Genomic DNA, 72,089 nt, shown 5'->3' with positions numbered 1-72,089 from the left:
ACATATACAAAGAATTATTGTAGAATACTATGAAAAACTTTATGCCACTAAATTCAACAACCTAGAAGAAATGGATAAATTCCTAGAAAAATACAACCTTCCTAGACTGAGTCAAGAAGAAGCAGAAAGCCTAAACAGACCTATCAGTAGAGAAGAAATAGAAAAAACCATTAAAAACCTCCCCCAAAATAAAAGTCCAGGCCCTGACGGCTATACCAGCGAATTTTATCAAACATTCAAAGAAGACTTGGTTCCTATTCTACTCAAAGTCTTCCAAAAAATTGAAGAAGAAGCAATACTTCCAAACACATTTTATGAGGCCAACATAACCCTCATACCAAAACCAGGCAAGGATGGCACAAAAAAAGAAAACTACAGACCAATATCTCTAATGAATACAGATGCTAAAATACTAAACAAAATACTAGCAAATCGAATACAACAACATATTAAAAAAATAATACATCACGATCAAGTGGGATTCATCCCAGAATCTCAAGGATGGTTCAACATACGTAAAACGGTTAATGTAATACACCATATCAACAAAACAAAGAACAAAAACCACATGATCTTATCAATAGATGCAGAAAAGGCTTTCGATAAAATACAACACAATTTTATGTTTAAGACTCTCAACAAAATGGGTATAGAAGGAAAATATCTCAACATGATAAAGGCCATATATGATAAACCATCAGCTAACATCATATTAAATGGCACTAAACTGAAGGCTTTCCCCCTTAAATCAGGAACAAGACAGGGTTGTCCACTCTCTCCACTCTTATTTAATGTGGTACTAGAGGTTCTAGCCAGAGCAATCAGACAAGACAAAGAAATAAAAGGCATCCATATCAGAAAAGAAGAAGTAAAGGTATCACTTTTTGCAGATGATATGATCCTACACATCGAAAACCCCAAAGAATCCACAAAAAGACTACTAGAAACAATAAGCCAATACAGTAAGGTCGCAGGATACAAAATTAACATACAGAAGTCAATAGCCTTTCTATATGCCAACAATGAAACAACTGAGAAGGAACTCAAAAGAATAATCCCCTTCATGATTGCAACAAAAAAAATAAAATACTTAGGAATAAACATAACAAAGAATGTAAAGGACTTATATAATGAAAACTATAAACCATTGTTAAGGGAAATTGAAAAAGATATAATGAGATGGAAGAATATACCTTGTTCTTGGCTAGGAAGAATAAATATAATCAAGATGGCTATATTACCCAAAGCAATATACAAATTTAATGCAATTCCCATCAAACTTCCAATGACATTTTTTAAAGAAATAGAGCAAAAAATCATCAGATTTATATGGAACTATAAAAAACCCCGAATAGCCAAAGCAATCCTAAAGAAAAAGAATGAAGCTGGGGGCATAACAATACCTGACTTCAAACTCTATTATAGGGCCACGACAATCAAAACAGCATGGTATTGGCAGAAAAATAGACACTCAGACCAATGGAACAGAATAGAAAGTCCAGAAATAAAACCACATATATATAGTCAAATAATTTTTGATAAAGGGGCCAACAACACACAATGGAGAAAAGAAAGCCTCTTCAATAAATGGTGCTGGGAAAACTGGAAAGCCACATGCAAAAGAATGAAACTGGACTACAGTCTCTCCCCCTGTACAAAAATTAACTCAAATGGATCAAAGATCTAAACATAAGACCTGAAACAATTAAGTACATAGAAGAAGACATAGGTACTCAACTCATGGACCTGGGTTTTAAAGAGCATTTTATGAATTTGACTCCAATGGCAAGAGAAGTGAAGGCAAAAATTAATGAATGGGACTACATCAGACTAAGAAGTTTTTGCTCAGCAAGAGAAACTGATAACAAAATAAACAGAAAGCCAACTAAATGGGAAATGATATTTTCAAACAACAGCTCAGATAAGGGCTTAATATCCAAAATATACAAAGAACTCATAAAACTCAACAACAAACAAACAAACAATCCAATAAAAAAATGGGAAGAGGATATGAATAGACACTTCTCCCAGGAAGAAATACAAATGGCCAACAGATATATGAAAAGATGCTCATCTTCTTTAGCTATTAGAGAAATGCAAATCAAAACGGCAATGAGATACCACCTCACACCTGTTCGATTAGCTGTTATTAGCAAGTCAGGTAATAGCAAATGTTGGAGAGGCTGTGGAGAAAAAGGAACCCTCATACACTGTTGGTGGGAATGTAAACTAGTACAACCATTATGGAAGAAAGTATGGTGGTTCCTCAAAAACTGAAAATAGAACTACCTTATGACCCAGCAATTCCTCTACTGGGTATATATCCCCAAAACTCAGAAACATTGATACGTAAAGACACATGCAGCCCCATGTTTATTGCAGCATTGTTCACAGTGGCCAGGACATGGAAACAACCAAAAAGCCCATCAATAGATGACTGGATAAAGAAGATGTGGCACATATACACTATGGAATACTACTCAGCCATAAGAAATGATGACATCGGAACATTTACAGCAAAATGGTGGGATCTTGATAACATGATACGAAGCGAAATAAGTAAATCAGAAAAAAACAGGAACTGTATTATTCCATACGTAGGTGGGACATAATAGTGAAACTAAGAGACATTGATAAGAGTGTGGTGGTTACGGGGGGGAGGGGGAATGGGAGAGGGAAAGGGGGAGGGGGAGGGGCACAGAGAGAACAAGATAGAGGGTGACGGAGGACAATCTGACTTTGGGTGGTGGGTATGCAACATAATTGAATGACAAGATAACCTGGACTTGTTATCTTTGAATATATGTATCCTGATTTATTGATGTCACCCCATTAAAAAAATAAAATTATAAAAAAAAAAAAAAGGCTTGGTTTTGAAAAGCCTTTTAAAGGTATTTTTCTATAAATCTTCATGATTAATTTTTACTACTTTCAAATGTAGCAGAATTATTTGTCTTAACAAATTCTCCAAAGATCATATTATACCTATAAAGAATAGTAAGACTGAATATATTAGTAAAGAGAACTGTATAATCTTTAATGTTTGTGACTCTTAGATTTTACAAAACTCCAGCGATATATCCACCTTTAATGAAAACTCAAGGTTGAGTTCTAAATCTAATCAATATTTCTATATAAATTCAACTAATTTTTATTTGTAAACCACAAATGAAGATTCTTAATGATTTTTGAATAAAACAACTTTATCATGATTAAATAAACCTTTATTTAAAATATGTAGTGTTGTCTGGTATTTTATTTTTTTAAATATTGAATTATCTGTTATAAAGTTTTCTTTAAAGCAAATAAAAATCCAAAAAATCCATAGAGACACCTGCAATTATCCTATTAGAATGAATTGCATGTATTGAAAGTATAATTACAACTTAGTGTTGTGATAGAAAATTATGAATCTCTGGCTATAAGATTTTTTCTTTACTAGTGGAGGATATATTTTCTGTCCTAACCTATATTAATCCAAGATGGTTGAAAAGGTATAGACTTTAGACAGAAAGTAAAGGTTTACACTTGACACATCATAAAACCTCATATTTGGACAAAATACCATGTGTATTAAAAATAAAATTAGTATGTCAAACATAAGAGTTTAAGAGTTTGAATCATGAAATTAATAACTTAGTTTATTGTTTTAGTGACTGAAAATTTAGCTATATTTAGTCATACTGTGAAGATGAATAAGATAGTCAACGATGATGTATTGATTATTAGAAGTTTTTTAAAATTAAGAAGAGGACAAAAGAGCAAAATGCTACAAAAAAGACTTAATGAGTAATATTTAGTCACTTTTCTATATAAGAGCTTTCTACAGGTTCTAAAATACATAAGAGGTTTTGTACTGCATGTAATTTTATAATTCTTTGCCTCTCTGTAAAAGAGTAAACAAATATTTTCAACCAATCTAAATCCTTCTGCCTCTTTATTACTGAGAGCTTAGACACTCATTTGGGGGATTTTAATCTGATAATGACCAATATTTGTATTTATTAAATTTGAAGGTGTATTTACTTCAAAATATTTGAGAAGTAGAGGAAAGGTTAGCTTCTCCCATTGGAATGTAAACTCCATGAGAACAGGGATATTTGTTTATTCTGTCCACTGCGGTATCCCCGGTGCTCTGAAGAGTGTTGAGCAAAAAAGAGGTGCTCTCTAAATATTTGTCAAATTAATCAACATATATTTGTTCTCACTTGTATTACCAAGTTAACCTTGCAAAGTGGTTTTTCTCCTTGGGGAAAAAACACAATACCTTTTTATTCCAAAGTTTAAACTTCATTGACCAAAATAATATTCTGAAAAAAAAAAGACAAATGTGGAATTTGCTTTATAAAAATCATTAGTATATTGGTAGTCATTTATGCTAAAAAATATATACCTACAATTATATATAAAAATATATATCTACAATATATACCTGTATAATTCCAGCAATACAAATATATACCTATAGACTTTCCTATAGATTGCAATGTAGTATGCATATAAAATAGTTTTTATTATTTCTACAACATAAAAACAATGCACTTGGTATGCCATGCATTGAAGTTTTCGAAACAAACATAATTTGAGGATAAAGTCTCCCTTTCCCAGTAGTAATAAATGAGACAGTATAAAATCTTACTTCAAAGACCTTGGTCATATCATGATTTTGATGAGTGATTCTCAATTTAAAATTTTCCAAACACCAGTTCCAAAGAAGTTCCTTGTCATAGTATTGGAAACAGATCTAGTCAAACATGAAAGAACTGAAATGCACTGCAGTATTTTGAATCTCCAAGAGGGAACATGTCACACTGTATTTAAAAAATACTTTGTATGGGATATCTCATTAGACTATGGTTATGTGAATATATTGTTAATTATGAAGAGTGAGTAAAATAAATGATTTCACAATAATATTTGCTTTGGGTTTGACTTTTCTAACACACTGTGTTGATATTTTGAGCCCATCATTTGTTTATGATCATATTTATGATTGTTTGAACCACCCACCCTCAAAAATTTGTGAGACCATTAGAAAGGACCACCAAACTAAAGAGGCTATATTAATTCTCAAACAGTTTACAAGCATTTATCTACCAGAGTTTAAAAACAGTTTTAGTTGTCATATTTCTGGCATTTCCCCCACATTTTATCTTACACTGACCATGTATCCAAAAAAAAAAATTGTGTGTGTAGGTGAGGTAGGGAGTGGCAGGAATTCTTTTCCATTCCTGATGATTTCTTCCATGAAGCATGATCTAGTCCTCTTGGCTCTTACTCAATTCCCAGTGATCTAATCTGACTGATAAGTTTGTAAGAAAAAAATTACTATCCATGAATAAATCAATCTTCTTTACTGCTATAACTTTTTTTTTAGTCTGAATGGGTAGCTAAATTTATCTAATTCTGAGATTAGCCAAAAGACTATACCCCTGCAGGTTGAAGCTATACTCCAGTTTAGTCCACACAAATGTTATAATTTGGTTTTCCACCTCCATCCTCTTTTCCCTCTTTTGTCTAATTTCACAGTTGGTTCAGAACTTGAAAGAGCCTGCAGAGTATGTGTTTTACCAGATCTCTCAATGACCCTTATAATCTATTAAAGAAAAATCAACATGTGGAGTTTTGCTTCCCTTGCAATTTGAAATAGATTGAATTTGTGATTATGAATTAGTCTTCTTCTATGCTCCTTTAAGATAAATCTCAATATTACTGATTCTTCAATGTGCCAGAAGACTACAAAAAGTTTCCTGTGTATTCTTTTGTTCATACATGGACATGACTGATAAATCATTAACACACAGATACTTTGTATAGTTGGGGACTTTTTTTAGGAATGCTGTTGGATTTACTTTCTCTTGACCAGTTATTTTTTTATGATTAGTTGCATTCAATTATGTGATAGTTGGCCTGAATTTTAACTGTAGTGTGGGAGTGACCCGAGAAGAGAACAAACCTCACTGGCCCACACACAGGGATCCAACTCAGGCTTTGGCCTCATTAGCTCCATGACTCAACCAACTGAGATAATTAATAACAGATGTATAATTATTATCAACCACTGCTTCCAAATCTTGAAGAATTATGGGCTTACAAATTTTATCAAAATGTATTTCAGATAAACTTGGATGTGTTTGTTATATTAAATATATATGCAAAAGAAAAATATTTTATTGTCTTTTTTCCCCCAAAATCGTAACACCATTGTAGTAACTGCATCTAACAGAAAACTGAACCAGAATAAAAAATACACCAATGTCCTCTTTCTTTATACAGTGGTCTCCTGTCTATTATAGCAGTGGTCCCCAACCCCTGGGCCACGGACCAGTACCAGTCCATGGGCCATTTGGTACCGGTCCACAGAGAAAGAATAAATAACATATTATTTTTGTTTTATTTATATTTAAGTCTGAACAATATTTTATGTTTAAAAAATGACCAGATTCCCTCTGTTACATCCATCTAAGGCTCATTCTTGACACTTGTCTCGTAAGTTTGACAATTATATTAAAAAATATTACAGTTTTTACGCCGGTCGCATAATTTTATTTTGTGCATTTATCCATTCTACCCTAAAGGCCAGTCTGTGAAAATATTTTCTGACATTAAACCGGTCTGTGGCCCAAAAAAGGTTGGGGACCACTGTATTATAGGGTTAAGTTCCAGAACCTCCTGCGATAAGCAAAAATTTGTGAAGTAGTGATCTTATATTTATTTTATTATTTATGTATACTTTAAGGCTTTATAAACCCTCCCCACACTCTTATAAACCTTTCTCACACTGTTATTAACCTTTCCCACACTCTTATAAACACTTTTTATGCTCTTAAACAGTTTCTACACTCTTAAACCTACATGATTTTAACAACATAAAATCTTATATGGGTACTCAGAAGTGAATATACTACAACTTGAATGGTAAAGATGATGATAAATTAGCTGTGCAGTACTGATGACAATAAAGGTGATGATGATGAGATGAATGTACTGCACAGCCAAGAAAAGCATTACAGCTCTTCTGTATGCTATGTATTTTATTTTAATATGTTTTAATTAATATTTTTAATATATTTATATTGTTTTCAATTTTTTAAGATACAATATGATTATTTTACAGAAAAATAATTAAAATAATCAATATATAAAAATACATATATATATCAAAATCCCACAATATACCAAAATATTGGCAATACAAAATTAGATATATACAATTTAAAAATCTGTGATACAGTGATACTGCAAAAAGTGAACTACGACAGCCTGACCAGGTGGTGGCGCAGTGGATAGAGCGTCGGACTGGGATGCGGAAGGACCCAGGTTCGAAACCTCGAGGTCACCAGCTTGAGCACGGGCTCATCTGGCTTGAGCAAAAAGCTCACCAGCTTGGACCCAAGGTCGCTGGCTCCAGCAAGAGGTTACTCGGTCTGCTGAAGGCCCGCGGTCAAGGCACATATGAGAAAGCAATCAATGAACAACTAAGAAGTTGCAACGTGCAACGAAAAACTAATGATTGATGCTTCTCATCTCTCTCCATTCCTGTCTGTCTGCCCCTGTCTATCTCTGCCTATGTAAAAAAAAAAAAAAAAAAGTGAACTACGACATGATGAGGGACGACTGTATTTCCCATACCACAGGCACACACATAACACATACACAAATGTTTGTAAACATGCTTTGGTACATTTCTAAGCTATCTCATGGGTATACAGTATTCTATATAAACAATTGCCTTTGGAACAATTTTCTTTGGGAAAAAAAGTAATGCTGGAAATAAATAAAGCAGGAAGGAAGAAATGAAGAAGACTAAATATGAGATGAATTGACTCCATAATAAAAATTATTGGCATGAATCTATAGGGACTGAACAGAACTGTTGAGGACAGGACACTATAGACATCACTCATTCATGGAGTTGCCAGAGTCAGAGCTGCTGACACAACAGCACATAACACACATATCAATAACAAGTTTGACCAGTTCTCTTTTTTTTATTACCAATTTCTCTTATTTATGAAGCAGTACCCTAATTCCTTCCTAAAGGTCTTCACACTTTCTAGTTCATTCACTCAAGACCCATCTTTTCTTTCTTTTTTCTGCATTCTTTTCCTATTACACACAGACTTATGGGAAAAATTATTTTATAACAATATATAATTTCTTTTTTTGAGTGTGTGACAGAAACAGAGAGAGACAGAGACAGGGACAGATAGGGACAAACAAAAAGAAGGGCGAGAGATATGAAGCATCAATTCTTCTCTGTGGCACCTTAGTTGTTTATTGACTGCTTTCTCATATTTGCCTTGACCAAGGGGCTACAGCAGACCAAGTGACCCCTTGCTCAAGCCAGCAACCTTGGGCTTAAGCTGGTGAGCCTTGCTCAAACCAGATGAGCCGGCACTCAGGCCAGCGACCTCGAGGTTTTGAAACTGGGTCCTCTTCATCCTAGTCTGACACAAGTGCTAATGAAGTACTTTGTATGTCCTAGAGGACTGTGGTTTAGTGCCACCTGGCAAGATGCAATTCTATTATACTTTGGTTCTCAGACTTTTCTATATCCCATGATTTCAGAGCATATTTCCTATATGTGCATATCTCTTTTCTTAATAAAGCAAAAGGAAGTCATAGTGATATGAGATGAAAACACTGGAAACAATCTAGAGATGAAAACTATCACTCCTTTGAGGAGTAGGAAAGGATTCCAATAACATTTGTCAATGGCAAGGATACAGATAAATGATAGTACAAATTGGTACTGAGAATAACAAGATGGAAATTATATATTGAAAATACTCACTTAAATGTCATCTCTTAAAGTTTTATCAATTATAAAAAAAAAATGGAGGTGGGACGGAGGTACTGAGAAAGTTACAAGCTGATTCCAAGCAATCAAACATATAGTAGTAGATTACTAAAAGGTCTAAGTATTCGATTCAAGTACAAAGATTAATAGGATGATAAAGAAAGTGAGAGAAAAGAGAGGCTACACAGAAAAAAAAAAGAAAAATTAAAAGAGAACATAGGTTAAAGGAAATAATAAAAGCAGGAGGCAGGCTGATAAAAGGAAAAAAATGTTACAATGAGACCAGAAAATGTTAGCAACACACAGCACTTAGGTTTGACAAATTCCATTTTGTTTCAAATAGGAGCTAACGCAAAAATTGAGGTTTGAGCTCTTAAAAAGCCAACATTTAAGGCTTAAGATTTAATTTAATTTAATTTAATTTAATTTTTTTCTGAAGTTGGAAACAGGGAGGCAGTCAGACAGAATCCCGCATGTGCCCGACCGGGGTTCCACCCAGCACGCCCACCAGGGGGTGATGCTCTGCCCATCTGGGGCATCGCTCTGTTACAACCAGAGCCATTCTAGCGCCTGAGGCAGAGGCCCCAGAGCCATCCTCAACATCCGGTCAAACTTTGCTCCAATGGAGCCTAGGCTGCAGGAGGGGAAGAGAGAGACAGAGAGGAAGGAGAGGGGGAGGGGGTGGAGAAGCAGATGGGCCCTTCTCCTGTGTGCCCTGGCTGGGAATCGAACCTGGGATTCCTGCACACCAGGCTGACGCTCTACCACTGAGCCAACCAGCCAGGGCCAAGATTTAATTTTAAACTCAGCTTTTCACCAATTTTTATAGTGTGGAGGTTTACTTTTTTTCTTTTTAAAAGTCTTTGATCTTTTGCTTTAAAAAATCTGGCATATATATATATATATATATATATATATAAAATGAATCAAAATTGTGTGCTAATGCCTCTATTTTGTTAAATCAAGAATTAAACATTGTATTATTTGTGAGGTCTGAAGACTACTGGAATTGTACTTTGTGTGACTGATATGTTTGAAGAGTCTAGAAAAAAAGTGCTTAACAGCAAAGCAAAAATTATTTTCTGCCAAAAAGTCATTTTATTTTAGATAATTAAATGATTTAAGCTGTGTAATATAAAAATATCATTTTCTCTTCAGCAAAGTTAATTACAATTACATCTGATATGTCAACAATCATTAATAAATGTAGATCCTGATAACTCAGGGTATGACCTAAGAATCTCGTTTCTGCTACTTTCCACTCTTAGTTGAACTAAACCATTAACTACACTTTTCTTTTATTCTTTTTCAAAGAATTCAGACTCTACCTAGACTAGAGGAAGAGGGAGTATATTTCAGAGAGTACTTTTAAAAAATAAAAAAAATTACTGATTTTCTATATATAGATTTTATAATTTATATTAAGAGAACTACCACAATTTATTAATGACTTGGTGCAAATACTATGCTAAATAAGATATAAATATACACTTAAATGCATATATGAATATATACCCAAATGAGACAGGTGCATTAACAGGTGGAAGAAAATAACACTTGATTTGTTTTCTAGTTTTTGAAGTTATAGCTTTAAACACCACCCACTAGAAGTGATTATCAAATCAATTGGTTTACTTTTTCCATCAATAACTGGTAGTTTGTAAACTGAGTGTATATTTTGATTATTATGTCTCAATTTTTTTTCTTTGGGAGGAAGCACGTTTGGCTGAATGGAAAGCAAAATGCCACAAGTGAAGCATATATATCCCAAGGACACTACAGAAATAAACAGGGTTTAAGGACTGCCATTTGGTGACAGTTATGCAAGTTACTTCACATAATCTTTGAATTAAATTGAAATGTACACTCATACAGAACGTAACTATCATATGTAAATTATTTTAAATTATCTTAATTGGTTCAAATTATTATTTATATATCCTTAAGCTATTTTTCAAAGTCTCAGCAAATAAATTTGACAAATATTACTGGGAAGTTTTAGATATGTGGACCTCAGGTTATTTTAAAACATAAGATTTAAAAAGGGTCTACTGATTGTAATTAAATCTTACAACTGTAGAACATGTTCTCAAAAGTATTTTGAAATGTCAGTATTGAAACTTTTCAAGTAAAATTAAACACCAAGAACAGGAAAATGTAAAACTAAATGAAGTATTAAATACCAGTATCTCACATAAATGTTAGGACATATTTACCAAATATTGAACCATAGGTAAGAGTTCAATTGGTAGATATAGGGGGAAAATTATAGGAAAAGGGGGATTGAAAAATGTACCAGCTTGACACATTATAGAATATGTGAAGAAGTTGTTGAAAAAGGTAACAAAGAGAAAGGAGTTTCTAAATAGGTTGTAAAGGTGATAATAATATGAACCACAAATGTGTAATTTTTTTTTGTGGAAGACTAGGAATTGTTGATACTTCCCACACAATGTAGTCAGAGTGTGCTATAGAAAGTACACTGTCATAGTAGAGGCAAAAGTGAAAAGACTGAAAACTAAAAGACTATTACAAAAATGATGTTAACATTTAAAAACATTATCTACTACCTAGTATAAATAAAAAATCTAGTTTAAAATTATAATTTTTAAATAATTTCTATAATTCAGCATTAATTAAATATCATAGGTTTTTCCAATATTTGCAAGAGAGGGGTGGGTTTGGAAGTCTTGCAAATTTCTCATGATATTGTAATTTGGTACTATCTTTCTAGAAAGACATTTTGCAGAATATATCAAAAGACCTAAATTTCAGGGTGATAGTTTTATTTCTAAAAATATTTCATAAGAAAAATTAAAATACAGAAAAATATTTCTATTAGAGGAATAATGTGTACATAAAATAAAAATTGAGTTGTAACATTTTTAAAAAGCAATTTGATAATCATACAAAACACTTATTAAATTAATATTAAACAGGCAGAATGTGTATAGGAATTATATGTATTTTCATGTACAGTGGTCCCTCGTCTATCATGGGGGTTAGGTTCCAGAGTCCCCATGACAGGCGAAAATCTGGAAAGTAGTGATGACCTTATATTTATTTTATTATTGGTATATATTTTAAGGTTTTATTCTATTTAATATTCTTTTAATATGTTTTAATTAATATTTTTACATGTTTTATATTGTTTTCAAATTTTTAGACTAGAAAATGCTTATTTTATGATAAAAATAATTAAAATAATAAATATATAAAAATACTTATATACCACAAAATCCCACGATATAGCAAAAAATCTGTTACAAAATTAGATATATACAATTTAAAAATCCGTGATACAGTGAAACCATAAAATATAAACCGTGATATGGTGAGGGACAATTGTACATATTTTATTCTGGCTGGAATTATTTATTCCTTTATATAATAAACAATATTGAACCATCTAGAGCATACCTGTCATCATTTAGTATGGTTCTAGGAACACAAAAATAATTCAACTTATGATAACAAATTAGGGATAGTCAGATGCCAAATAAGTACAATGACCTTCTCGTCTTGATGTCTATTCATAGATTAGGGGAGTGTGGACATGGAAAGGAGGGCCCTGAGCAGGCAATGCTGAGGCAAGGGTAGGGTACGCAGGGCGGGCAGAGAATAGAGAAAGTAGGAAGAAAAATAAAGAAAGAGGGTGGCTCTTCTGGCGAAGGTTGTGAGGCCCATTTTTGCAAGGATGGTGAGGGAAGAAGGATATCAAGGAATAAAATGAGAACCTTTTAAGCAAAATAATGGAAATCTCAAAGGAGTAAGAAGAAGCTAACCATGGGTCCAGAAGAGAATGAGTTGACTCAAGCTGAATGGAATGTGTCAAAAAAGAAATGTAGATGTAAGTTGATAAATAAAAAAATAAACATCACAAAAATGCTTCTTGATAAAAGTGCAGATCTGGTTAATTAGAGTATAGGAGGAAAAGTCTAATTTTTACAAAAAGAACACTTCATTCTCTCAATACAATTTATTTTCTAAGCATTTTTAATTTTTAATCTCCATGAATACACTAATTCTTTATTTTAAACAAGATGACAAAAACTTTTATATTCTAATGGGCTATTGATGTTAAAAATACAAATAATTTTGCTCATAAAATTCAAAGCTAAAAAAATAAGATACAGTCCATAAAATTGAATACAAGCCTCTTTCTCAAAATAGATTGGAACAATATTAAAATAAGCAACACATTTTAATTATATATTGCATGAAGAAGTTCAGCTTGACCAGGTGATAGAGCCTTGAACTAGGATGCAGAGGATCCAGGTTCAAAACCCCAAGGTCGCTTGCTTGAGCTCAGGCTCATCCGGCTTGAGCATGGGCTCATCACTTGAGTGTGGGGTCGCTGACTTGAGCGTGGGATCATAGATATGACCTCATGGTTACTGGCTTGATCCCAAAGGTCGCTTGCTGGCTTGAAGCCCAAGGTTGCTGGCTTGAGCAAGGGATCACGGGCTCTGCTGTAGCCCCCACCCCCTTCCTGGTCAAGGCACATATAAGAAAGCAATCAATGAACAACTAGGGCACCACAATGAAGAATTGATACTTCTCATCTCTCTCCCTTCCTGTCTGTCTGTCTCTATCTGTCCAACTCTCTGTCACTCTCTCTGGGTGTCTGTCAAAAAATAAAAAAAAAAGAAGTTTTAAAAAAAAGCAGTCTTAGTTGATAAAATTCTTCAACATTCAAACAACCATTGTGTCTCACTTTCTCACTCCTGCCCCGTCCTCTTGCAAAAAAAAAACATATGAAAAGTTAGAACTTAAGAAGAGAGATTTTTTCCCTTTGCTTTTAAATTTGGTTTTATTTTTTTCCTTTAGAAAGTTTAAAAAGCTGTTTTTTAGCCCTGGCTGGTTGGTTCAGTGGTAAAGTGTTGGCCTGGCATGCAGGAGTCAAGGCTCCACTGGAGCAAAGTTTGCCTGGGCACTGAGGATGGCTCTGTGGCCGCTGCCTCAGGCGCTAGAATGGCTCTGATTGCGGCAGCGCGATGCCCCAGATGGGCAGAGCATTGCCCTCTGGTGGGCATGCTGGGTGGATCCCGGTCGGGCGCATGCGGGAGTCTGTCTGACTGCCTCTCCATTTCCAGCTTTGGAAAAATAATTAAAAAAAAATAAAAAAGTTGTTTTTCAAAAGCAATCCAAATCCTCATGATATTTATTGACCATACACAGGTCAGAGCTTTATGTGAGAATTTGTGTGATAAAGGATCTATCCGTCTAAAGTGTTCATGAAGAATGAGGGTTCATCAAAATACCTCGATAATATATTATTTTTGTTGGTGATGCAAATTTCTAAAAAAAATTTAATTAAGTTTTTGACTATAAATACAAATGACTATTATAAAAGATACAAGCTTTATCTGTTTACTTATGACCTAGACATGGCCCAAAATATATTTTTTAAAATGATGATTATGACAATGTAATAAAAATGTTATAAATTTTCTGACAACATAATTAGAAAAAAGCTATTATCAAATTAGGTAATTAGGTTTTGTCTCTAGCTTTGATAAAAGTTCATTGATTTGTTTAAATCTTAATGATGATCAAATATAGTAAAAGCTAAGTAATAATGAATCAAGGCAATGGATTTATTCATTCTTATGGCATTCTACCTAATATGTCTTAATAATATTGATCTTACAGAGTTCTCATTAATGTGTATAAGTTTAATTAAAAGTTAAATATTAGCTTGACTAAAATATTGGACTAAAATATATTTTATAAGATTTAATAGCTGCCTACAATGTATTTAATTCCCAAAGGAAAAACAAAATCTTTTAGACTATGTCTCTGTGGTCATTTAACCTTTCTGTAACTTTGTTTTATAGTGTAGAAAACAAAATCTTCTTGGTTATACTAATTTATATGAAGGACACATAAAATAAGAGTTGAGCAATATGTTTATAAGGTCAATATTTAATTTATTTTTACTTTCATTTATTTTTATGTCATTGGCACTCTTTCTTTTTCTTTTCTTTTTCTTTTTTTTTTTTTTTTTTACAGAGACAGAGCACGAGTCAGAGAGAAGGATAGATAGGTATAGACAGACAGGAACACAGAGAGATGAGAAGCATCAATCATCAGTTTTTCGTTGTGGCATTTAGTTGTTCATTGATTGCTTTCTCATATGTGCCTTGACTGTGGCCTTCAGCATACTGAGTAACCCCTTGCTCGAGCCAGCAACCTTGGGTCCAAGCTGGTGAGCTCTGCTCAAACCAGATGAGCCCGCGCTCAGGCTGGCGACCTTGGGGTCTCAAACCTGGGTCCTCCGCATCCCAGTCCGACGCTCTATCCACTGCAGCACTGCCTGGTCAGGCATTGGCACTTTTTCTAATGAGCCAATGCAAACAAAAATATTGAATGAGTTTGATCATCAACAACTTCACACTTTGAGAAGATTGTTCTTTGTTAAGTTGATTGCTATAAAACTATTTAAAAAGAAAACCTGTTAGAAAAAAGTGGGATTCTGAGTCCTGCATAACATTTGATCATGGTTTTTGATCGTATTTGAACAGAATGAGTTTGAACATTTGTGATTCAAAATATAAAGTTGATTGTTTAAAAACAATACTTGTAGTAGTGAAATAAATATCGAGATTAGGGTACTTTTTTCCTTTATTTGGGAATAATTTTTTCTAGACTTTGGATCCTTGTCTTTCAAAATATAAGACATCTACTAGAGAAGTTATCCCACAGTATTGTTCAAAGACATTACGATTATGGGTGACACAATTGCTACATCAGACTTGCATTTATAATTTTACTAATCTAGTGGCTCACTGTGGTTTCAAGTTCTGTTTACCTCTTGCCATAAATATTCTGCTAGACTACCTATTTACTTAAGTAAATTAACTTTCATTTACATTTTTATACTGATTATAACCAAATCAATATCTTTAACTCAGGTTTCTCTCCAAGGGCCAGTTCTATCCATTTAACAGTCTATTTACATAACCAACCAAATGCTCCCCAACCACATTAACCTCTCAATTTGCTTATAATTGAATTCATCATCTTTCCCTAAACATGTTCTTTGGAGTCATTTAACAGACCCTCATCAATCCAAACTTTCTTGCAAACTTTGGGACTCATCTAAAATTTCCATCTTGTGTTAACTTCTCATGTATGAATGAAGTCTTAGTAATTTGATATCTAAAATATCTTTTGAATAAACTACACTATTATATCTTCTAAATTTCCTGATTGATAACTATTCTCTTTCTTGACCTTTCTTGTTTGATCAATTCACTTAGTTTTTACAGTTGCAAAAAGTTTCTGGAGATCATTGTAAAATGTAAATCTGTCCATTCTGAAATGTATTCCTTTATTCTTCACTATCTTCAGAAGTTAATTCAAAATCATTAACACTATATTCAAAGTTCTTGTGATCTGGCATACGCGTGCCCACTTGTCTTGCCCTTCTCATACCTGCTCTCTGTGTTTCACACACCATACTGTATTCCTTAAGTGTATTTTCCTAGCATCAATATACGTTTATGGTACCTGGAACACCTTTATCCATCTTGCAATTAGTTGGCCTGCCTCTTCAAATTCCACCTTCATATTCTCTCTTCTAAGAAGCTATACCTGAACCTTTTGAGCCAGAATAATGTTAAAAGCTCTTAGATCTGTCTGCTTCTCTCTCAAGACATAAAATCTAATTTGTACCCATGAGTCTCAAAAGCCTAGTACTGTACAGTGCTTTGTATGTAGTGTATGCTTAATACTTGTTGATGAAATCTACAAATGAAAAACCCTTGAGTAGATGGGAGGCTACTTAATATTTTAGAAATTTTGTTTATTAAATATTTCCTAGTTTTAAAATATTCAATTTCTATTTTGTGAAAAGGAAGGCACCCCATTTAAAACTAAATTGGGAAGCCTTGTAGGGGTAACTGTCATGCTTTACTTTTCCTATCTTAGCAAACCATGACAGGAAGCAATGTCTTTTATACTCCCCAGTAAGAGAATGGAATATTTTATCTTTGCTCAGCAAAAATTCAGCTAAGAAGAAATTGTCATCACCTCTAGCTCTTGCTTTCTTTCAAAGGATTTTTGTTCAATCCCTCCCCCCCCCATACCCACACTTCTTTCCCCTATAAAAGTGAGCTTCTCTTGTTTGTTCTCTGGACTTTCCTCTGACCATCATAGCTTCCTTGTCCTTAATTGTAGTTCTCTACTGTTCCCAAATAAATTCAACTTTGTTTTGATAATTTGTTAATTATTTTATTTGAGGTTGAAAATAATCACTGAAGCCTGACCAGGTGGTGGCACAGTGAATAGAACGCTGAACTGGGGTGCTGATGAGTTCAAAACCCCTGGGGATGCTGTCTTGAGTGTGCATTCATTGAGTTGGTACACGGGGTCGCTGGCTTGAGTGTGGGATCATAGACATGACCCCATGGTCACTGGCTCGAGCCCAGAGGTCCCTGGCTTGAAGCCCAAGGTAACTGGTAACTGGCTTGAGTCACTGGCTCAGCTGGAGCTCCCCAGTCAAGGCACATATAAGAAAGCAGTCAATGAACAACTAAAGTGCTGAAACTATGAGTTGATGCTTTTTGTCTCTCTCTCTCTCCTTAAGTCTGTCTGTCCCTGTCTGTCCTTCTCTTTTCTTTTCTCCCTCCCCTTTAAAAATAAATAAATACATAAATACTGAGTAAAGGTTATGGGTGAAATATTAGGGATATAATTATGGCTGTGTTGTTAATGTCTTCATTTAGTTGAAATCTTAAGGTTTTGAACCTCTGTATGGAAAAGCTGAATTTGTGGTTGGGTACATGAGGGGTAAGCCTCCTCCTCCTATTGAATAATTATTTTTTGAGTTACACTGCAGGTGCTTAAGTTGACTGTAGACCTAACCTTTACCACACGGATTCAAATGTGTAGAATTCAAGAATCTATTTGCTCTTTACAGTCATCTTAAATCAGGAGACATGGAAAGGTCTCTGCTAATGAGACTGTTATTGAGGTTTGTTGTAAAATGGAGTAAGAGATAACTGAATTACCACATGATGACAGTGAGGAAAATACTGTTTCACTTTTCCGTTTGTTCAGTATAATATTCTCTAAATACAGAGGCTTAGAAAATGATAGTTCTTTAAAATTGAAAGTACATTTTAAAATGTTTTCTTTTTCTGGAACCATCAAAAAGGAAGTAACTCTTCTAATAATAGCAGAACATGAAAAAAATGTCCATAAGCAAGGCAGAGAGCTGAAGCAATTATAATGATAAATTAGTCACCAAGTTTGTTTCTGCCTCAATAATCCAGGTAATTGAAACCAAAACAGGTTCAGGCATATTAACTGGCAAGATTTTCCTCTTTGCTTTGGTAATAAAGACACATGATATTTTTACAAGTCTGGAACCAGTTTTAAGAAAAAGCATTCTTTTCTGTCTGTGGTATATTTTGAAATATGGAATGAATTACTAGAGTTTCAAATGATATATTGAAACAATAAGTTAATTTGACAGCAACAAGTTAATGAGAAAGTAGAGGATTTACATGATTGTTCAGACAAGTCAGCACATATTTATATACCTTTGCTATATATACATACCTGTATATTAAATATACATATGTACATACAGAAATATACATACACTTCTCCAGTTTTAACATTCTTTCTTCCTTAACAGTCACCTCAAATTGTCCAAGGTTTTGTCCTTCCCTTCACATTGGGATTTACCTTTTCCCCTCCACTATATCTAAAGTGAGAAATTTCACTGATTCTATGTCTCAAGTGACTCCTAACTATAAGCACCAGTGCTCTGTGGTAGATCTTTGTCATTTTTGCCATGACTAGTAAAATGGCATCATGGTTAGTTTCACTGTACCCAAACTGTCTCCCCCACACCTAGTCATCTATAATCAAACAACTAGACAAATTTCACAATGTCATGTGCCTGCAGCACATAGATAAAGCCTGTGGCTTACTATTGCAGTGAAATGTCTCCATTACTTGGCTTCCTTTTTGTCACCATTTTCAATTCACCTTTCTGTGTGATACTATTTTTACTATACTTTGGAGAACTACAGATCTTACTTTTTCCCTCACTCACCATGATGCTTCATGTTTCCATGACTTTGCCCAGTTCTTCCTAGAGTTGTATTTACCTCTAGTCAGTCAGTTAATTCTAATTAGATTATCCATTCATTCAACCGATATGTATTAGCACCCACAAGATACCAGCTCTGGGATGAAAAGCTTCTTCTCCATCTTGGTTTGTTTTTTTGTTTTTTTTTTTAATTTGGTTTAGTTTTCATCAAGACCTTTCATGAGCACCATCTTTTGCAGGAAGCCTGGAAGGTTAGACTATCACCTTCTCTCTGTACCTGTGAACATCATTATATGTCCCAATCATTACATTGAATTCATCCTTGCTTATGTGTCTTACCCAAAACATTGCAGTCATTATAGGGCAAGTTTATGGGACTTATTCTTCTTCTCACTTGCTGAATTCAGTGTCTGGCCCATGATAGTTGTTAATGAATATGTTTTGGAGTGAGTTGAATGTTATTGAGTTTCAAGTTTATCAATGTACATTATCATTGTAAATTAAATTTAAATTTAATGCAATCATATATTTATTTCCTTCAAAGGTTTTTCCCCATCATTATTTCTTATATGATTCTTTCTCTTATTGTTTTTCTTCTTTTCTGTCTACAGCTCTTTCTTCTTCATATAAATATTTGTAAAGCTGTGCATAGGCTCTGTCATCGAGAAGTGGTAATACAGCACTGGCCACTTTCTTAGTCAGAGGAGCTTATTAATGTTTTACCAACAATGGTAATTCTGAGTTTCTGATGGTTGAGGAAAAGAATAAATGAGTTTAGAAAAGGAAGGGAGAGCAAAAGAATGTTCTAAAGAGGACAATGCTACTAGAAGCAATCCCTAAATGGAATGCAAACAGATGTGCAAAACGTTGCTATCACCCGGTATTAAAATAATGAGCTCTTACTGTCTTTTGAGACTCCTGTCTTTTGATACCCACCAACACACGAGGGTGCACATGAGTGCATTCAAGTACACAGACACACATCCACACTGACATGTTGCTTTGCCTGAATTATCTATTTTCCCATTTTTAAACTAGAAAGATTCTACACATTCTTCAGGTTCCAGGTCAAGACCCACCAAGTTCTAACTCATATTTATTTCACAAACTGTACTAAATGTCCCAATTTTAATTTCTAATACATCATGGATTATGAAATAAAATGTAACATAATCATTAAAATAGTGGAATAAAGAAGTAAATGTAGAAAAATATATTTTATACATAACTTAAGAATTATTAGGTTCAGCAAAAATAGTATTAATATGATAAAATGCTAAATGTTTTCTAAATGCTTATTCCCAATTTTTCTACTTATATCATAATGAATCAGAAACTGTGTGAATTGGGAACAATCCACAGACCGAACTTTGAAAAACAGAGCTCTAAAGAAACTAATATTAGATTACAGAGTGGCCAGTATATGCTCACTACATAAATTAACAACCATACCTCAGTATCAACATGGGAAGATACTAGAGTATTTTATTTCTTATTTTGGACGTGTTCTACACATTTCTCTTAAAATTTTAAAATAGTTGCTATTAGAATTGCCCAATGAATTCACAGAGTTGCTCAGAGTGGTTTTTAATCATTAATTCCTTACTCAACTAGCATTTATTGAACATAATCTTTATACCAGACACTGTCTTAGATGTTAGGATCCAAATTTGCATAAAATATGGTCTCTGCATAACAACGGAAATATAATCTTCAAAAGTATTGGTGTCATGAAAGTTAAGGAAAGTCTGTGAAATGTTTCTGCATTTATGGAGACTACTAAATTGTGACTATTAAACAAGTCATATCACTTGGCAACAAATTCTTTCACTCTAAAAGAGAGTTATTGGAATTTATTTGGACAACTGATGAAACTTGAATAAGATCTGAAGATCAGATGGTAGTAATGGATCGATATTAATTTCCTGATGTATTTGTCAGCTCCAGCTGCCATAACAGAAAACATCATAAGCTGGGTGACCTAAACAACACTATCTATTTCTCAGATTTGGAGGTTTAGAAGTTCTAGATCAAGGAGCTAGCCAATTTAATTCCTTGGTAAGAATTCTCTTCCTTACTGTGCACCCACATGTCAGAGAGCAAGAAAAGAAGCAAACTCTCCGGTGTCTCTTTTTTAAGGACTCTAATCCCATTATGACGGCACTTCCTTCATGACATCATCAAAATCTACTTTACTCTCAAAGGCCCCTTCTTCAAATACCATTACACTGATGGTTAGGATTTAGCATATGAGTTGGGTGGGCAGGACATAATTCAGTCCATACCAGATAGTACTGATAATTTTATATTTTGGTTATGTGGAAAATGCACATAAGGAGACACATCCTAGAGAATTTGAGGGTAATGAGGCATTAGGTTGACAAATTAGTTTCAAATGATTCTCTGTGCTATACTTGCAAATTTTCTGAAAGTTTATAATTTTTCCAAAGAACCATTTTAATGATTGTTTCTGGTCTCTATAGTCTCAATTCTTCAGAAGGATATATGAGCAATTATAATTAAGTAGCATTAAGTGCAGTAAAATAGATAGTGGTATAACAAAGAATTAAAGTAGATGAGGGAAGGGCGAGTCTATTCATAAAGAAAGCAGAGGAGAACTCAAAAAGGAAGTGTCTTAAACAGGTCAGAATATAAAACAAACCAAGGGCCATTGGACCCCCATGTTTAGTCATCAATGATTATGTGACAAGATTTGCATATTTGATTCTTCTTTTTTCCCATGCATTTGACTTCTCTTTGATCCATTACCTACATTAACCAATTCCCTTTAAGATTAATAAAAAACAAAAGGTTTTCAGGAAGCTTAAAGACAAGAAAACATGGTAATGTATTAATAGCATAAAGTCACTTGGGGATAAGATAAAAATGTGTCTAAAATCATGTTTTGTAGTCATCCTTCTTTTCCATATTATATTTTAACACTTTTTAACTTACGTAGTTTACTTTTGCTTTCCCTTTGGTGGACTCCACAGATTGTTGAAAAGGTTTAAATGGTTAGTCTTTATATTTGTTGCTATGACTATGGCCTTCCTTAAAGTTTTATATGAATTTTTTAATTCACAAAGGAAAAACAGGGTTATATTGTTAATTTTCCTGTTTCTTATAGAGGTCAATGATTCACTCATTGATTGAGTAAATATTTACACAGTATTTCTGCAAGGGTAGCAAATTTCCTACCTATGGCCTATCAAGTGCTTTACATGGACATTTTTTTCCAATTTTAAAAATTTGAACCAATATTAAAAACCTTAAGATTTTACATAAATATCCCAATATTTAATTTCATATACCTATAGAAGTTATGCCACTGGAACATACAAATGGCTAGAAAATTAGACTGGAATGAGTAGAAATGACCCTAGTATGTTAAACATATGATTATATGTTACTCAGTCCACACTACTCTCTTCTTTATAATATTGATCTCTTACACCCACTGTTGTTCTATGTGTGGGTACTTCCATTAGCAATCCTGGTCAAATAGTAGAAGAACACTGACTTCTTTGAGAACCAAGATATTGACTCTTTTGAGAAGAAAGTATGCATTTTAAATGCTAAGTTTCATGTTCTGTTCAAGGAAAGGTCATTAAGAAGCTCATTTTTCTTAGAATAGACTGAAATACTTGCACAGGAAAAAGTTCGCAAAATCAGAGTTGGAGAAAAACTATTATGCACTAAGTATTACATTCAATTTCAAATGAAACTGTTATATTCAGTAATTCCTAATTTTTCTTTAAAGGAAAGTGAAATTGGTGCATCTGTTCAGGTATTTTAAATTTGCATTACTATTGAATTCAGATTCATGTGGAATTAGAGATACCTTCAAGGATAATTAAAACAGTAATAACTCTGCTTGTGCTGGTTGAGACAATGTTAAAAATTCATTTAAATATCATGAGTAACAATTTGCTGAAAATAATACTTCCTTTCTTCTAACAGAATTCACATAAAGGTTGTTTCTTTTACATATTACTTCTATGTTATAAATAACCATCTATATTTTTAATCAACACAATTTCATTACTGTCTTTAAATAATAATAGTCTTACATGTATATAATGCTTTCAAGTTGACTGTTTTTAGATTCATATGAGGTAATGTATAATAAATAGGTTCAACATCATACAAATATCTTTCCATAAATTATAAATATTTTTGAGATTCTTGACTTTTAAATATGATTTTGAATATGACCACAAAAAATATTTAAAGGTCAATTTAAAATAAATTTAATTACATATCAGAAACCAAAAAATTAAAAATTTAGTTGTAAATGATTTTCATTTTTTACCAAAAACTGTTTACATTATTTGTATTTTATCCATCACAAAAATAAATTATTTACTTTGGAAATTAAAATAGAGATTCAGATAGTGGCACTTTATAAAATTTTGGTAAGATGAATTATTTCCACCTGATTCCTCCCTGTTCTCACACTTCAATCTATTTAACTAAATGATAATCTTTCCCGCATCTGTTAGATTCAAAAGTGATTAACACAATCATCACCCTCAAGAGGTTATCAGTCCATTTGGGGCAAAAAGATGCATGAAAAATGAGTTTTTGGGGAGATGACGTCAGAGTAATGGCGGAGTAGGAAGCGATACCGATAAATCTCCCCCAAAACTCAACAAGATCTTCAACCAGAAACAGAAAAACCTATACTTGGAGCTTCCAGATGCTTCGCAATACACCCGAAGGTATGGTCGAGTGAAAAATTGGCTAAATATATAACCAAACCCCGAAGGAAATAGGGAGTAAGAAATGCTCCGCCTTCCTCACTAACCTAAACAGGGTGGCTTTCTCTGGTAACTGTGAATATAGAAACTGAGGCGGGCAAAGGGGGTGAATACATCCAGGCTGCGGCACAAAGGGCCGAACCAGGCTGTGGCACGGAGATCCTAGCCGAGGAAAAACTGATCCTGTGGCAAGCCGGGCAATACAAGCTAACACTCGCGCCAAACCCAAACAAAGAAAGACAAGCGGGGCAGCCATTTTACCCGTTCTCCTGGTTGGTGCGCAGTTAGTGGGCGAGAGATTTCTTCCTAAGCCCCGGAAGTGGGTGTCCGTGTTACCCCACAGAGAGGCAGGGTCAGAGGCCTTTCTGTGGGCCGAAAGCAGAATCTCTGGGCAGCCCCAGCGCCCTGGGAAAGCCGCGCACGGGAGGGAGCAAGAACTAATTCCAACGGTGGAAATTTTCCATGCTGGTGAGGGTTTCACTCAGAGGGAAACGCAGCCGGCCTCATATCCTGGTGTGCGCGTGCAGATAGGAAGTGAGCGATTCCTCAGAGTGCCTCGGCAGTGCGCGCCCGTGTTATCACACAGAGGGGCAGAGTCAGGGGCCTTTGTGTGGGCAAAAGCGGAATCTCGGGCCGCCCCAGCACCTTGCAAAAGCCGCGCACAGGGACGGAGCGAGAGCGAATTCCAATGCTGCAACTTTTCCATACGGTTGGGGGTTTCACTCAGAGCGTGAGACAGCTGGCCGGATATCCTGGTCAGCGCGCGCAGATAGAGAATGAGAGTTTCCTCCAAGCGCCCCGGAAGTGGGCGCCTGCCTGTGTTATCGGACAGAGTGGCAGAGCCAGAGGTCTTTGAGTGGGCGGAAAGCCCGCCTGATTATGCTAGCAGCTCTGACTGACTGAGCCTTACCCAGAGCCCTGTGCTGAGTGGGAATAGAGTGGGGAGTTGCCAGCTCTTTGAACCTCTTACTATCTAGGCAGAGGCAGCAGCAACCCCATAGCTGGATTATCAGGCTACTAATTGAGGAAGGAAAGACTAGGAGAAAAGCTCCAGGAACACGGACTCTCTCACTGTCGGAGCCTATAAATGCTAATGAGCCTCGACTCCCAACAAGACTAAAGCACAATACATGACATTGCCATAGAGACTTGTCAACTGCAAACCTCTACCTGAGAGTGCCAAAGGGGCAGAACCTGGGGTACAGAGTCACCGACCAGGAAGAGGGAGAGAAAAGAAAAAGCAAGAAGATAACCTCTCAAAATCAAGAATAATCTGCTGACTTTATAACCTATCCCATTTTATTATATTTGTTCGTTTGTTTCTCTTATCTTCATTCTTGATACTTTTTTCCTCCTCCAATTTGGCCGATTAACTCTCTGCTGGTCTTACTCTCTCCTCTCCTTGAACTACACTACCCATAAGTGTTACATCTCCCATTATCTTTTTTCTCCTCTTCCTTTCTCTCTATGAGGGTTGCACTCCAAAACCCTTAAATCTCTCTCTCTCCTTTCTTTTTTCTTCTTTTAGTGGTTCCTTCTTTTTTTCTCTCTCTCTCTTTCTTTTCTCCCTCTATATTAGTTTCTTCCTTTCTCCTTTACATCTCCTCTCATTCAAACCTCAATAACAAACAAATTCTCTTATCTGGGACTCAAACTTATGTTTGTGGCATTTTGGGGGTTTTTACTTCACCTTTATAAGTCACTAGCAGTGCTCCCATCCCTGGCTCTCCATTTTATCTAGTTCTTGTTCCACTAAATACAATAGTATTTTTTTAATTTGTCCCACCATTTTCCTGTTTTCCTCTTATTCCTCTCATCATAACTCTTAGAAAACCAACACCTAAAAGTAAATCATTTTATTCTTGACTCAAATTTTTTCCTTATTTGCTTTTTGTGGGTCCATGCCCCCCCCTTTTTTTTTGCCCCTTTATTACTTTTCGCCAATTCAGGCCCTCCATCACAGGCATTGTTTGTTATAATTCACAGTTCACCACAAGATTTTCTCAAGAAAAAGGGGAGAGGAGAGGAAAAAAGGAGGGGGGAATAATTTCCTTTTTAAAAAAATTATTTTTTTATTTTATTTTTATTTCATTATTAATTTTTTTTAAAAAAAACGACTCTTTTTGATTTTTGATTTTTAACTTTTTATTCTTTATTAAATCTCATTAATACTATCAACAAAACCACCCTCAGATGCCATTAAGGAAGAGAAAATCGAATATCATGGATACAAAAGAAAGAGAGGTAACACAGCTAAATGAGGAAAAATCTATAGAGAAAAAATTTAATATATTAGAAACCTTGGAGCTAAATGACAGAGAATTCAAGATAAAAATCCTAAAAATCCTCCGAGATATACAAGAAAACACAGAAAGGCAATTTAGGGAGCTCAGAAAACAACTCAAAGAACACAAAGAATATATGTCCAAAGAAATTGAAACTATAAAAACAAATCAAACAGAGATGAAAAACTCAATTCACGAGCTGAAAAACGAAGTAACAAGCTTAGCTAATAGAACAGGTCAGATAGAAGAGAGGATTAGTGAAATAGAAGACAAACAACTTGAGGCACAACAGAGAGAAGAAGAAAGAGACTCAAAAATTAAAAAAAATGAGATAGCCCTACAAGAATTATCTGACTCCATCAAAAAGAATAACATAAGAATAATAGGTATATCAGAGGGAGAAGAGAGAGAAAATGGAATGGAGAACATACTCAAACAAATAATAGATGAGAACTTCCCAAGGCTGTGGAAAGAACTAAAGCCCCAAATTCAAGAAGCAAACAGAACACCGAGTTTTCTTAACCCCAACAAACCTACTCCAAGGCATATCATAATGAAATTGACACAAACCAACAGCAAAGAAAAAATTCTAAAGGCAGCCAGGGAAAAGAAGAATACAACATATAAAGGAAGGCCCATTAGATTATCATCAGATTTCTCAGCAGAAACTCTACAAGCTAGAAGAGAGTGGACCCCAATATTTAAAATCCTGAAAGAGAGGAACATTCAGCCACGAATACTATACCCATCAAAGCTATCCTTCAAATATGAAGGAGAAATAAAAACATTCACAGATACAGAAAAGATGAGGGAATTTATCATCAGAAAACCCCCACTTCAGGAATTACTAAAGGGGGTTCTCCAATCAGATACAAATAACAAAAAAAAACAGAGCCACAAGTAAAAGCTCCAAGAAGAACACAATAAAACCAAATTTAAATTGTGACAACAACAAAAAGAATGAGGAGGAGAAGATGGAGATTAACAGTAGCAAAGGATGATGGAGTGCAAAAGTACTCACAAAATAGTTCGCTACAATGAACAGGGTAGGGACCCTTTTCATTACTCAAAGGTAACCACCATTGAAAAAACCACCACAGAAGCACATGAGATAAAAAAGATAGCAACAGAGGAAAGATGTATGGAATACAACCAAATAAAAACAAAAGATAGAAAAATGAAAGAGAAGGATCAAACAAGATGCAAAACTAACAGAAAGCAAGATACAAAATGGCAATAGGGAACACACAAGTATCAATAATTACACTAAATGTAAACGGATTAAACTCACCAATAAAAAGGCACAGAGTAGCCGAATGGATTAAAAAAGAAAATCCAACTGTATGCTGCCTACAGGAAACTCATCTAAGTAACAAGGATAAAAAAAAATTCAAAGTGAAAGGCTGGAAAACAATACTCCAAGCAAATAACATCCAAAAAAAAGCAGGTGTAGCAATACTCATATCGGATAATGCTGACTACACGACAGGAAAAGTACTCAGAGATAAAAATGGCCATTTCATAATGGCTAAGGGGACACTGAATCAAGAAGACATAACAATTCTTAATATATATGCACCAAACCAAGGAGCACCAAAATATATAAGACAGCTACTTATTGATCTTAAAACAAAAATTGACAAAAATACAATCATACTTGGAGACCTCAATACACCGCTGACAGCTCTAGATCGGTCATCCAAACAGAGAATCAACAAAGACATAGTGGCCTTAAACAAAACACTAGAGCACCTGGATATGATAGACATCTACAGGACATTTCATCCCAAAGTGACTGAGTATAAATTTTTCTCCAATGTACATGGATCATTCTCAAGAATTGACCATATGTTGGGCCACAAAAACAACATCAGCAAATTCAGAAAAATTGAAGTTGTACCAAGCATATTTTCTGATCATAAAGCTTTGAAACTAGAATTCAACTGCAAAAAAGAGGAAAAAAGTCCCACAAAAATGTGGACACTAAACAACATACTTTTAAAAAATGAATGGGTCAAAGAAGAAATAAGTGCAGAGATCAAAAGATATATACAGACTAATGAAAATGACAATACAACATATCGGAATCTATGTGATGCAGCAAAAGCAGTGATAAGAGGGAAGTTCATATCACTTCAGGCATATATGAACAAACAAGAGAGAGCCCAAGTGAACCACTTAACTTCCCACCTTAAGGAACTAGAAAAAGAAGAACAAAGACAACCCAAAACTAGCCGAAGAAAGGAGATAATAAAAATCAGAGCAGAAATAAATGAATTAGAGAACAGAAAAACTATAGAAAAAATTAATAGAACAAGGAGCTGGTTCTTTGAAAAGATCAACAAAATGGACAAACCCTTGGCAAGACTTACCAAGGAAAAAAGAGAAAGAACTCATATAAACAAAATCCAAAATGAAAGAGGCGAAATCACCACGGACACCGTAGGTATACAAAGAATTATTGTAGAATATTATGAAAAACTATATGCCACTAAATTCAACAACCTAGAAGAAATGGATAAATTCCTAGAGCAATACAACCTTCCTAGACTGAGTCAAGAAGAAGCAGAAAGCCTAAACAGACCTATCAGTAGAGAAGAAATAGAAAAAACCATTAAAAACCTCCCCAAAAATAAAAGTCCAGGCCCTGACGGCTATACCAGTGAATTTTATCAAACCTTCAAAGAAGACTTGGTTCCTATTCTACAGAAAGTCTTCCAAAAAATTGAAGAAGAAGCAATACTTCCAAACACATTTTATGAGGCCAACATAACCCTCATACCAAAACCAGGCAAGGATGGCACAAAAAAAGAAAACTACAGACCAATATCTCTAATGAATACAGATGCTAAAATACTAAACAAAATACTAGCAAATCGAATACAACAACATATTAAAAAAATAATACATCATGATCAAGTGGGATTCATCCCAGAATCTCAAGGATGGTTCAACATACGTAAAACGGTTAACGTAATACACCATATCAACAAAACAAAGAACAAAAACCACATGATCTTATCAATAGACGCAGAAAAGGCTTTTGATAAAATACAACACAATTTTATGTTTATGACTCTCAACAAAATGGGTATAGAAGGAAAATATCTCAACATGATAAAGGCCATATATGATAAACCATCAGCTAACATCATATTAAATGGCACTAAACTGAAGGCTTTCCCCCTTAAATCAGGAACAAGACAGGGTTGTCCACTCTCTCCATTCTTATTTAATGTGGTACAAGAGGTTCTCGCCACAGCAATCAGACAAGACAAAGAAATAAAAGGCATCCATATCGGAAAAGAAGAAGTAAAGGTATCACTTTTTGCAGATGATATGATCCTATACATCGAAAACCCCAAAGAATCCACAAAAAGACTACTAGAAACAATAAGCCAATACAGTAAGGTCGCAGGATACAAAATTAACATACAGAAGTCAATAGCATTTCTATATGCCAACAATAAAACAATTCAGAACGAACTCAAAAGAATAATCCCCTTCATGATTGCAACAAAAAAAATAAATACTTAGGAATAAACATAACAAAGAATGTAAAGGACTTATATAATGAAAACTATAATCCATTTTTAAGGGAAATTGAAAAAGATATAATGAGATGGAAGAATATGCCTTGTTCTTGGCTAGGAAGAATAAATATAATCAAGATGGCTATATTACCCAAAGCAATATACAAATTTAATGCAATTCCCATCAAACTCCCAATGACGTTTTTTAAAGAAATAGAGCAAAAAATCATCAGATTTATATGGAACTATAAAAAACCCCGAATAGCCAAAGCAATCCTAAAGAAAAAGAATGAAGCTGGGGGCATTAAAATACCTGACTTCAAACTATATTATAGGGCCACGACAATCAAAACAGCATGGTATTGGCAGAAAAATAGACACTCAGACCAATGGAACAGAATAGAAAGTCCAGAAATAAAACCACATATAGTCAAATAATTTTTGATAAAGGGGCCAAGAACACACAATGGAGAAAAGAAAGCCTCTTCAATAAATAAATGGTGCTGGGAAAACTGGAAAGCCACATGCAAAAGAATGAAAATGGACTACAGTCTCTCCCCCTGTACGAAAATTAACTCAAAATGGATCAAAGATCTAAACATAAGACCTGAAACAATTAAGTACATAGAAGAAGACATAGGTACTCAACTCATGGACCTGGGTTTTAAAGAGCATTTTATGAATTTGACTCCAATGGCAAGAGAAGTGAAGGCAAAAATTAATGAATGGGACTACATCAGACTAAGAAGTTTTTGCTCAGCAAGAGAAACTGATAACAAAATAAACAGAAAGCCAACTAAATGGGAAATGATATTTTCAAACAACAGCTCAGATAAGGGCCTAATATCCAAAATATACAAAGAACTCATAAAACTCAACAACAAACAAACAAACAATCCCATAAAAAAATGGGAAGAGGATATGAACAGACACTTCTCCCAGGAAGAAATACAAATGGCCAACAGATATATGAAAAGATGCTCATCTTCTTTAGCTATTAAAGAAATGCAAATCAAAACGGCAATGAGATACCACCTCACACCTGTTCGATTAGCTATTATTAGCAAGACAGGTAATAGCAAATGTTGGAGAGGCTGTGGAGAAAAAGGAACCCTCATACACTGTTGATGGGAATGTAAAGTAGTACAACCATTATGGAAGAAAGTATGGTGGTTCCTCAAAAAACTGAAAATAGAACTACCTTATTACCCAGCAATCCCTTTACTGGGTATATACCCCCAAAACTCAGAAACATTGATATGTAAAGACACATGCAGCCCCATGTTTATTGCAGCATTGTTCACAGTGGCCAGGACATGGAAACAACCAAAAAGCCCGTCAATAGATGACTGGATAAAGAAGATGTGGCACATATACACTATGGAATACTACTCAGCCATAAGAAATGATGACATCGGAACATTTACAGCAAAATGGTCGGATCTTGATAACATGATACGAAGCGAAATAAGTAAATCAGAAAAAACCAGGAAATGCATTATTCCATATGTAGGTGGGACATAAAAGTGAAACTGAGAGACATTGATAAGGGTGTGGTGGTTACGGGGGGGAGGGGGGAATGGGAGAGGGAAAGGGGGAGGGGGAGGGGCACAAAGAAAACTAGATAGAAGGTGACGGAGGACAATCTGACTTTGGGTGATGGGTATGCAACATGATTGAACGACAAGATACCCTGGACTTGTTATCTTTGAATATATGTATCCTGATTTATTGATGTCACCCCATTAAAAAAATAAAATTATTAAAAAAAAATGAGTTTTTGTATGTGACACACGTGATGAGAATGAGAAGGAAGGGATGAGTCTCTTTGAATGATTATGGAAGGAAGTAGCATTTGGGATGAACCTTGAAAAAATTAGTAGAATTTAATTTGATATAGTTTCAACACAATTGTATGATCATCTGTATTATTAGCCTTTGTTTCCACTGTCCATTTTGGGCATTTACCTAATAATATTTTTATGCCTCTATACTGTAACATTTTTTCCCCATTCCTTAATTTTCTGACTCAGTGTTCAAACGAGAATTATTCTTTTGTATGCTTGCCAAAACTGTAATTAAGAAAGGCCATCTTTTATTCTATTTTAAAGTTCTATCTTTAAAAAAAAATTAGAGGGGCCTATTAAATAAACCATGGGACATCAAAAAGGTTGCCTAATATAAAGCCATTAAAAAAGATAAAATAGATAATATTCATTGACTTGGAAGGATATTCATAATTAAAATGTTACAAACACAGAATCATACATATAGTGTGAAAGCAATATATGCATATATTGATACTGATGTTTGTATATATTAAGAAGAATGTAGAAGAATAAATACCACAATTTTAACAGTAGCTAACTTTGAAAACAATATTCCTTTCTATTTAGTATAATTCTCTATATTTTATTTTAATTTTTTTTAAATTTTTTATTTTTTTTGTATTTTTGTATTTTTCTGAAGCTGGAAATGGGGAGGCAGTTAGACTCCCGCATGCGCCCGACTGGGGTCCACCCGGCATGTCCATCTGGGGCATTGCTCTGTTGCGACCAGAGCCATTCTAGGGCCTGAGGCAGAGGCCATAGAGCCATCCCCACTGCCCCGGCAAACTTTGCTCCAATGGAGCCTTGGCTGCGGGAGGGGAAGAGAGAGACAGAGAGGAAGGAGAGGGGGAGGGGTGGAGAAGCAAATTGGCGCTTCTCCTGTGTGCCCTGGCCGAGAATCGAACCCGGGACTCCTGCACGCCAGGCCGACGCTCTACCACTGAGCCAACCAGCCAGGGACCTACATTTTATTTTAAATAATTCAAACAACAAAATTATTGATATTGAAAGAAGTAAAAAATGTATACCATCGGCCCTGGCCGGTTGGCTCTGCGGTAGAGCATCGGTCCAGCATGTGGAAATCTCAGGTTCAATTCCTGGTCAGCACACACAAAAGCGCCCATCTGTTTTTCCACCCTTCCCTAGTTTATCCTTTCTCTTTATCTCTTTCTTCCCATCTTGTAGCAAAGGCTCCACTGGAGCAAAGTTGTCCTGGGTCCTGAGGATGGCTCCATGGCCTCTGCCTCAGGCACTAGAATGGCTCTAATTGCAGTGGATCAACGCCCCAGAGGGACATGCCACATGGATCCCTATCAAGTGCATGCAGAAGTCTGTGTGTCTGCCTTGCCCCCCGCCCCCGGCTTCTCACTTTGGAAAAATACAAAAAAAAAAAAATGTATACAATCTATTTTCCACAGTAAGAATTAGAAAATTGATGCTAACTTTTAATTCAATAATTCAATTTAATAATTCTTCAATATTTTTAAGAATAAATAATTTAATTCAAAATAAATTTTAGAAAAAATTAAAAACTAAGTTATACAAATACAAAAATTCAAATTATTGAAAAATCCAATTCTGCCTGACCTGTGGTGGTGCAGTGGATAAAGTGTCGACCTGGAATGCTGAGGTCACCGGTTTGAAACCTGCACTTGTCTGGTCAAGGCACATATGGGAGTTGATGCTTCCTGCTCCTCCCCCCTTTCTCTCTCTCTCTCTCTCTCTCTCTCTCTCTCTCTCTCCTCTCTAAAATGAATAAATAAATAAAAATTTTTTTAAAAAAATCCAATTCCAGTGAAGAATTATAATTTAACAAGTTATATTTATATTAAAGCAGAATTCTAATTTGATTAGAATTAAAGCCAAAATAGTTTTAAATCAATTAACCCACAAGGTTCAGATTATTCTTTCAATATACCAAAAACAACGGAAATCATCCCCTAAAGATAAGAGACAACAAATGCAACAAATTCATCAATCTGCTTTATTATTTTTCAATGCTTTTGTAACTGGAAATAAAATCTTTTCTTTGAAAGTAGAGTAGACAATATATAAAGATTAAATAGAATCATAAAACCTAAGCTAGTCAACAAAAAGCAATTACAATTTAGAACTACAATATAACAGCTAGAAAAACAAAGAATTTCTTTAGCTTCTACCACTGCATGATGTCTCAGCTGACCTCACCCAGAACTACACAGAAGGTGTTCTTTCTCATTAGTAAGACCTACTCTTCTCTCACTCAACTAAATCACCAAAAATAATATGTTCTTTCCATATGGGATCAGAGGAGTCATATATTCATTTCACATTTCTTGTTTTACTGTAACTTCAGTTCAATAAGTGAACAGAACGATATTATCACATGTAGTTTATTTATCAGGAAACTTTGCATCTTAGAGGCACTATGATTTGCCAGCCACAAGCCTCACCACCAGTGAGCAAACAATTGTGGACAAACACAGCAAACATAAGAGATCACCAGCTAAGGTCTAAATAAATGCAACCTGCCTTGACATTTTTATGAGAACATTCTGACTCCTGGCCCACTGTTGTTTTGTTGTCATTATTGTTTGGTTTTTCTCTTCTGTCTTTAATCGACTGTTCTGTTTTTTTTAGGCATTGAGCAATTTGTCTTAAATTAGAAAAGAGGTGATAGAATGTGGGAGTGGGAAGCTGACCTACATATGAACAATTTGCATATGATTCACCACAATTAATGTGATTGAAATAGTAACAATTAAGCTATTATCGGAGAAAGTATTTACTAAACTAGAAATTCTAAATTTATCTTCACATAAGTTGTAGCCAAGAAAGAGCCCTGTTTTCTGGTACTTTTATTAAGTAAATTCTTCCAAATAAACATTTATATTACTAAATCACTGATACATTACTATACTTATGGTTACTTTGGTTGTTTCTTATAAAATTACAGGTTTAAAAGTAGCAAAAATAAAAAATATAATATATATGAAATTATGGTAGACAAGAGAATCTCAGTTTCTAACAATATTTACATATATTAGTATACATAAATGTATATATTATATAATTGCCTTCTTCATTTATAAAAATTGCATACAGTAATGTCAAACTATTCAAAAATTATAGATATGTAATATAAAAATATAAAAGCAAGAATAAATTCTGTCTACAGCAAAACATAAACTACAATAATACATAATATGTAATAGTATGGAAAAATTCAAACTGAAGATTAAATACTATGTGTTGGATAATTTTCAGTTTAGTAACTAAGTAGATCTAGCACACTTTTCAGAATAAGCAACATCAATTTTACTTACATAAAACAAGGGAAATAAATTACTGAAATGTAGATAAATACAACATATTTGATAATAAGAAAAATTTTTTTCTCCTACCTTTATAGGCACATGAGAGTTTTCTGATTAACCTTCAAAAATACCCTACAAAAAAACAGAAAATAGATGACATAGAGAATAAAACAGCAGGATTGTTTTCACATTAGTATTAGCACTGAATGTTTGGTTGGTTTGCTGAGGGGTGATCCATTTACTGTGGCAAGGAATCTGCATGATTTTGGCAACACTGATGGTGACAGAGACACATAAACATCATATATGGAATGAGATTTTTTTGTTGCATGTATATAGTAATTAAGACTTTTGTTCATAACTATTAGCCAATTTGGTAACTTTACTATTAAAAGTTGATAATGGTGGAAAAGAAAAAATAAAATCATTTCATGTTGCAAAAATGAAGCAAAATAATAAGAAACAATAAAAATCACAAACCAAGACGTCTAGATTAAATTACATCTTTCATTGCATTAAAAATCTAGGTAATCAGATCTCAGTCCAATTGTGAATATGATCACAAATCTTAAGTTATAGAGCTTTAAGAGAAATATTACCCAGTATGGCAATTATTGTAAGGAAATTCTAGTGTCCCTCCTTAAAACAGAATTAGTCTTAGATCTAGAAGGTAAGTAAAAAATCAACTGTCCTAACATCCTCACTTTTTTTTAAAATAAGTTTTTATTAATGTTAATGGGATGACATTAATAAATCAGGGTACATATATTCAAAGAAAACATGTCTAGGTTATCTTGTCATTAAATTATGTTGCATACCCCTCGCCCAGAGTCAGATTGTCCTCCGTCACCCTCTATCTAGTTTTCTCTGTGCCCCTGCCCCTCCCCCTAACTCTCTCCCTCCTTCCCTCCCGCGTCCTCCCTCCCCCCACCCCTGGTAACCACCACACTCTTGTCCATGAACATAAAAACGAGACTAAGAGACATCCTCACTTTTTAAAGCAAAGCGAGGTCACATTAGCTAGTTCATAGCAGAACTAAGGGTAGTATTCCAAACTCCTAGCCACATATTCATGCCACAGCATTAAGTTACTTAAATCTTTGTAACTTCCATGACTGAAAAAACTTAAAGGGAATGGAATTGTATATTCTTCCCTTGATAAATTTCATCTTTTTAATGACACTTCACACTTCTGCCATAAAACTTATGTCATCAACATTTATTGCATTTACCACATACAAAACTCCTTTCCTGGTGGAGCAAGACACTGAAGAATTTGATGACAATATTTTAATCTTAAACTATTTATAAATCAATGACAAAAAACTCAGGAAAATATCAAGGAAAAAAAGCACATGAGCTAGAAAGCTGACAAAACCAGTCAATAACATTACTAACTGGCTATGAGAGAAGCCTTCCAGTAGTACTTCAAATATGTTTTTTGGGCAGCCTTCAAAGAAAATCTACCATTGTGGTTTAACAAATGCCACCCCACCCCTTTCTAAACTAATCTGTACTATTATAAACAGTAATAAAATCAAACTCTTTTGCTTTCTGGTTGACTTTATTTAAAAAAAAAACACATATACACAATAATGTGTCATTCTTAATTCAATGTAATTCTTTGTAATAACAACAATTGTTTTATTAAACCATTTCTTATAAATACTTTCAAAAGACAAACAATAACCTCTGGCCCAGTTTGTTTTAAAGTTAACAGTAACCTCTTGTTTTCAGAAAGTAAAAGAACAGAATCAACATTATGTAAGCACAGAACCCACCTCTGTGCTATCAAGGCCTAGAATTTTAAGAGACTGGGAGCTGAGCAAGCCTCTGTGGAATATTTGCTTGTACTTTAATCTCAGAAACAACTTGTGTGTGCCACACTGGAAGCTCACAGTATCAATGAGATGTGTCTCCCCTTGCTGGACTAAGTCAATGAGTAATTAACATTTTCTTTGAACAATATCAAAGGATGAGTTTAATAAGTTTAAAAGTTATATCAGATATAAAAGAAGATATTAGATTAAAAAGTGTTTTCAAAATGTGAAATTAAATAATTTCAAAATTTGGAGTGTGTCTAGCTAAAGTAGCTTGTGTCTTTAAAAAGATAAAGCATTATTTAGTAATAAAATGTGTTTGTTGGATTTATTACTCAAATTTTTCAACTCTGCTGAAATCACAAAGACAGAATGCTGAGACAATGTTTTGTGTGCCAAAGATTAAGCAACTTAACCCAATTATATTTAAGAGAAATGAAGTCACATTTTATTATAAAAAAGCTATGTGGTTATAGTTCTGCACTCTTATTTTAAGATATATAAGTATAAACACATACATATACACACCATTCTGGGTGGACACAATTATGGTGTATAAAAGCAAATATGGTAAATACTTAAAAATATACTTCTAATCAATTGTGTATTTTGTTCTCAAATATCCTTGACTAGAGACTAGAGTTTTGGCATTTTTAATATCTGCAAAATGAAGATTATGATAAATAAACATTTCTACAAGTTTCAAAGTGAGACATAGTACAAATGACTGCCAATATAAGGGAATATTATCACAGTGTGGAAAGCTAGACTTTGTAGAAAGTTGGAGAAGGACAAAGAAGTAAATGTCAAGTTACTATTTTTAATATAAAATAATTAGAACTCTTCTTGTTCTGTTGCACTGAAGAGACAATTAGTACTTTTATGATGCTGAAACTTAAAAAATCTCTTTTAGAAAATGCAGTTGAACAATCAAGAGAATTTAAAATATTGTACAAATGTATTTAAGCTTTCATTCCTAAATGCTTTAATTATTTTATCAAAATAGGTGGCCACAACAAGTGTATATTCTACAAAGAAAGCAAATTGCTCAACACATCTGATTAGGAGCAAAATTAGACCTTAGCATTCCTACATAAGAACAACTAACTTTATAATATCTACACTATACACCCTTAACCTAAAAATAAGCATGCATTTTATAATGCACAAATAGGAAATTATACTTCACATATTTATTTTAAAAGAATTTAAAAGTATAATATTACATGTAGGCCAACTGGGTTAAAAGCTTTTTGATTGTCTAGATAAGTTCTTTTATATTACAGATACATAAATGAATTATGAGGTATATAATAATATTTATAAGTAAAGCATAATTTTATTAACACAGTATATGTTTTCTTTTGATTTTCCACTAAACTTGGTACTACCATTTTAAGTTAAAACCTACACATTTTTAGCTTTGAGGTTTACTTCCAGTTCCTCTTTAGGATTTAAATCGAGTAGTTTATTTTCACTTAAAAATATATATTCTTTTTTTTCTTTTTGGTCAACACAGAGAATAAATACAAGATTAAAAAATAAAGCTTAAGACCCTGGCTGCTTGGCTTAGTAGATAGAGCGTTGGACCCCATGTACGGACATCTCGGGTTTGATCCCAAGTCAGGGCACACATGAGAAGTGACCATCTGCTTTTTTCTCCCGCCCTCTCCTCCTTCTGTCTTTCTTCCCCTCCCACAGTCAGTGGCTTGGTTCGTCAGAGCATATACCTTAGGTGCAAAAGTTGATTCAAGTATAGGCTCAAGATGAGCACAGGTAGATCCTGGTCTGGGTCCATGCAGGAATCTATCTCCCTTTCTCTCACTTAAAAAAAAAATAAAAAGCTGAAGTTAAAATATTAAATTTTCTGACATTATTAGCAAATCAGAAATTTTTGTTCATAATAAATAATGAATTGTTTCTGCCTAGCCTTTAACACAATTTTCTCCACTATGACTTATAATTTTAAGAATCCAATCCTATACTTTGAATTATAGTGCAGGGTAGAGTGAGTATTATTGGTAGTCTCTTAGCTGTTACAGTATTATAACTATATTCACTTCTTAACTAACAATCATACAATGGTCTAAATCAACATAAGCCTCCTCTTCACTTTTCCAAATCTTCTACTTCTTGGCTTGAAGATATTATGGTTTGAGGATACAATAGTCCCCCCCACCACTTGATTTATGGTTTCACTTTCTGTAGTCTACTATGGTCCAAATATATTAAGTGAGAAAGTACAGAATTAAACCATTCATAAGTTTTAAATTGCATGCCATTCTGCATTGTGTAGGAATGCTAAGATCTGCATTGTGTGATAAAAATCTCACAGCCCTTGTCTCCATCCCATCCAAAATGTGAATTATCCTTTTGTCTAGTGCAGGGGTCCCCAAACTTTTTACACAGGGGGCCAGTTCACTGTCCTTCAGACCTTTGGAGGGCCAAACTATAAAAAAAACTATGAGGCCCTGGCCGGTTGGCTCAGCGGTAGAGCGTCGGCCTGGCGTCCGGGGGACCCGGGTTCGATTCCCGGCCAGGGCACATAGGAGAAGCACCCATTTGCTTCTCCACCCCCGCCCCCTCCTTCCTCTCTGTCTCTCTCTTCCCCTCCCTCAGCCAAGGCTCCATTGGAGCAAAGATGGCCCGGGCGCTGGGGATGGCTCCTTGGCCTCTGCCCCAGGCGCTAGAGTGGCTCTGGTCACGGCAGAGCAACGCCCAGGAGGGGCAGAGCATCGCCCCCTGGTGGGCAGAGTGTCGCCCCTGGTGGGCGTGCTGGGTAGATCCTGGTCGGGCGCATGTGGGAGTCTGTCTGACTGTCTCTCCCTGTTTCCAGCTTCGGAAAAATACCAAAAAACAAACAAACAAACAAACAAAACTATGAACAAATCCCTATGCACACTGCACATATCTTATTTTAAAGAAAAAAATCAAAATGGGAACAAATACAATATTTCAAATAAAGAACAAGTAAATTCAAATCAACAAACTGACCAGTATTTCAATGGGAACTATGTTCCTTTCACTGACCACCAATGAAAGAGATGCCCCTTCCAGAAGTGCGGCAGGGCCGGATAAATGGCCCCAGGGGGCCGCATGCAGCCTGCAGGCCGTAGTTTAGGGACACCTGGACTAGCGTTTCCACACTGTTTATATTGTCTACCCATTAGGCACTTAATAGCTGTCTAAGTTACCAGATTGACTATTATGGCATCACAGTGCTTGTGTTCAAGTGATCCCTATTTTACTTAATAATGTCTCCAAAGTACAAGAGTAGGGATGCTAGAAATTAGAATGTGTCAAAGAGAAGACATAAAGATTCTCTGTAAGTGAAAAAGATGAAAGTTCTAGACTTAATAAGGAAAACACTCATATGCTGAGGTTACTAGGGAAGATATATAGTAAGAATAAATCTTCTACCCATGAAATTATAAAGAAGGATTACAAAATTTGTGCTAAGACTCACTGTTGCACCTTAAACAGCAAAATTTATGGTCACAGTGTGTGGTAAGTACTTAGTGAAGATGGAAAAGGCAATAAATTTATGGGTGGAAGATAGGAACAGAAAACATGTTTCAATTGTGTGGTGCCAGAAAGCATTGCATCTATATAAAGACTCTAGCAAGGGATCCCCTAAAGCGAGTGATATCTAGTGTAAAGGATGGTTACATGGATTCAAGAATGGGCTTGGAAAAAAAAAAAAGAATGGGTTTGGAACATATAAAATTATGGAGGAGTTGAGTCTGTTGATAAAGAAGTGGCTGCCACATTTCCAGTAGAGTTGAAGTTGACTAGGGTTCAGTAGTATCCATGTTCCAGGCATCCAGTGGGGTCTTGGAATTTATCTTCTGAGGATAACTAGGGAATACTGTAGTTCCAACAGGAGTTGTAATTTTATAAGGCCTTTTATACCACAAAGCCTCTATTAAACAGAATGATATGACTGGCTTTCTACCAAAAGATCCACTGCAGAAATTCCTTTCAAATGATCCTTTCTCTCCAAGTGACACTTAGAAATGCCCATTGAAATGGTTCTGAAAGTGTTTTAAAGCAACTGAAAATCCCAGCTGAAATCTTGTCAGCTGATCTGGGCAAAGCAGTGACAGCATCCCAGACAGATTGTCAGATTGTCAAGTAAAATGAGCCATATTTTAAAATCACACAACTAAGAGGAATAATTTTTAGCTACGTTTATTAAATATATAACAAAGTAGCTTTAGTATCATTTATTAAAAACACACATACACAGACTCTTATTAATTGTATTATCTTTTGATTAAAATAAATGAATTGCACAGCATTTCATTTTTAAAGCTATCTTAACATTTATTTTGGAAAATAAAAATATCCTTACATAGTTTATATATTTCCAAAAGTGATGAGCTAATTTAAAAACAAATATGTAACATAACAAATAGTGGTAAGTGTTATGAAGAGAAATAAAGAGGAAAAAGGGGGAAATGAGTTGGTGTTACATTTTTAGATAAGGTAGGAAGGTTAGAAAAATCAGGAGGGAAATGAAAAGGATCACACTGCTTCCTGGAAGCTATTAGCTCTTTATTACCTTTGTTCTGATTTGTAAACACTTGATCCTGAGATTCTCTTTCATGCCACCATGTGATTGTACTATGAAATGGGATAACAACATATACTGCAAATTTCTGTAACATATAATCAACTGCAAAAGTACTACAGGTATATTTCTGAAAAAACAAAACAAAAAAAAACACACCAAAAAAACCCCCAAAAGCAGTGATTAAAGGAAATGCACTAGAATGGAACTTCATGAGTTTCAGTTAATGTGGGACATCATCCTAGGACACTTACCATATTTATTAAAACTCATAATTATTATTTCCATTTTATAGATAAGAAAATGGGTATTTAAAAGGATTAAGTAACTTTTTAACATCAGATGAACTGTAAGGGGAAAAGGCAGGGATTTGGTCTGGGCTGTTGTCAACCGAAAGCCCAGTTCCTAAAGCACTACACTACTGACCATCTGCAGTCTAAAATATAGGGTTTCTTTCACCATCGTGTCAGTTCTCTCAGTCTTTAATAGCTAGTATATAGAGTCATGCACCACACAACGACGTTTTCTGAAAGACTGACCACATTTATTATGGGGATCCCATAAGATTATATTGGAACTAAAAATTTTCTATTGTAGCTGTCAAAACATTGTAGTGCAACACATTAGTCACATGTTTGATATGATGCTGGTATAAACAAGCCTAATGTTCCGCCAATTCTATAAAAGTACAGCACATGAAAATATAGTAAGTAGACTATATCATCTAGGTTTGTGGACATACACTCTACAATGTTTGCAAAACAAACTCACCCAACAACATATTTATCAGGATGAATCCCCATGATTATACAATGCATGACTGTAACTATAATACTTTATGTTTCGGTTGTATCTTAAAATTCTTCATAGCATGTCTCCTAATTACTTATCACTTTTACAAAAGTTCTGAAGAAGAATTATTCAGGAAAGTAAAGGCAGAATGATTAAATAATTAGGTAAGTACTTCTTAATTGTTAGAAAGATAGCACTAAATCTTAAGTTTGCAAACTCTGAATCTATTTGTTTTTCTGCTATGTTATACTACCTTATATGCTGAGTAATAAAAGTGAGGAAGAGGCTGTCCAAATCAGAAATGCAATTCTGTTTTTAACTTGCAGTTGAGCCTACATAGTAACAAATAAAATCAAGTTTCCCCAATACCCAATTTTAACATTTTGCACAAGATTATTTTATTATTCATTTTGTTCCTTAGAACCAAATAATCAATACTATTTTGGGGACATTTATATATTTTATTAGACTTGAAACAATTCCACCAGTATTCTGGCATTTGCATACAATAGATATGAATCAGTTAACTGTTTATGTTACCTATGATTATCTTTTTTCTTTTTTTCATTTTTTTAGTGAGTGAGAGAGCAAGAGAGACAGACAGACAGGCAAAGATCAACTAGTACTTGCATCACTTTAGTGATTTAGTTCTTGATTGTTTCTTTTTTTATCTTATTGTTATTAATTATAATGCAGTGACATTGATAAATCAGGGTACATATATTCTGAGAAAACATCTCCAGATTATTTTGACATTTGATTATGCTGCATACACCCAAAGTCAAATTGTCTTCCGTCACCTTCTATCTCATTTTCTTTGTGTCACTCCCCTTCCCCCACACACTCCCTCTTCTTTCTCGCCCCCTCCCCACCCCCCCCACCACACCCCTTGTTACCATCACATTCTTATCCATGTCTCTGAGTCCCATTTTTATGTCTCATCTATGTATGGGTTCATATATTTCTTAGTTTTTTCTGATTTACTTATTTCACTCCATATAATGTTATCAAGGTCCATCCATGTTATTGTAAATGATCCAATGTCATCATTTCTTATGGCTGAGTAGTATTCCATAGTATACATGCACCAAAGCTTTTCAATCCACTCGTTCTCTGATGGACACTTAGGCTGTTTTTAGATTTTCCCTATTGTGAACAATGCTGCCATAATTATGGGGGTGCATTTCTCCTTCTGGAACAGTTCTATGGTGTTCTTGGGGTATATTCCTAAAAGTGGGATAGCTGGGTCAAAAGGTAGTTCGATTTTCAATTTTTTGAGGAAACCCATACTGTTTTCCACAGAGGCTGCACCAGTCTTCATCCCCACCAGCAGTGTAGGAGGCGTCCCTTTGCTCCACATCCTCGTGAACACTTATTCTGTGTTGTTTTGTTGATGAGCACCATTTTGACTGGTGTGAGGTGATATCTCATTGTGGTTTTAATTTGCATTTTTCTAACGATTAGTGATGTTGAGCATTTTTTCATATGCCTATTGGCCATCTGTATGTCCTCTTTGGAGAAGTGTCTATTCATTTATTTTGTCCATTTCTTTATTGGATTGTTTGTCTTTCTGGTGTTGAGATTTACCAGTTCTTTATAAATTTTGATTATTAACCCCTTATCAGACATACTGCAAATATGTTCTCCCATTGTGTAGTTTGTCTTTTTATTCTGTTCTTATTGTCTTTGGCTGTGCAAAAGCTTTTTAATTTATATAGTCCCATTTGTTTATTCTGTTGTTTTTTTTTTTCACTTGCCCGTGGAGATAAATCAGCAAATATATTGCTGCGAGAGATGTCGGAGAACTTACTGCCTATGTTTTCTTCTAAGATGCTTATAGTTTCACGGCTTAGATTTAAGTCTTTTATCCATTTTGAGTTTATTTTTGTGAATGGTGTAAATTTGTGGTCTAGTTTCATTTTTTTGCAGGTAGCTGTTCAATATTCCCAAAACCATTTATTAAAGAGGCTGTCTTTACTCCATTGTATTTTCTTACCTCCTTTGTCAAATATCAGTTGTCCATAGAGCTGTGGGTTTATTTCTGGGTTCTCTTTTCTGTTCCATTGATCTATGTGCCTGTTCTTATGCCAGTACCAGGCTGTTTTGAGTACAATGGCCTTGTAGTATAGCTGATACCAGGAAGTGTGATACCTCCCCCTTTATTTTTTTTTTTAAGTTTGCTGAGGCTATTCGTGTTCTCTTTTGGTTCCATATAAATTTTTGGAATATGTGATCTATATCTTTAAAGTATGTAATTGGTATTTTAATTGGTATTGCATTGAATTTATAAATTGCTTTGGGTAATATAGACATTTTAATTATGTTTAGTCTTCCTAACCACGAGCACAGTATATGCTTCGACTTGTTTGTATCTTCCTTGATATCTTTTATCAATATTTTATAATTTTCTGAGTACAAGTCTTTAGTCTCTTTGGTTAAATGTACTCCTAGGTACTTTATTTTCTTCGTTGTAATAGTGAAGGGGATTGTTTCCTTAATTTTTCTTTCTGACTGTTCATTGTTGGTGTATAGAAATGCCTGTGATTTCTGAGTATTAATTTTATATCCTGCCACTTTGCTGAATTCATTTATTAGGTCCAGTAGTTTTTTGACTGAGAATTTAGGGTTTTTTATATACAATATCATATAATCTGCAAATAATGATAGCTTTACTTCTTCTTTTCCAACTTGAATGCCTTTTATTCTTCTTGTCCAATTGCTGTGGCTAGGACTTCCAGGAATATGTTGAATAAGATAGGTGAAAGGGGCACCCCTGCCTTTTTCCTAATCTTAAAGGGATTGCTTTTAATTTTTGCCCATTGAGTATGATGTTGGCTGTGGGTTTGTCATAGATGGCTTTTATCATGTTGAGGTGTGTTCCCTGTATTACCACTTTGTTGAGAGTTTTGATCATGAATGGGTGCTGGATTTTATCAAATGCTTTTTCTGCATCTATGGAAATTATCATGTGGTTTTTCGCCTTCCTTTTGTTTATGTGATGAATCACATTGATTGATTTGCGAATATTGTACCAGTCTTGCCTCCCAAGACTAAAAACCACTTGAACAAGGTGTATGACATTTTCCATATATTGTTGAATCCGGTTTGCTAATATTTTGCTGACGATTTTAGCATCTATATTCATAAGGGATATTGGCCTATAATTTTCTTTCTTTGTGTTGTCTTTGCCTGGTTTTGGAATCAGAATTATGCTCGCCTCATAAAAGGAGTTTGGAAGTCTTCCTTCCTCTTAATTTTTTTGAAATAGCTTGAGAAGGATAGGCCTTAGTTCTTCTTTGAATATTTGGTAGAAATCACTTGTGAAGCCATCTGGCCCAGGGCTTTTCTTTGTTGGAAGATTTTTGATAACTGTTTTGATCTCATTTGGTGCAATCGGTCTGCTTAGGTTTTCTGATTCTTCCAGATTAATTTTTGGAAGATTGTATGTTTCAAGGAATTAGTCCATTTCATCTACGTTGTCTAGTTTTTGGCATACAGTTCTTCATAGTATTTTCTTACAATCTTTTGTATTTCTGTTGTGTCAGTTGTTATTTCTCCCCTCTCATTTCTAATTTTATTTATTTGAGTCCTCTCTCTCTTTTTCTTGGTTAGTCTAGTTAAAGATTCATCAATATTGTTTATACCTTTTCGAAGAACCAGCTTTGAGTTTCATTGATCCCCTGTATTGTTCCTTTAGCCTCTATGTCATTTATTTCTGCTCTGATCTTTATTATTTCCTTCTTTCTACTACATTTGGGCTTTACTTGCTGTTCTTTTTCTAGTTCTTTTAGATGCAGGATTAAGTTGTTTATTTGAGCTGTTTCTAGCTTCTTAAAGTGTGCCTGTAGTGCTATGAACTTCCCTGTCAGTACTGCTTTCGCTGTGTCCCATAAATTTTGAGTTGTTGTATGCTCATTGTCATTGGTTTCTAGGAATTTTTTTTATTTCTTCTTTAATCTTATTCTTAATCCATTTGTTATTTAACAACCTGCTATTTAGTTTTCATGTGTTTGAAAATTTTTAAGCTTTTCTGTTGTGGTTGATTTCTAGTTTCATGCCATTGTGATCAGAGAAAGTGCTTCATATAATTTCAGTCTTCTTAAATTTGTTGAGACCACTTTTGTGCCCTAACATGAAGTCTATCCTAGAGAATGTACTATGAGCACTTGAAGATAATGTATATTCTGCTGCTTTAGTTTTGAAAGGTTCTGAAGATATCTATTAAATCGAGTTGATCTAGTGTGTCCTTTAAGTCTGCTGTTTCTTTGTTAATTTTCTTTCTTGAGGATCTATCTAGTTATGTTGGTGGGATATTGAAATCCCCTACTATTATAGTATTGCTGTTGATCTCGCTCTTTATATCCATCAAAGTTTGCTTTATATATTTAGGTGCTCCTATATTAGGTGCATAGATATTTATAATGGTTATACCTTCCTGTTGGATTGCTTCCTTTATCATTATGTAGTGGTCTTCTTTATCTCTTACTATATTCTTTGTTTTAAAGTCCATTTTTTCTGATATAAGTATTGCTACCCCAGCTTTTTTTTCATTTCCATTTGCATGAAATGTTTTTTTCCATCCTTTTACCTTCAATCTTTTGTTTTAGGGTGTGTTTCTTGTAGACAGCATATGTACGGGTCCTGTTTTCTTATCCATGGACCTACCCTATGTCATTTGATTGGATCATTTAATCCATTTAAATTTAATGTATGTCATACTTATGGGGGCTCCTTTGTAGGTGATGACCTTTTTTTCTCTAGCAGCTTTTAATATTTTCTCTTATCACTTAGCTTTGGTATTTTAATTATGATGTGTCTTGGTGTAGGTTTCTTTGTGTTTCCCTTTAATGGAGTTCTCTGTGCTTCTTGAATCTGTGAAAGTTTCTTCTGCATTAATTTAGGGACGTTTTCAGCTATGATATGATTGAACAAAGTCTCTATCCCTTGTTCTTTCTCTTCTTCTTCAGGAACCCATATAACACAGATGTTATTTCTCTTTATGTTGTTACAGAGCTAAGAGTTTGCTCAGACTTTTTTTTGTATTTTTCTGAAGCTGGAAACGAAGAGAGACAGTCAGACAGACTCCCACATGCGCCTGACTGGGATCCACCAGGGGGCGATGCTCTGCCCCTCCGGGGGGTCGCTCTGTTTTGACCAGAGCCACTCTAGCACCTGGGGCAGAGGTCAAGGAGACATCCCCAGCGCCCGGGCCATCTTTGCTCCAATGGAGCCTCGGCTGCGGGAGGGGAAGTTAGAGACAGAGAGGAAGGAGAGGGGGAAGGGTGGAGAAGCAGATGGGCGCTTCTCCTGTGTGCCCTGGCTGGGAATCGAACCCGGGACTTCTGCATGCCAAGCCGATGCTCTACCACTGAGCCAACTGGCCAGGGCCTTGCTCAGACTTTTTGAGCCTCATTTCTTCTTCTCTGCTTTCATGCCCTCATTCCAGTTGTCCTCCAACTTGCTGATTCAATTCTCAGCTTCATCCACCCTGTTTTTAATTCCTTCCATTGTGGTCTTCATTCTGATATTGTATTTGTCATCTCCAACTGATTCTTTTTTAATATTTCAATATCCTTTTTTATACTTGCTATTTCTTTATTTAGGTGTTCATAATGACCATCCATTGTTGTTCTAAGATCCCTAAGCATCCTTATAATCATTATTTTGAACTCTGCATCCAGAAGTTTGGTAATTTCCATAACACTCAGTTCATTTCCTGGAGGTTTCTCTTGTGGTTTCATTTGGGTTGCACTTCTCTGTCTTCTCATTATGTCTGTGTGTTTGGTTGTTTTGTTTATAGAGCTGGTTGAGTCTATGCTTGGTGTTGCCTGCCTCTAGTTTTCAATTGTGTTATTTCTAGGTCTTCTTGGGTTGGCATCAGCTATTATTTGTAATCCACTTTCGGATTTGGGCTGCTTTGAAGTCTTATTTGTTTGTTTTCTTAACAGGTGATTGTCTTGTTTGCTGATCTCAGCAGGTGGCTTATTTGAAACTGTATCCAGGAATGCGGTGGGTGTAACCTGAGGCTCTGAAGTCCTCTTCTTCCAGTTAATCTCTCTGGGGGTGGGTTGCTTTCTCAGCTTCAGTAGGGGGAGGTGTATCTCAGATCTCCATGAAGACTTGAGTTGCTGCCCCTCATCCCCACTTCTTGTTTTCAGCTGTGTCTTGTTGTGTTGATTGGAGCTGGAGAGATGTCTGAAGATCTGTGACCTGGAAGCACTTTGTATTTTGCTTTGTGGAAGGATCAGCCCCTCCCCTAGCTATGGCCGCCTCCAGCATTGAATGAGTCAGCTTTTCAGGTTGTCTCTTGCATTCCTCTACCCCTCACCATCTGTCTCTCTCTCTCCCTTTTGTTTTTGGAAGACAAGCCGGCCCTTTCAACACACCTTGTTCCCTGGTCACCAGGCAAGTGGCTGTGAGCAGTATTTACTGCTCTTTTCCTTGGGGTGAAGCCCCTTCCAGGCTCTCAGCCTTGCCCTCCCCTCTGTTCCTGTAAGCAGGGGAGATTCAAGCATTCCCTACCAGGTTTGTTGTGGCTTCCTCTTTGCTCCTTTGTTTTTGAGAGCTGTTCTTGTTCTTGTAGTCCAGATTTGGTTTTTCACACTGATTGTTCATAAATTAGTTTATAATCCATTTTGGTGGTGTGAGCTGGGCGTCTGTGCATCTGCCTACTCCGGTGCCATCTTCAGGTCTATCTTGATTGTTTCTTATATGTGCCTTGACCAAGGTCTCAGGCTGAGCTAGTGAACCCTTGCACAAGCCAGCAAACTGAGGCTCAAGCCAGAAACCTTGGGCTCAATCCAGTGATCTTTGGGCTCAAGCCAGTGACCTTTGGGCTCAAGCCAGCAACCATAGGTTCATGTTGATAATCCCACGCTCATGCTGGAGGGCCTAAACTCAAGGCAGATGAGTCCACACTCAAGCTGGTAACCTCCAACTTTTGAATCTGGGTCCACAGTGTCTCAGGTTAATGCTCTCTGCACTGTGCCACCACTGGTCAGGTTCATTTTTATCTTAAAAGCAGATGTTTCCCTGGCTGATTGGCTCAGTGGTAGAGCATCAGCCTGGCATGCAGGAGTCCCAGGTTCGATTCCCAGCCAGGGCACACAGGAGAAACACTCATCTGCTTCTCCACCCCTCCCCCTCTCCTTCCTCTCTGTATCTTTCTTCCCTTCCCACAGCCAAGGCTCCATTGGAGCAAAGTTGGCCCGGGTGCTGAGGATGGCTCTGTGGCCTCTACCTCAGGTGCTAGAATGGCTCTGGTTGCAACAGAGCAACACCCCAGATGGGCAGAGCATCACCCCCTGGGAGGCATGCCGGGTGGATCCCGGTCGAGCACATGAGGGAGTCTGTCAGACTGCCTCCCCCTTTCCAATTTCAGAAAAATACAAAAAAAAAAAAAAAGCAAATGTTGAGATTAGCTATACATTACCTTCCTCGGAGTTTATAGCATGTGGATACAATAATTTCTTTTTTTATAGTGTAATAACTGAGTTTTAGATGCTCCAAAGATTAAGATTTAATAATCTACTATGTTCTAGAAAGATAACTGTTTTTTTATGATGAATATAAGGTGGTTTATTCTATATGGTGGCAAGCTAAGTTACATAATTTAAATCTAAGTCATTATGAAGTTTATGCCTCAATAAATCTCTTGAAGCACTGAAGTAACTTGATAGCTGATTTTCTAAATAGCTAAAGCAAATGGGTCAATATCCAAATTTGACTAACACCCACATTTTCTCCATTGTAAACTATGAACCTTATTTTTTCTTGTGGTATGTCATTAAGTTTTGCAAAAAATGATAAGACACCAGAGAAATAACGTTAAATTAATGGAAAATATCAAAATCAGAAGAAGGTGTTCAAAACAAGATCTAAACCAGTCTTTTTAATTGTCTGGCATCCTTTAATATACTCATCTATTTCATCAAAAATTAATCTTCATGCCTGACCAGGTGGTGGCGCAGTGGATAGAGCATTGGACTGGGATGCGGAGGACCCAGGTTTGAGATCCTGAGGTCACCAGCTTGAGCGTGGGCTCATCTGGTTTGAGCAAGGCTCACCAGGTTGAGCCCATGGTCGTTGGCTCGAGCAAGGGATCACTTGGTCTGCTGTAGCCCTACGGTGAAGGCACATATGAAAAAGCAATCAATGAACAATTCAGGTGTCAAAACAAGAAACTGATGATTGATGCTTCTCATCTCTCTCCGTTCCTATCTGTATGTCCCTATCTATTTCTCTCTGTCTCTTTCTGTCTCTGTAAGAAAACAAAACAAAAATTAATCTTCATCATTTCTTTCAGGTCCTCAACAGTAGAAAATTCCTAAGAACTTGATTCTTAGACAGACCTACCTCCAAAATATTAAAAGTTCACTTATTACTGATATTTGAATTAGAAATCCTCTTTTTGACATATGCTACAAAGTTGCAATTCTCAAATCATAATCCAAGGGATTATTTTTTGTTTTGTTTTAGAAATAAACATGCCCCTTACATGATTCCTTTGTCCTTTGTCCAGAGATTTTTAACCTTGATATATTAGAAGCCTCAAACTTAAAAAGGATAACATAAATACTGCATGAATTCAATAAAATCAGGTAAATGGTCCATGAAAATCTATTCAGTTACCCTAAAATCTGAATTTCTCTCAAACAAATGAATTGGTATATAACTAAAATTTTCAAAGCCATTAAAATCAAGGTGATTGACCAATCTTTGTCAAAGCATGCATGTTGCTGAAGGTGCAGAACAACTCACAGGGAGAACTCAAAATGTCTAACCAGTGAATGGATCTACAAATGATAGCAAACCTTTCACCCATTTTAGACTTCAAGTTCTCCAAATAAAAAGACCTATCTGAAAAAAAAGACCTATCTGGCTTTATCACCACAATATCTCCACTATCTAGCTCAGAGTTGGGAAAATTACAGATTCTAGCATAAGATTTATTGACTAGTTGAAATTTTCATATTCTATAAAATGTAGATCTATTTTAATCACTCCTTTCTAGGCTTATAATCTTTCAGTATCGTCCCATTGCCCATAGAATAGAATAAAGAGAAATTATCTAGACTCTACAATGCCCTCTGGTTAACTGCCTACCCATTTCTTCAGACTTCTCTAATATGAAACTCTTATCTTACTATTGGTGTTAAGCAGACTCCATTCTTCTAGAACCTTGCAGACACCATTCTCCCTCTCACTGATTGGAAAGGTATAGTTTATAAAATTACTTTTAAAATACTCAAAAATACAAATGTACAGAAGTATTAAAATTATAAAATATTCTCTAAATATCCAACTCAGATTAGATAGATATCACCATTCTTTTATATAGCTCTTTAAACTAACAAAAAACAAACAAAACAAAAAAAAAGACAGCTCACTTCCTTACCTCATTCAGATGTCTGCTTAAAAAACAAAACAAAACTTCCTTAACATCCAATCCAAAATGGCACCCATCCCTAATATTTTTATCTTCTCATTTTGCTTTATTTCTTTTCATAGCATTTATTACTTCCTAACATGTATATTTATTTGTTAAAATATTGGTTACCTGTCCCCTTCTCTAGAATGTAAGCTACTTGGTAAATAAATAAATTATGGTAGCCAAAGTTCTACCCAAAACAATCCATTTCCTCTCCAAACCACCCCAGATACAAAAAACAGTCTGAAGTATGACTGTGTGCTTTCTATGTGTGGTTTTAACCTTTCTTAAGACTGGATCTTCAAAAGAAAGACACTGTACAACTCTCTCCCCACTTTTTGCCTGACTGACTTCTATCCATCCCCCAAATTTCAACTGATATTTTATTTACCCCAAAACCCTGCTTATTCCTCTCCATTCCCTTTTTTTGGCAAATGTGGCAATCAGTATTTACTTTTGTGTTTGAGTATCCTATAATCTGTCTCTCTCGGACACTACACTGTACAGTCCATCAAGGTAGAGTCAATTGTTTGCTTATAATTCCTGACATGTTTTAAGTTCTCAGGAAACACTAGGGATAAAAGAATTGAGATGCAATATAATTCAGAGAGAATGATTCCTCTCCATACTCTCAAACTTTATATTCTTCAAGTTCTCCAAATATAAAGACCTATTTTGCTTTATCATAAAAAGATGTAGATGAAAGAAAAGAATCAGTCATTTCTTTGGTCAGATTTTCCTTTATATGATGTTTGATTACCTGGCTAATATGAAGCAAGGATAATAGGATATTATTTCTATTTTTCACTCAGATATTTTCTCCCCACAATTTTTTATTATACCCCGAAGAGTGTTCCATTCAATTCTATGAGTGGTTAGTGCACATGCTATTTCATATTTTAAGAAAAACAATTCTATTTTAACACATTTCAAACTAGGAGTCACCAAATTATATTCAGGCACCGAAGAGAAAATGTGTGATGTTTCAGTGAGCCAAGTAGAAATATTTTAAATTGTTGTCTCATGATTCTCAAAAACATTCCATATAACATAAGCAATCCAGTTCACCTAACTTCCTGCTCAATGCTCATGTATTATTGGACCAAAGAACACAGCATTTGTATTTGGAAACAGCCTTATTTCCTCCTGCCTCTTTCTTTTTACATTTTTTCCAAATAATGTGTGTGTGCGTGCACACACACACACACACACAAACACTTCTTGATCAATAATTGAGACTAAGACAATTCTGCCTGTGTGTGAGACTTATACAATATAAAGATATATGTATAATCATATAATTATTTCTATTTACTTTTCTAAAACTAGATAAGTAAAAGTTTAAGAACTGAGAAATCTAAAAATATATTGATATATAAGAATGGATTTTAATAGCAAGTATTTCCAGCTTTATGGAGTTCTTACATCTACTTTCTCATCTATAAAGTTATGTCTTCAGTTTACGATTAAGAAAACCAGAAAAGCAATACAAATAGACTATAAAAATATCTTGAAACACTTATATTAGATATTCTATAACCACATAAATGCAAAGCATGTCTCTGGGATGAATAAATAGTACTTATATTACATAAATCATCAAGTCAATGTGTATACTTTTAAATATGAGCAAGGACAAATAAATATAAAAAAGTATAACTGATGTATGATCTTTAGTAATAATTAATGACAAAAGGCACAAAATTTAGATATGTAGAGGCAATTTCAAAAGAAAAGTTTTTCTCTGTACTCAATATTTTATAAAATACATAATAACTTTTACTAAATGTATTTTACAATTTATACTATTTGCAGATGTCTAAAATATAAATTCTTATAGCCATCTGACACCTCATAGTAAGTACATGGACTGGGGTGAACTGCATTGGGCTGGAGAGTGCATATCAAGAGTTTATGACTTTTGTTTTAAAAAAAGGTTAAAAATACCTTATACATATACCTAATATTTTTCTACATAAAGAAATACTTTTAAAACTTAATTAATTTGACATATAAACATATAAGGTGATTGATTATGTGACAGCTACTATTAAATTGTCCTCAAATTACAAAGAATAATAAAATTGTGCTTCTGTTTCAGGGTGCCTGCCATCTAGTGGGTTAGGCAAACACATAAGTGCAAAAATGATCATTGAATATAATAAGAGCAATGATAGATACTGATGGAAAAATGCATGGGGAATTACAAAAACATGGATTCCAGTCAGCCTCTCTGACTGAAATCAGGAAAAGGGTAAGAATTTGGTTGACTCTATAAGGAGAGATAAGAATTAACTGTAAGTAGAAATGGCAAAAAATTGGGAGCGTGAAGAGAAAGTTTCCAGACAAAGGAAACAGCATAATCAAAAACCCAGAGACAAGAAACAGCATGGTGTAAGAAGGAAAATAATATCACTGAAGTGTTACAGAAACTAAGAGGCTTGGGATTGGCTACAGATGAAGCTGGAGTCCTTGACAAAAGTCCTATCATGGATATAATCTTACATTGTACCAAGTGGTTCATCCTAATCAGAATAGCAATTGAGTTAACTCTTCTATGCCAAATTCTTACATGATGTAACCAGGTGGTTTGGATTGTTTTGAGAAGGATTCTGAGGGGAATATTAGGGCTTATTAAAATAGAATATTTTACTTGATTACTAAATTTTCCACAGATGCAAGAATACAGAGTTATTGCACTGACATTTTAATTGCAATTTCTGTTATATATAGTTTATGTTTTTGAAATGCATTTGTAGGGGTGAGGTCAGTTGTCAATGGGAGAAGGTCCCATGAGGAACCAGGCCCAGAAACTTTGGCTGGAACTGCCCACACCCATGCATGCCAAAAGAGATTTCCCAGGAGCCCTTTTGAAAATAACAACTGTTTGTAAGCCAACGAAATTTTGCCATGTAATATCAACTGAACCATCCCAACGATGCTATAAATTACGCCCAAACAGGGGAGGCAGTGAAACTTCTCTGGTCCGTTTTGCTGTCCAGAGAACCAGTCCGGGATGTGCTCTACTAAATAAAGCTTTTGCTATTCCACATTTGGTGGCTATACTCTTCTTTTCCCCTCAGCGGGGAAAATACTTTATATTTGGTGCTGAAACCTAGGAGGAGTTTGAAGCCCACTGGGGCCGCTCCTCTCCCCTTCCCCTCCAAGGAAGAACCAGGACCTCTGACTTTCCACCCACTTCGGCTCATGGTGTGGTAAGTCCCCTGATTCCAGTCTCCCCTCAGTTTTTTCCGCCGAGACCCCCTGTCCGTAATTGCAGATGCATCATGGACCTATTATCTATTCTGAGTGTGTGTGTGCCCATGGAGACATCCTGGACACTCCCACTCTACCTAACCATCGGTGACCAGAGTTTGAGTTGCAGGACACAAATTTTCATTTCTGATCACTCCGAAGCTGAGGGCAGCCATAGAGGCATAGGAATCTAAACATGACTCAAAAACACTTCTGGAGCCCTGGCCGGTTGGCTTAGTGGTAGAGCGTCGTCCTGGCGTGCAGGAGTCCTGGGTTCAATTCCCGGCCAGGGCACACAGGAGAAGTGCCCATCTTCTTCTCCACCCCTTCCCCTCTCCTTCCTCTCTCTCTGCCCCTCCCACAGCCGAGGCTCCATTGGAGCAAAAGTTGGCCCAGGAGCTGAGAATGGCTCCATGGCCTCGCCTCAGGTGCTAGAATGGTCTGGTTGCAACAGAGCGACACCCCAGATGGGCAGATCATCGCCCCCTGGTGGGCATGCCGGGTGGATCCTGGTCGGGCGCATGCAGGAGTCTGTCTGACTGCCTCCCCATTTCCAACTTCAGAAAAAAAAAAAAACACTCCTGGAATGCCTTATCCAAAATCATTCCCTCCCTAAAGAAGAAGAAACTGATCTTCTTCTCCGATGTGGCCAGGCCCCAGAACCCACTGGATAATTGAACCAGGTGGCATGATGAAGGGACTTTCAATTTTAACACACTCACCAATTTAAGTATTGCCAAGAAACTGGGAAATGGTTAAAGATGCCTTACATTCAGGGTTTATAGTATTTGCACTCCCGTTCTAATCTCTGTGCCACCTCCTACACTGTGCAGGCTCTTTTTGGCCAGAGAAACCTCCTGATTTTTCCTCCTTCGCCTACCCCCTTGAGGAACTCTCTCCTCCTCCTTCCTGATTCCCAGGGGCGCCCCTCTCTCGGGACCCCTCTCTGGTCCCTCTGTGGACCTCTTCTGTTCAGGTGTTTTCCCTCCAGAAAGCCACCCTCCCCTGTCAGGCCCTCCTCTGCCAGCCATTGACCCTCATGCGGGTTTGCAAGGTGCCTGACCCCACGGCCCCATCTCGATCTTCTTGCAGGAAGGCCTGGCCCTGTCCTGCCTCTGGCTCTGGTGTTTCTGGTTGGATCTGGGTGCCGGGCTCCCCAGGAAGCCCCTTCTTATTCTCAATCCCTAAACCCTTATTTGAGACCTGTGAACATGGCATTTAAAGTTTTTAATGGTCATGGCTAGTCAGAAAAGACCGAGGCTACTAGCCAGGCCCACATGCAGCAGAAGATAATACTCCAAACCCAGGCTCCATGGCAGGCCTGAGGCCGGCAGAGCAACGGGGCAAGGCACAGAAAGTGCCTGACCAAAGTCCAGACCACAAAGAGGGTCACTGGGACTAGCAGTGCCCCTGCTCGAGGCCAACCACTAAACCAGAGGTCGGGAATCTTTTTGGCTGAGAGAGCCATGAATGCCACATATTTTAAAATGTAATTTTGTGAGAGCCATACAATGACCCGTTTACGTTACGCATTATCTAATAAAAATTTGGTGTTGTCCTGGAGGACAGCTGTGATTGGCTCCAGCCACCCGCAACCATGAACACGAGTGGTAGGAAATGAATGGATTGTAATACATGAGAATATTTTATATTTTTAATGTATTTATTTTTTTATTAAAGATTTGTCTGCGAGCCAGATGCAGCCATCAAAAGAGCCACATCTGGCTCGTGAGCCATAGGTTCCTGACCCCTGCACTAAACCCTGACCTGACTGCAAGCAGCCGGGTCACTAGCGGAGTGATTGCCCCTTTGGGGTAACAGGCTCTTCCTCAGTGCCTCTATGTGGAGGACAAGCCACCCAAATGGGAGGCCAAGTCAGCCAGGCAGGCCCATTGCTCGAACTTCTGCATCTTATGGACGACTGACACGGCCTGGACTCGAAGACCCCCATCACCCTCGCCAAGCCCAGGGTAATGCCACAGGAGAGGGTAAGACCATCTCATTTCTTGTGGACATGGGGGCTACCTTCTCTGTTTTGCCATCACACTCTGTCTAGTTCCCTCACAGGTCTCGGTTATGGGAGTGGATGAGACCTTTTCTTTTCTCCTTTGCACACCACTCCTGACATGCAGTTTGGATGGAATCCCCTTTTTCGTACTCCTTCAAATTCTTTCTTTCCTTGGTCTAAAAGGCTTCTTTAGACATTGGATTCCTAATTTTGCTTAGCTAAACCCCTCTACGAGGCTGCAAAACAGACTCCCACAGGCCCTCTCACATCCCCCAACACCGTCAAAAGGGCTCTCTCTACCCTTCGACACACCCTCATCCCCTCTCCCCCTCCAGCCAGGAGACAGAGTTCTTCTAAGGGAGCTCCAGCCTGGCTCCCTACAGCCCAGGTGGATGGGACCCTATACAGTAATATTGACTAATCCTACTGCAGCCAGGCTCCTAGGGCAAACACCTTGGTACCATATCTCTCACCTCAAGCTTTCCCCCCATACAGAACCACTAGCAGTCGGAACCACTGGGCCCTGCCCCTTTCTGGCTCACCAAAAAATTGAACCCTGCAGATTCTTCTATTGCTCCTGTCCCTCCCACTAGGAACCTGCCACCAGAGTGAGTTAAAGCAGGCAGCAATGCTGTTCAATGAGACTAGCCTGATGGAAGAAAACATAAATGTCCTCAACCATCTACAAGAGAAACTGCACAAGAATCTCTCCTTTACAACCTGCTTAACTCCTGGTGGCAGCCACCCATCCTCACCTGGGCTGGCCCTATCCTAGGTACTCTTCTAATTATCAACATATTATTCTTACAGGGCCACATCTGTGAGGTTTTTCGAGTCACAATCAAACAGATACTCCTATACCCATATAAGTGACTCCCCTTAAAGCCACCACCTTCTGACCTCCCTTCCCACGACGCCCCTAACCAGCAGGAAGTAGCTAGACAAATAGCGGTACCCCTATCTAACATAAAAGGTTGGAATGTGAGGTCGGTTGGCAATGGGGGAAGGTCACATGAGGAACCAGGCCCGGGAACTTTGGCTGGAACTGCCCACATCCATGCCCGCCAAAAGAAACTTCCCAGGAGCCCTTTGAAAAAGAATGACCATCTGTCAGCCATTGAAATTTCACCACATCATATCAACCCGACCACCTTAACAATGCTATAAATTACACCCAAACAAGGGAGATGGCATGACTTCTCTGGCTCGTTTTGTGGACCAGAGAACCTCATCTGGGATGCGCTCTACTAAATAAGCTTTTGCTATTTCACATTTGGTGACTACGCCCTTCTTTCTTCCTCATCAGAAAAAATACCTTACATGGGGTAATATTTTAAGATTTTTCTTTAATTACAGACTAATCAAGCAAGATTGGGAATGGAGAAATACACTGAGACAGTTTTGTGGTACTTCAGAAGAGAGATAATGAAAGTCCTAAACTAGGGCAATGGGAATATGCAAAAAGAAGAAGGGAAGTTTCATGAAATATTTAGGCCAAATGGGAAGGAGTCAGACATGGGTGAAGATGTTGAAGGAGGAGACACAGATCATGCTCAAATTTCAGCAGGGAAATGGGTTCATCCTGATAACACTAACACTACCTAGACAGAAAGTATAGGAGCAATAACAAATTTGAAGAAGAAAGTACAGAGATAGGGCTTTGAAATTTAAGATACTGGTAGAGTCACCTAGGAGGCAGTGAACATACATAGTTTATAGCTCAGGTAAGAAGTCATTTTGTTGGGGATAAAATTTGGGGAAACTATCAGCAAACTAGTGAGAACTGAAATTATGGGAATCAATTTGTTCACCTAGAAACAGTGTTCAGAGTGTAGGAAAAACCCAGATTAATAAATAATTTTGTTCACAAGAGAAAGAAGCCCTGAAGGAAACAGAGAAGAGGAATAATGAAAATTTAGAAGGGTAAGAGTAGGCATCTATTTCTGCTCCAGCATCCTACACACTCTGTGAACACTCCCTCAAAAGTCACTACTCTAAGAATCCAGTCCCACTCAGACATATCTTTTCTTACACAAACATTTGTCAAAATCATTGTATGAGTCTTCTCTGTGCCCTTGATCTTCTAGACTATGATTCAAATAGCTTGGAACACAGAAATCAGCCAAGATAAAAATATAAGCTTTCATTTTGGACCTCTTTGACAAAAAAAAAAAAAAAAAAGGAAAATGATTGAATTTACTTAAACATGAACAATGTGTTCTCTGATGAGACTAAAATAAAAAGACAGCATGAAATTTCAGGATAAACAATTTAAATTTTACATATAAATTAGTAATGACTAAGACTTGCAAATAGATTTAGTATATCTACAAGCTCATTCTCATTAGTTTTCTCAATAGACTTATCATCTTTTTTGCTTTGATTCCAGACACACTGGCCTTCTTTTTAGTTCTTTACATAACTTACTTCTTTTAAATCCAAAACTTTGAACATAATATTTTATTTATTTATTTTTATTATTTGGTAATCACTCACAGCAAATTCATTCACCCTGCAGATATTTACTGAGTATCTATTGTATGACAGACAAATTTCTATACAATGAAAATATGTCAGTAAAGAAAGAGGAAGAAAGAGAAGCATCCCTGCCATCATGATTTTACAGTCTTTAAAGAGTGGTGAAATTCCTTCAGAATTTCTCAACTATTGCCCTGTCAGCATTATGGTCCAAATGATTCTCTGTCATGAAACCTATTCTGTGCATCCAGGATGTCAAGCTGTATCCTGCCCTCTTCCCAGTAGATGTCAGCAGCACTCCCTCAGCTGTAACAACACAAAATATCTTTAGACATTGCCAATTGTCCCCTGGGAGGAACAAAATCATCTCTTGTTGAGAAACACGAGGTTACCTAGTAACAACTATGACAACTGTAATTTTATGTTGCTTGTAGTAATTATTTGATTCCTGTCTTCTCCCATAAGATTTCTGTCCCCATAAAATGCACAGTATCTTTTTTTTTTCTTGCCATAATATTTCCAGCCTCTAGCACCATGACTAGTATATAGTGGGCAAGAAATAAATACTTGTTAAGGGACTGAAAGATTAAACCAATGGGCAAACAGCTTTCTTCTTTCAAACCTAAGCCGTATAATTTTATGTGCTCCTTTAGCTCTTTCTGCCTGTCCTTCAGCAGACTCAATCTGTATTAAAATGGCATGCTCTCTGGTCTGTCTCGTTTCTCTGTCATCCAGCATACTGAACATTCATTCCTGAAGGGAACACAATGTGTCTGATCCATCATCATATTCTCACTTCGGAGCACAGTACTTGACAGATAAATACCTAATAAAGAAATGAATGGATAGCAACACTAATAATTACTAAGCATTCAACACAAAGCAGGCATCAAACTACTTCATTGTCATCTTTAAAAGAAATTTGAAAGAAAATTTAAAAATCACTATTGTCACAGAGGAGGATCCTGACATTTAAAGATTAAGCAGTATGCCCCCAGCATGACATGGTACAGTTAGAACAAACTTTTAACATGTAATTTTAAGACCCAAGGTATTACTCTGACCAAACAGATGAAAATTTCTTGGCTTTGTCTATGACAGGGGTCAGGAACCTATGGCTTGCGAGCCAGATGTGGCTCTTTTGATGGCTGCATCTGGCTCGCAGACAAATCTTTAATAAAAAAAAATAATGTTAAAAATATAAAACATTCTCATGTATTACAATCCATTCATTTCCTACAGCTCATGCTTATGGTTGCGGGTGGCTGGAGCCACTCACAGCTATCCTCCGGGACAACACCAAATTTTTATTGGATAATGCATAATGTACACGGGTCATTGTATGGCTCTCACAGAATTACATTTTAAAATATGTGGCGTTGATGGCTCTCTCAGCCAAAAAGTTTCCCGAACCCTGGTCTATGAGAACCTGTGGTAAGTTGAGCAACAATAAATAAAAAAAAAAAACTTTTTTTTATTTTTCAAATCAGAAGTGAATGACACTTTCAAATTACTGTCTGTGACCGAAAAGCTTAAGAAATAAACAAATTACTCTATGAAGGAGATGATGTCTGTCCTATTACCTATGTTTTTTCAGTGACCAGGGTTTCATTTAAAAACTGATTATACAGTGCATGGACACTGACAATGCAATGTTAATTTGATCAAAATTAACTTTTTTCAGCCAAATTTATTCTTATTTAGCTGATAATACTTCAACCATATAGTACTTTATTGTGGATTCAATAGTAAGATTTAAATGTAAAAATAATTTTTAAATCTTAAGACATTTAAAATTCTAAACTACTTTAACAGACTTAGATTTTTATAAATAACATGATTTTGGTGTCCAGTCCTCAATAAACCATCAAAAAGCTCACACATTACATTTTTTATTTTTTTTATTTATTCATTTTAGAGAGAAGAGGGAGAGACAGAGACAGAGAGATAAGAGACAGAGAAAGAGAAGGGGGAAAGAGCTGGAAGCATCAACTCCCATATGTGCCTTGACCAGGCAAGCCCAGGGTTTTGAACCAGCAACCTCAGCATTTCCAGGTCGACGCTGATCTGTGCCACCACAGATCAGGCTCACACATTACATTTTAATCATTAATATACGTTATTTTCTCATTATTTTGTCTATAGTTCCATTTTCTGTAGCAACTGAGTTTATACTTATTTTTAATATCCTGTCACCATTCCTTCAGCCATATATTAAAATAATAAATGCACATATCAGGTATATATACATATGTATTAAATATATCCAATTATATTTATCACTATTATAAAAGAATAAAGAAATAGAGTAATTTCTATTTATAAAGAAATTTTTTAAAAGGTAGTCTTTAAAATTCATTGTTGAGAGGACCTGAAGATGGCAGCAGAGTAGGCAGATGCACAGACTCCCAGCTCACATCACCAAACTGTATTACAAATTAATTTACGATCAATCAGCGAGAAAAAACAACTTTGGACTACAAGACCAGCTCTCAAAAACCAAGGAGCAGTAGACATGACCCCATGGTAGTTGGCTTGAAGCCCATGGTTGCTGACTTGAGCAAGGGGTCACTAATTCTACTGGAGCCCTCCAGTCAAGGCACATATAAGAAAGCAATCAAAGACCTTAAGATGGCAGCGAAGTAGCTGGACACACAGATGCCCAGCTTTCACCACCAAACTGAAATACAAATCAATTTAGGAAAAATAAGCATGAAAAACCAAGACTGGACTACAAGAACAGCTCTCAAAAACCAAGGAGCAAAGAAGAAGCCACAACAAACCTGGTAGGGAGCGCCTGAATCTCCCCTGCTTAAAGGAAAGGGTGGGGTGAGGCTGAAAGACCAGAGGGGATCTCACTCCAGTGAAAAGAGCAGAAAATACTGCTCACAGCCACTTGCCTGGCACCCAGGGAGTGAGGTGTGTTGAAAAGACCAGCTTATCTTCCATGTGGAAAGGAGAAAGAGAAGGACAGACTGTGAGCAGTTAAGGAATGCAGAAGACGACCTAAAAATGATGACTCATCTGTGCTGGAGGTGGCCATAGCTGGGGGAGGGACTAATACTTCCACAAAACAGTACTGAATTGCTTCTGGATCAGAGAATTCCAGACAACTCTCCAGCTCCAATCAGCACAACAAGACACACCTGAAAACAAGAAGTGGGGAGGAGGGGCAGTAACTCAGGTCTCCATGGAGATCTGAGATATACCTCCCTCTACTGAAGCTGAGAAAACACTCTGCCCCCAGAAAGATTAGTTAGTGGAAGAGGCCTTCAGAGTCTCAGGTTACACCAATTGCATTCCTGGATACAGTTTCAAGGAAGCCCCCTGCTGAGATCAGCAAACAAGACAATTACCTGTTAAGAAAACAAACAAATCAACACTTCAAAGCAGCCCAAATCCAAGAGTGAATTACAAATAATAGCTGATACCAACCAAAGAAGACCTAGAAATAACACTATTGAAAACTGAAGGCAGACAACACCAAGCCTAGACTCAACCAACTCTATAAACAAAACACGCAAACATAGATAATGAGAAGACAAAAAAGTGCAATCAAAATGAAACCACAAGAGAAACCTTCAGGAGATGAACTGAGTGATATAGAAATAATCAAACTTCCAGAGGTGGAATTCAAAATAATAATTGTGACGATGCTAAGGGATCATAGAACAACAATGGATGGTCATTATAAACACCTAAATAAAGAAATAGCAAGTATAAAAAATGATATTGAAATACTAAAAAAGAATCAGTCAGAAATGACAAATACAATATCAGATAAAAAGACCACAATGGAAGGAATTAAAAACAGGATGGATAGAGTTGAGGATCGAATCAGCGAGTTGGAGGACAACTGGAATGAAGGCAAAGAAGCAGAGAAGAAAAAAAAAGAGACTGAAAAAGTCTGAAGAAACTCTTAGAGAGCTCTGTGACAACATGAAGAGAAGTAATATCCGCATCATAGGGGTTCCTGAAGAAGAAGAAAAAGAACAAGGGATAGAGACATTCAATCATATCATAGCTGAAACCTTTCCTAAATTAATGCAGGAGAAACTCTCACAAGTTCAAGAAGCACAGAGGACTCCATTAAAGATAAACCCAAAGAAACCTACACCAAGACACCTTATAATCAAAATACCAAAGCTAAGTGATAAAGAGAAAATATTAAAAGCTGCAAGAGAAAAAAAGCTATCACCTACAAAGGAGGCCTCATAAGAATGACATCCGACTTCTCAACAGAAACACTTGAGGCCAGAAGGGAATGGCAAGAAATATTCAAAGTAATGCAGAACAAGAACCTACAACCTCTTAAGACTACTTTATGAGCAAGGCTATCATTTAAAATCAAAGGAGAAATAAAGAGCTTCCCAGACAAAAAACAACTAAAGGAATTCATTACAACCAAACCAATGCTGCAGAAAATGTTAAGGGGACTGTTGTAAACAGATTAAAGTGGGAAAAGAATATAACAAAAAAGGGATACAGTTTTAAAGAATAAAATGGCAATAAACAACTACATATCAATAATAACCATACATGTTTAAAAATTAAATGATCCAATCAAAGACATAGGGTAGCTGTGTGGATAAGAAAACAGGAACTGTACATATGATGTCTACAAAAGACACACCTTAGAAAAAAAGATACACATAGATTGAAGGTAAAAGGATGGAAAAAAAACATTTCATGCAAATGGAAATGAAAAAAAAGCTGGGGTAGCAATACTTATATCAGACAAATTGGACTTTAAAACAAAGGATATACTAAGAGATAAAGAAGGCCACTACATAATGATAAAGGGAGTAATCCAACAGAAAGATATAACTATTATAAATATATATGCATCTAATACAGAAGCACCTAAATATATAAAGCAGACTTTGATGGATTTAAAGGGTGAGATCAACAGCAATACTATAATAGTAGGGGATTTCAATATCCCACTAACATAACTAGATAGATCCTCAAGAAAGAAAATTAACAAAGAAACAGCAGACTTATTGAACATACTAGATCAACTCAATTTCATAGATATTTTCAGAACCTTTCACGTTAAAGCAGCAGAATATACATTCTTTTAAAGTGCTCATAGTACATTCTCTAGGATAGACCACATGTTAGGTCACAAAAGTAGTCTGAACATTTTTAAGAAGATTGAAATCATATCAAGCACTTTCTCCAATCACAACGGCATGAAACTAGAAATCAACCACAACAGAAAAGCTCAAAAATTTTCAAACACTTGGAAACTAAATAGCAGGTTGTTAAATAATGAGTGGATTAAGAATGAGATCAAAGAAGAAATAAAAAAAATCCTAGAAACAAATGACAATGAGCATACAACAACTCAAAATTTATGAGACACAGCAAAAACAGTACTGACAGGGAAGTTCATAGCACTACGGGCACACTTTAAGAAGCTAGAAAAAAGCTCAAATAAGCAACTTAACTATGCATCTAAATGAACTAAAAAAAGAACAGCAACTAAAGCCCAAATGTAGTAGAAGGAAGGAAATAATAAAGATCAGAGCAGAAATAAATGACATAGAGGCTAAAAAAAAAAATACAGAGGATCAATGAAACTAGGAGCTGGTTCTTTGAAAACGTAAAAAAGATTGATGAACCTTTAACTAGACTAACCAAGAAAAAGAGAGAGAGGACTCAAATAAATAAAATTAGAAATGAGAGGGGAGAAATAACAACTGACCCAACAGAAATATGAAATATTGTAAGAAAACACTATGAAGAACTATATGCCAAAAAACTAGACAACCTAGATGAAATGGACTAATTCCTTGAAATATACAATCTTCCAAAAATCAATCTGGAAGAATCAGAAAACCTAAACAGACCGATTACACCAAGTGAGATCGAAACAGTTATCAAAAAACTCCCAACAAAAAAAAGTCCGTGGCCTGATGGTTTCACAACTGAATTCTACCAAATATTCAAAGAAGAACTAAGTCCTAACCTTCTCAAATTATTTCAAAAAATTCAAGAAGAAGGAAGACTTCCAAGCTCCTTTTATGAGGCGAGCATAATTCTGATTCCAAAACCAGGTGAAGACAACACAAAGAAAGAAAATTATACGCCAATATCTCTGATGAATATAGATGCTAAAATCCTCAACAAAATATTAGCAAACGGGATCCAACAATATATGGAAAAAAATCATACACCATGATCAAGTGGGATTTATTCTGGGGAGGCAAGGCTGGTACAATATTCACAAATCAATCAATGTGATTCATCACCTAAACAAAAGGAAGGCGAAAAACCACATAATAATTTCTATAGATGCAGAAAAAGCATTTGATAAAATCAAGCACCCATTCATGATCAAAACTTTCAGCAAAGTGGGAATACAGGGAACATACCTCAACATGATAAAAGCCATCTAGGAGAAACCCACAGCCAACATCATACTCAATGGGAAAAAATTAAAAGCAATCCCCTTAAGATCAAGAACAAGGCAGGGGTGCCCCCTTTCACCACTCTTATTTAACATAGTCCTGGAAGTCCTAGCCACAGCAATCAGACAAGAAGAAGAAATAAAAGGCATTCAAGTTGGAAAAAAAGAAGTAAAACTATCATTATTTGCAGATGATATGATATTGTATATAGAAAACCCTAAAGTCGCAGTAAAAAAACTACTGGGCCTGATAAATGAATTCAGCAAAGTGGCAGGATATAAAATCAATAATCAGAAATCGGAGGCATTTTTATACGCCAACAATGAACAGTCAGAAAGAAAAATTTAGGAAACAATGCTCTTCACTATTTCAACCTAAATAATAAAGTATCTAGGAGTAAACTTAACCAAGGAGACTAAAGAATTGTACTTGGAAAATTACAAACCATTGATAAAAGAAATCAAGGAAGATACAAACAAGTGGAAGCATATACCTTGCTCATGGTTAGGAAGAATAAACATCATTAAAATGTCTTTATTACCTAAAGCAATCTATAAATTCAATGCAATACCAATTAAATACCAATGACATACTTCAAAGACATAGATCACATATTCCAAAAATTTATATGGAACCAAAACAGAACATGAATAGCCTCAGCAATCTTAAAAAAGAAGAATAAAGTGGCAGGTATCACACTTCCTGATATCAAGTTATACTACAAGGCCATTGTACTGTAAACAGCCTGGTACTGGCATAAGAACAGGCATATAGATCAATGGAACAGAACAGAGAACACATAAATAAACCCACAGCTCTATGGACAACTGATATTCAACAAAGGATGTAAGGAAATACAATGGAGTAAAGACAGCCTCTTTAACAAATGGTGTTGGGAAAATTGGACAGCTACCTGCAAAAAAATGAAACTAGATCACCAGCTTACCCCACTCACAAAAATAAACTCAAAGTGGATAAAAGACTTAAATGTTAGTCATGAAACCATAAGCATCTTAGAAGAAAACATAGGCAGTAAGCTCTTCGACATCTCTCCTAGCAATATATTTGCTGATTTATGTCCACAGGGAAGTGAAATGAAAGATAGGATAAACAAATGGGACTATATCAAACTAAAAAAACTTTTACACAGCTAAAGACAATAAGAACAGAATAAAAAGACAAACTACACAATGGGAGAACATATTTGCAGTATGTCTGATAAGGGGTTAATAATCAAAATTTATGAAGATCTTGTAAATCCAACACCAGGAAGGCAAACAATCCAATCAAAAAATGGGAAAAAGAAATGAGTAGACATTTCTCCAAAAAGGACATACAGATGGCCAATAGGCATATGAAAAAATGCTCAACATCACTAATCATTAGAGAAATGCAAATTAAAACCACAATGAGATATCACCTCACACCAGCCAGAATGTGCTCATCAACAAAACAACACAGAGTACATGCTGGTGAGGATGTGGAGAAAAGGGAACCGTCCTGCACTGCTGGTGGGAGTGCAGACTGGTCAGCCACTGTTGAAAACAATATGGAGATTCCTCAAAAAATTTAAAATCGAACTGACTTTTGACCTAGCTATTCCACCTTTAGGAATATACCCCAACAACAGCATAGAACAGTTTCAAAAGGAGAAATACAACCCCATGTTTGTGGCAGTATTGTTCACAATAGCGAAGATCTGGAAACAGCCCAAGTGTCCGTCAAAGGGCGAGTGCATTGAAAAGCTTTGGTACATATATACTATGGAATACTACTCAACCATTGGAACATTGGAACATTTACAATAACATGGATGGACCTTGATAATATTATACAGAGTGAAATAAGTAAATCAGAAATAACTAAGAACTATATGAATCCATACCTAGATGTGACATAAAAATGAGAATCAGAGACATGAACAAGAATGTGATGGCAATGGTGTTGGGGGGGTCGGGGGAGAGGGGGATGGTGCAAGGAAGGAGAGAGGAGGTGGGGGTTGGGAGGGGTACAAAGAAAACCAGACAGAAGGTGACAGAAGACCATTTGACTTTGGGTGAGCGGTATACAGCATAATCAAATGTCAAAATAATCTGGAGATGTTTTCTCTCAATATATGTACCCTGATTTATCAATGTCAGTGCATTAAATTTAATTTAAAAAATGGGGAAAAAAGAAAGCAATCAATGAAAAAAATAAACCAAAAAACAACCAAGGAGTAAAGAAGAAGCCACACTGAGACTGGTAGGGAGTGCCGAGGAGCGACATCTCTAGCTCCAATCAGTGCAACAAGACACATCTGAAAACCTGAAGTGGGGAGGAGAGGCAGTAACTCTGGTCTCAATGGAGATCTGATATACACCTCCCCCTACTGAAGCGGAGAAAGCACCCCGCCCCCAGTGAGAGTAAATGGCAGATGAGGCCTTCAGAGTTTAAGGTTACACCGACCGCATTCCGGGGTACAGTTTCAAATAAGCCCCCTGCTTAGATCAGCAAACAAGACTACAAATGAGAAGAAAACAAATAAATCAAGACTTCAAAGCAGCCCAAAGCTGAAAGTATATTAAAAATAACAGCTGATGCCAACCAAAGAAGACCTAAAAATAACACAACTGAAAATTGGAGGTAGACAACATCAAACCTAGACTCAACCAGCCTTACAAACAACAAACCCAAACACACAGACATAATGAGAAGACAGAGAAGTGAATTCCAAATGAAACCACAAGAGAAATTTCCAGAAAAGGAACTGAATGATATTTAAATAAGCAAACTGCTGCTTGTAGAGTATAGAGTAAAGATTGTAAGTATGCTTAGGGATATAAGAACAACAATGGATGGTCATTACGAACACCTAAGTAAAGAGATAGCAAGTATAAAAAAGGACATTGAAATATTAAAAAAAGAATCAGTCAAAGATGAGAAATACAATATCAGAAATGAAGACCATAGTGGAAGAAATTAAAAGCTGCATGGAGGGAGCTGAGGATCAAATCAGCAAATTGGAGGATAAGATGAATGAAGGCACGAAAGCAGAGCAGAAAAAAGAAAAGAGACTCAAAAAATCTAGGAAATTTTGATAGAGCTATGTGACACAATGAAGAGAAATAACATCTGCATCATAGGGGATCCTGAAGAAGAAGATAAAGAACAAGGGATAGAAACTTTATTCAATCAGCTCTGGCCGGTTGGCTCAGCGGTAGAGCATCGGCTTGGCGTGCAGGGGACCCAGGTTCGATTCCTGGCCAGGGCACATAGGAGAAGCGTTCATTTGCTTCTCCACCCCCCCTCCTTCCTCTCTGTCTCTCTCTGCGGGAGGGGTCCCGCAGCCAAGGCTCCATTAGAGCAAAGATGCCCCGGGCGCTGGGGATGGCTCCTTGGCCTCTGCCCCAGGCGCTAGAGTGGCTCTGGTCGCGGCAGAGCGACACCCCAGAGAGGCAGAGCATCACCCCCTGGTGGGCAGAGCGTCACCCCTGGTGGGCATGCTGGGTGGATCAGGGTCAGGCGCATGCGGGAGTCTGTCTGACTGTCTCTCCCCATTTCCAGCTTCAGAAAAATACAAAAAAAAAAAAAGAAAAGAAACTTTATTCAATCAAATCATAGCTAACAACTTCCCTAAATTGATACAAAGAAGGGTCTCACAAGTTCAAGAAGCACAGAGAACTCCATTAAAGATAAGAAACTCAAAATGACCTATACCAAGACACATATTAATTAAAACACCAAATCTAAGCAATAAAGAGAAAATATTAAAAGTTGCTAGAGAAAAAGGCTATCACCTACAAAGGAGCCCCCATAAGGTTGACATCTGACTTGTCAACAGAAACACAGGAGGCCAGAAGGGAATGGCAAGAAATATTCAAAGTAATGCAGAACAAGAGCCTACAACCAAGACTACTTAAACCAGCAAGGCTTTCATTTAAAATTAAAGGAGAAATAAAAAGCTTCCAGACAAAAAAAAAAAACAAACCTTCAATTCATTACCAATGCTGCAGGAAATATTAAGGGGCCTGTTGTAAACAGATCAAAGTGGGAAAAGAATATATCAAAAGAGGAATACAGCTTTAAAGAATAAAATGGCATGCCTGACCTGTGGTGGCGCAGTGGATAAAGCATCGACCTGGAAACACTGAGATCGCCGGTTCAAAACCCTGGGCTTGCCTGGTCAAGGCACATATGGGAGTTGATGCTTCCAGCTCCTCCCCCCTTCTCTCTCTCTCTCCTTTCTAAAATGAATAATAAAAAAAAAAAAGGCAGCAAATAGAGCCTAGAATCTGATGAGAAGTTGGGTTGGAAATCCAGCCAGTACTGAGTACTCATTAATTTCCTAAACAACTGCCTCTAAAAAAAAAGAATAAAATGGCAATAAACAACTGCATATCAATAATAACCTTAAATGTAAATGGATTAAATGATCCAATCAAAAGACATACAGTAGCTGTTTGGATAAGAAAACAGAACCTGTACATATGGTGTCTACAAGAGACACACCTTAAAAAAAAAGATGCACATAGACTGAAGGTAAAAGGATGGAAAAAAAAATATTTCATGCAAATGAAAATGAAAAAAAAAGCTGGGGTAGCAATACTTATATCAGACAAAATGGACTTTAAAACAAAAGCTATAGTAAGAGATAAAAAGGTCACTATATAATGATAAAGGGAGCAAGCCAACAGGAAGATAGTTAAAATATCTACACACCTAATATAGGAGCACCTAAATATATAAAGCAGATTTGATGGATATAAAGGGCAAGATGAACAGCAATACTATAATAGTAGGAGATTCCAATACCCTACTAACATCACTAGATAGATCCTCAAGAAAGAAAATTAACAAAGAAACAGCAGACTTAAAGGACACACTAGATCAACTCGATTTAATAGATATCTTTAGAACCTTTCACCCAGAGACAACAGAATATACATTCTTTTCAAGTGCTCATGGTACATTCTCTAAGATAGACCACATGTTAGGGCACAAAAGCAGTCTCAAGAAATTTAAGAAGATTGAAATCATATCAAGCATTTTCTCTGATCACAATGGCATAAAACTAGAAATCAACAACAGAAAAACTGAAAAATACCCAAACACATGGAAACTAAATAGCATGTTATTAAATAATGAATGGGTTAACAATGAAATCAAAAAAGAAATTTAAAAAATTCCTAGAAACAAATGATAATGAGCAAACAACAATTCAAAATTTATGGGACACAACAAAAGCAGTATTGAGAGGGACGTTCATAGCACTACAGGCATTCCTTAAGAAGGTTAAAAAAGCTCAAATAAACAACTTAACCCTGAATCTAAAAGAACTAGAAAAAGAACAGCAAGTAAGGCCCAAAGGTAGTAGAAGGAAGGAAATAATAAAGATCAGAGCAGATATAAATGACATAGAAGCTAAAGAAACAATACGGAGGATCAATGAAGCCAAAAGCTGGTTCTTTGAAAGGATAATCAAGATCTATAAACCTTTAACAAGACTCATCAAGAAAAGAAGAGAGAGAATTCAAATAAATAAAATTAGAAATGAGAGTGGAGAAATAACAACTGACACAACAGAAATACAAAATATTGTAAAAAAAATTCTATGAAGAACTGTATGCCAAAAAATTAAAGAACCTAGGTAAAATGGACAAATTCCTTGAAACACATAATCTTCCAAAAATCAATCTGGGAGAATCAGAAAACCTACAAAGACCGATTACAACAAAAGAGATAGAAATAGTTATCAAAAAGCTCCCAAAAATCAAAACTCCTGGGCCCAATGGCATCACTGGTGAATTCTACCAAATATTCAAAGAAGAATTAACTCCTATCCTTCTCAAGCTATTTCAAAAAATTCAGGAGGAAGAAACACTTCCAACTTCCTTTTATGAGACGAGCATAATTTTGATTCCAAACCAGACAAAGAAAACACAAAGAAAAAAAATTATAGGCCAATATACCTGATGAATTTGGATGTTAAAAACCTCAACAAAATATTAGCAAACAGGATCCAGCAATACATGAAAAAAATCATACATCATGATCAAGTGGGATTTATTCGGGGGGGGGGGGAAGAATGGCACAACATTCATAAATCAATTAATGTGATTCACCAAATAAACAAAAGGAAGAAGAAAAACCACATGATAATTTCCATAGATGCAGAAAAAGCATCTGATAAAATCCAGCACCTATTTATGATTAAAACTCTTAGTAAAGTGGGAATACAGGGAATATACCTCAATATGATAAAGGCCATCTATGACAAACCCACAGTCAATATCATACTCAATGGGCAAAAATTAAAAGCAATTCCCCTAAAATAAGGAACAAGGAAGGGGTGCCCCCTTTCATTACTCTTATTCAATAGTCCTGGAAGTTCTAGCTATAGCAATCAGACAAGAAGAAGAAATAAAAAGCATCCAAATTGGAAAAGAAGAAGTAAAAATATCATTATTTGCAGATGATATGATACTGTATATAGAAAACCCTAAGGTCTCAGTCAAAAAACTACTGGACCTAATAAACGAATTTAGCAAGGTAGCAGAATATAAATTTAATACACAGAAATCAGAGGCATTTTTATACACAAACAATGAACTGTCCAAAAGAGAGATTAAGGAAACAATCCCCTCACTATTGCAAATAAATAAATAAATGAAGTACCTAGGAGTAAATTTAACCAAGGAGGTTAGAGACTTGTACTCAGAAAATTATAAAACATTGATAAAAGAAATCAAGGAAGATACAA

This window comes from Saccopteryx bilineata, chromosome 2 (assembly GCF_036850765.1).
Source record: "Saccopteryx bilineata isolate mSacBil1 chromosome 2, mSacBil1_pri_phased_curated, whole genome shotgun sequence".
NCBI lineage: Eukaryota > Metazoa > Chordata > Mammalia > Chiroptera > Emballonuridae > Saccopteryx > Saccopteryx bilineata.
The sequence above is the reverse complement of the archived record's forward strand: the minus strand, read 5'-3'. Positions refer to the sequence as shown.